Raw genomic sequence first — 72,089 nt, 5'->3', positions numbered from 1 at the left:
TTCTACTGATTTTTGTTGTTTGAATGAAATTTTGCGCTTGTAGAACATTCCGTATATTTCATAAGACATGGAAAATAGCTAGTAAGGTGCAGTGATTCATGTAATAATAAAGGAAACCATGTCGGTGGCTAGCCGGCTGATCATATTAACTCTTCATTCTGAATTTAAGTGATCCGAAATTTAACGAAAAAAGGAAATTATTGACTCAAATATTCCTTTCGTTATTAATTGAGCTGTTGATTACTAGTACTGGTATTTAATTAAATGCATCTGATTAGTGACTCACTGGTACAAAATCTATAATAGAAACCAACAAACCAAATTAACACGCACTCTATCTTTGAAAAATGTAGTCATCACTTTTTTAAACCCATTTTTTAATTTCTTAAAAGAGAACATGTTCTTCATAAAACAAAATAATTCACCGCTCTTTTAATTGCAATTTTCATAAGTTTTCCACAAGATGCATGTGCATGATTTACACCCAAGGCCGATTTATTTCAGAGCAGCCTATGTTGTCCATTTATATTCTTTTCGATTTTCATTAAATTGGTTTTGGGTTGAAATACATATATATAGAAAACGAACAGTATTCAAGATCAAAAGTCCATAAAACAATACAAAATAGGAGCAGAGCAAACACGGGCCCCTAAAACATCAGAGGTGGGATCAGGAGAGTATTGGAGTATTCATCCCCTAACAACCGGTCATACACGCCGTGTGCTCCTTGTCATTGTCGGGAAATAACGGTAGGGGCTGCTCACTCCTCCATGGCACCTAATCCAACTTCTGATGCTTTGGGATCCGTGTTGGCTCTGCTCCTATTTATTGTTTTATGGACGTGTGATTGATTGATTGTATACTGTTTAACGTTTGTTACAACGCACTTTGAAAAAATTTTTCAAAGTGCGTTAAATTTGGGACCAAGCTAAAACGCACTTTGAAAAAATTATTTTTTTTTCAAAGTGCGTTGATATCGACCATATTGACGCACTTTGAAAAAAAATGTAGATTGATCAATATTTTTACAAATAATTGGTATGATAAATAACAGATCCTCGATGGATGATTTTTTTATGATCAAGTCACCTCAGGACCTGAGAAGTTGACGTTTTAAATATTTGAGGTTTTGATAAAATAAAAGGGAAAGTGACTTGAAATAAAGAGTGACGATTGTTTAAGATCACTAATTCGTTTCTTTCTTTTCTTTAAATTCTAGTCTTTGATAAGCATATGTAAAGCTGTAAAGGGGGCACTATAACAGAGGACAGTTTAAAGCAACTTAGCATTTATCATGATAGAAAGGGGGCAATTTGATTGTTAAAAAAAATGAAGATTCTTTCTCTCTCAAACGTTTTACTAGTACTGTACTTCAATATTTCTAGTTTTCACCTGTATTAATTAACTCATTTAATATTGAAAGTTTTCAACCTCATACTAGATAGGTAAATACATAATTATATAAATATTTTGAGTATAGCATAGACATCGAAACCGGGCAATAGGCCAGGGGAGGAGGGGCTTAGCCCCCCACTTATTCTGGAAAGATATATACATCGTATAAGCATTGAAAATGCAGCTTCCCCTTTTGCATTTATTGCTCCCCTCCCCCGTTTGTTACCAACACCTATGTATTCAAAAGATAAAGATTTGGACTGAGGGATCTTATACCTGTCTTCTCCTTTTTTCGACGGGCGTTTATCAATTCATAAGTTTTTGAGAGATAAATAACAAATAAAATCTTTCCATTACAAAAATATGATTTTTTTCAAAGTGCGTTAAGTGTCTCCATGGTAAAATATAATGATGAAGACTCTTAACGCACTTTGAAAAATTTTTTCAAAGTGCGTTGAGTTGGTCCCAAATTTAACGCACTTTGAAAAATTTTTTCAAAGTGCGTTGATTTTGTCCCAATTTTAACGCACTTTGAAAAATTTTTTCAAAGTGCGTTGCCACAAACGTTCCTCTCCAGAATATTTCACTGATATGGAGACGTCACCATTGCCGGTGAAGGGCTGCAAATTTAGGCCTATGCTCGACACTTACGGCCTTTGAGCAGGGAGGGATCATTTGCCACACCTGCTGTGACACGGGGCCTCGGTTTATTCGGTCTCATCCGAAGGACCGCCCCTTGTACGACAAGCAAGGGGGTACTGAGGATCTATTCTAACCCGGATCCCCACAGGGGTTATAGACATGTGAGTTTGAATACTGTTTGTTATCTCCATATGTTTCATCTGTTTTATATTAAGATTTTGTATTTGCAAAAGACGTAAATGGTAATCTAACAAACCAAGCTTTATGATAAACTTAACTTAGTTAACTTCCCTTACTTATGCAGCAATATACCTTCATCACCTGCATACGGGGTCTATATCTCTCAGCTGATTCGATACGCAAGAACATGCTTTACGTATGAACAATGTCTGAAACATGAATTTCAGAAGTCTCGTTTATAGCACAGGCCTTTAGACCGCTTAGAAAAAAATTGAGTTGTTGAAAAAAAAAAATACACACACAATTTTTTAAAGCTATCTAAAGGCCTGTGGTTTAGTTTAATCATTTCGTAAGTTCTACGGTCAATGCAAATTGACGTTTTTTTAAATAGTTATTGTTAGTCCACTATTTACACACTGAATTGACGACTGATTTAATTTCCCTTATTTCCCAATCATGCATAAAAACAAGTGCACAGCGGGTGTGACCAGTCGGCAGGGGATGCTCACTCCTCCATGGCACCTGATCCCAACATTGATGTTTCGGAGGTCCGTGTTTGCTCTGCTCTTATTTTGTATATTGTTTAATGGACGTTGAGATTGAATACTGTTCGTTATTTCCATATCCTTCTTCTCCATAGTACCTGACCTCACTTGTGAAGTTCCAGAGGCTCGTGTTTTTCTCCACTCCAATTTTTGTATTGTATTATGTATGAATGTATTATCGACTTCTGATCTTGAGTACTGTTTGTTATCTCCATATCGTACATCAAAACAAATCCCCTTGACCCTTGAATTCATGGTCTTCATTTTGGACCATGCACATCTTAACATATAATTACTATGTCTTATCTTTATAATTTACTAAATTTAAATATTTGCAGCCTTATCTCAATTCTGAAGGAGATTGAACCTTCTTATGGTCAAACTATAATTTTAAACATACACCTTCATATCTGAAATGTAGATGTATGTAAAAGATATTATATTCAAGGCCACTTTAAGGGTTGAGGTCCGGGATAATTTAATAGCAGCATATTATGGAAAACATTGTGACTTATATTTGACCGATGTTAGGGAAAATTAGATGGCCATGGTTATGTCCACTTACCTGTATTTAAGTAAATGTTAGGGATATCTTAGATAAGATAGCTTTAGAGAAGATATCCACATAGAGTTTGGACAGGACTAGGGTCAAGATAAGGAAGGATTGTTTTAACTATTATGTTTGATTATAAAAAATTAGAAAAAGAATACAAGCAATTCACTTAGTATGGGTATGCTGTAGTAAGGGTATTTCAGTATCGGTTAGTATATGTTACATGTATGTAGTGTATGATATCGCAAGGAAGCCATTTGATAGTTGGTCAATAAAAGAATTAAGGAAAGGTACAGTTTTATAACTGGACAATTTTAGGGAAGACTGGTGTGCAATATTAAAAATCCATGTATCACATTTTAAGGAACTTAGCACTTTAAAACGTTGTTACTAAACTAAATAGATTTATAAAGAAAGAGAGGAAACTCTCTTTGAATATCTGGAAACTTTAGACAAAATATATATGAGAACGTTTTACCACTAGAATAGTCCGTTTATGGTGGTTCATTATGGTGGTTCATTTGAATTATTTGAGTCATGATTTATAATCTATTAAATACTGTGTATTGGTACCTTCTATGGATTCCTGTCTCTTCGTCAACTGATTTTTTATACAGGAAAAAGTCAATAAATGTACCAAACAGTTAAAGGTGCTTAGACACAGATTTGAGGTTTTGCTCAAATTTTCTGTATAATTTCATGACATATCTTGTTCGAGCAATTCATAAGAAAACATACTCAGTAATAAAAATCTATTTTTTTCCTTTGGAAGTTATTTGTATTAAAATTTTGAATTTCTAGACGCGTTTGATTGATACATCCTTACACTTTCACAAAGGATGACTGTACTTAAGGGTATCAAAATAAACTTTCACAACAGACATATCTTTCTTTTTTTTCAAGAATGATCAACATCAAATCTACAGCTTCAGTAAATTACAAGAAGGATATGGAGACAACAAACAATATTCAGTTTCAAAGTCCATAAAACAATATAAAATAAGAGAAGAGCAAACACGGACCCCCAAAACATCAGAGGTGGGATCAGGTGTCATGGAATAGTGAGCATCCCAAATAAATTTATGTATTTTCGATGTACGAATCTGATTTCTAAGCCGGGGTCGTACAATTTCTTTTTCTTCTGTAGCTTTTGGGGTAAATGTATAAAAAGTGAAATTTGGGTAAGATTTAAGAGCAACAGAAGTGACCGAATAAGACCCAAAATATAGCATAAAGTGCAGTCAGCATTTTAATTTTATCCTTAAAACTTAAGAAAAGAAGCAATTTTGTTGTGTATTAATGAAAAAAAAATTAGCGAATGTTTCTGTGTATATTTCTACGCGTGACTGCCGTGAGAATACACGAAATTAGCATTCAAATCAATTTCACTGTTGCCTTTGAAGAAAAACACAGCAAATGTAAATACTAGTATAAAAAACGTACTTTTTACGAGTGTATTCAATTTGTTAACGTTTTGTCAAAGGTCAAGATGTTTAGAAATTAGTATTTACAATAGCTCCAAATCTATTAGAGGTGTAAAGTTAAAACTTTTACGGTGTATAAATGCATGTATATCATTGATTAACAGATAGAAGAAGTTATGATATGGAGATGACGAACATTATTCAATATCAAATTCCATTAAACAATACAAAATAGGAGCAGAGCAAACACGGACCTCCGAAACATCAGAGGTGGGATTAGGGTTAGTGAATATCCCCTAGGCCTGCTGTCCGGTCACAACTGTTGTGTGCTCCTGGTCATTATTTAAAAATAACGGAAAAATCCGTCGTCAATTCAGTGACAAGTCATGACATAATGGAGTAAATATTAGAATAAAAAACGTCAGTCAGTATTTGACTCAATGATAAATTGTATTTGCTGACAAGGTTATTGTATCGACCGCGAAATGATGGCTGGCTTTAAACAAGACTGCCGATATTCTTGTTTTATCAACTTAATTGCTTGTCAGTAATTTACCTTGTTTTATAAATTGTTCATACGTAGAGTATGCTCTTGCGTATCGAATCAACTAAGATATATACCGGTTATATACTCCGTATGCAGGTAATGACCCACATAGCAGGATGTTATTGGACTTTTGTTGGGCCAACAACGCTCCTTATGTTGGGCCACTGTTTGAATTCAACATTGGGCCATCGGTAATTTGCTCATCGGCCCTTAATCAAACCAACTTGTTGGCTTATTGTTGGGCCAATGTAACAGTTAATATTGGGCCACTGTTGGGCCAATGTATTATTTCAATATTGGGCAAACGTCATGTTTTTACAATTGGGCCATTGTAAGCAACAAATGTTGGGCCAACGGTAATTTGCTCATCGGCCCTTAATTAAACCAACTTGTTGGCTTATTGTTGGGCCAATGTAACAGTTAATATTGGGCCTCTGTTGGGCCAATGTATTTTTTCAATGTTGGGCAAACATCATTTTTGTACAGTTGGGCCATTGTAAGCAATTAATGTTGGACCAACGGTAATTTGCTCATCGGCCCTTAATCAGACCAACTTGTTGGCTCGTTGTTGGACCAACGAATAGATATTATTGAGCCATTGTTGGGCCCACATATTCTTTCAATATTAGGAAAACATCATTTTTGGGCCGACGTTGGTATGTATCTTATTGGCTCTCCAGCATGACAACTCATTTGCTCTTCACTGGTTGGCCATTTGTCCTCAAAATTGACAAAGAAATATATGCAATAAGCTTATACTAGTTTTGTAGTACAGTTTAATGGTAAAAGCCCTTGAAAACTATCTATATATGCTATATATGCTAGATTAATAGTTTAATACATATTCTCAATATCTCATAGAATTGCCATCAACAAGTATTGCATTGTAAGTAGTTCTACATTAATTAAGAAACTGAGGGGAAAAAATCAAAATATAAAATTAAATTATAACACACTATAATTTTATTGCTCAGTGCATGAAGAAAACATTAATAAAGAAAAAAAAGTTGATGCTCACTTCAAACGATACATGGAGGGTTACATAAATGTATACTCCCTCTCTGATGTACATTATGCACAAGTTCAGTAAATTAAAGGTATCAATAAGCACGTCTAAAAAATAAACAAAGCCCCCCTGTTCTTAAAATAATACTAAAATGAATCCCGTCATTTTGTTTACTTACACACAAAAAATGTTTCTGGCATCTGCATCGTGTTTATAACCGACAAACAGACACAAAAAAGGGTAGAACTATGTCACACTATATTACAGAAAAAAAGCTAGACACTGCCACTTTCCATCCGATCCCTCTCCTAAGTCTCCATTTCCTCTTCCCGAGTCTCCTCCTCCCTTTTCTTCCCTGTCTGTTTCTTCCTCCCCCATCCCTGTCCTTGGCATACCTTAGCCATTCTTTGATTGGGTTCTCAATGTATTTTTTAGAATCTCCAGTAGCACTAAAATTGTAATATTTGGTACTTAATATATTTGTTACTTTTCTCAGCAAAGAATAAACATACGATTAAATTCACAAGTATATCATTATATGTGTAAGTTGTCAATTAAGTAATAACCGTCTTTTTTGTTTCATGGTGTGATTAAGTGATTAGCTTGCGTGATGAAGGCATTTATGCATAAACTTTCTACGTTTGATCATCATCAACACAACAATTTTGATTCAATGTTGCCCCATATAAAATACATGTATTGAAAATTTGTCGTTACACTGAACAAATTTTAAATGAAAGAACCCAATTTATTTTTATTACTGAATAAATTTTGTTTTAACTTCAGCAAGTTCGACATTTTCAAAATGTTTGATCATGTACTCGATGTTAAGTGTATATATAAGTAAGCTAAGTGGTAGACTTCGGAAATGTATTCTACTAGACACAAATTTCAATTTAAGTAAGGAGCAAATTATTTATTGTTTTAACTGTATCAAAACACATTTTTATACTTTCATTTATTTTTCTTGTATAGAAACAAAAAATTTAATCACGGATAATTTATTTTGTTTCTATAAATTATCAGAATTTTAAATTTATTTTAGCTAGCTTGATTTTTCAAGTAGGATTGGTGGTAGATTAATTTCTGATTGTAGAGATGATCAGATTTGTTAATATACATATATTTGTAACAATTAAATGTTTATACACATTGGCCCAATGTTGGTCCAATGTATCGGACTAACATTGGGCAAATGAGAAAAATGACACTCGGCTAACGTCATTTGCCAACATAGGCCAAATGTTCTTGTTGACGTTTTTTTTGCCAACAATGACACATTCATTGGGCCAATGTTGGCGCAACATTAGGCCAATGTCTGTAGAAATAACACTCTACATTAGGCCAACGTTGTCCAAACATATCGGGCCAACATTGGGCCAATGAGTAAACTTAAAATGGGTCAATGCTATTTGCCAACATTAGCTCGATGTAACCGATTACATTGGCCCAACGTTGGCCCAATGTTAGCATGCTATCTGTAAAGTGTTGACCCAACAGCACCTCCCCGTGTCTCATTTACACAGATTTGTACATGATATCTTTTAAAAACTAAACGTTAATTCAGCTAAGCCGAGGCAAACATATCATTAATACTTACAAAGTGGATGCAGATATGCAAGGTATCAGTCTCATTACGCTCGTGTCAGATTAAAAATGGCGCGGACATTACAAGTAGCCCGGTTGTTGTCTACCAATGATGCTCAGTCAGATTCATTGTATATTGGGCCAACGTAGGGCCGATGCCAATCCCCAAACAAATATTTTCTCTCATGATAATAGTTTTATGATATAATGCCAACAGTTAGCCTAACATTAGCGCACTATTATTCATAACCAGCTATCAATATTCCATGCTGGGCCATTGTTGGCCAAATCAAGGTAACCCAACATAGATAATAGAACCATAATGTAAGATTGGGCCAACGGTGTTCTGCTATCTGGGTTATTACAAATAAATAAGCATATACACAATTCAAAAACTAGAATAAAACACTCTTTGGTGCTTGATCACTTAAGTGCAAAGTTAAAATGTTGAAAATATCATATCTAAACAAAAGCAGTCATCCAATGATAAGCATGGACATAGACAGTCCTCTTAATTATTTCAGAATGTGCCAACGTTGTCCCAACGTAAAGCTTAGCAACTAATTATAAAATTGACACCATCAATTAGTTGGCAGTAAAATAATTGGGCCAACGTTGGCCCAATATATATATCCCATCTTTGAAAGACCTGCACAAAATAACACTTGTGTGTATTACAATTTACAAACATTGTGCCAATGTTGGCCCAACATAATACTACCAACTTGATAGGACACGCACTTTAAGGGTGTATTACAAACAATGGGCCAACGTTGGGCCAACATACTACTACCAACTTGATAAGGCACTTTCTTTTAGGGTGCATTACAAACAACGAGTTAACGTTGGGCCAACATACTACTACCAACTTGATAGGACACGTTCTTTAAGGGTGTATTACAAACAATGGGCCAACGTTGGGCCAACATAATACTACCAACTTGATAAGGCACTTTCTATAAGGATGTATTACAAACATTGTGCCAACGTTGGGCCAACATACTACTACAAACTTGATAAGGCACTTTCCTCAAGGGTGTATTACAAGCAATGAACCAACGTTGGGCCAACCTATTACTACCAACTTGTAAATACACTTTCTTTAAGGGTGTATTATAAACATTGGTCCAACGTTGGGCCAACGCCATGATCCTTCCTTCTTTGGAAACTAAAGTGAATGGAAGTTGCTTACGTTTGTCCAACGTTGGGCCAACATAGGAATTCTCTCATGGTCGAGAAGGTTGACTTGGTAACATTGGTCCAATGTTGGACCAACGTTGTTCCCCCAACGCCAACCATTTAACCTTTAACAATTGTTGGCCCAACATAGTCATGCTATCTGGGGAAGGTATATTGCTGTAGCAATGGAAGTTGACGATAGAAAAGAAACGTTTATCATAGAACTTGATTGTTAGATTACCATTGACGTCTTTTTCAAGTAAATTAACCAAGTGTGAAACAGATGTGTCAGACTCTATGGTATCTTTTATCTCAAGTTCACCAGGATATATCGTAAATAGAAATTACCATTGAAAATTGACAATACGTTGCAGATGTGTCTAAATGTCTAGTTGAAGGCCACAGCAAGTGCTTTTTTTCTTTTCACGCATAAGATTTTGCACAAATTCTGCTTCATATGAATATAAAAATTTGGATATTCCAATGTTGAAATAACTCGTCTCCAAAACCACGTAGATATTGTCAATCACAAACTCAAGCATATATTTGATGTCGACTTCAGAGTATTTGTGTGTGCAATCGGAATGTGTTTTAACTAGGAAAGGCGATTTTAACCGGTTAACCGATTACTCGTTCGGAACTATGGGAATCGGTTAGAAAATCATTAATCGGCTAGTCGGAAAAAATAAAATTCATATAAATTTGAACCTAATTTTATTAGAAATTCATTTTTTTAAATATTTACATAAACATAGATAATTCAGCGAACCCCACGTCGTTACCCTGACTGTCCTGTTAGGGTTTTAATTGGTTTAGGGAAATTTATTCTCCATGCCATGAAATTAAGAAATAATGAATAATATAATCCATATGTATTCATGTATTATATACTATAATAATAGTATTTTTTATTTAAGAATTCGAAACATATTGTATATCTGTTACAAGAAACAATGAATAATATAATTCATATGTATACATGTACTATATGCTATAATAATTTTTCATATAATAATGGAGAATTTGAAATATATTGTATATCTGTTGGTGTACCAGTATGGGAGTCAGGCAGATGGACACTAGGGGTTCCACCCCACAGACTCTCACCTCTCGTTCATTATGTAAATTTGTTTATATAACCTGATGAGCCGTATGGCTTAAAGTTATTGAATAAAGAATTATAAACTATTTCTTAAATAATAATGAACCGTTGAGAACTGTTTGTTTTATAAAATTATCTATTGAAATAATTACCAAACAAATTTTGTAAATTAAGTGATGTATTTACTTAGTTTTAGTTATGGTGACAAGGCAGAATAAACGTTTTGAAATCTGCATTGAAAAAAAAAATGATTTCGCAGACATGATTCGTGGTTTTCTTAATTTTTTCCCAGTCTATATTGAAAGTAATATGAAATTTATCACCTTGTTTTTTTTTAAAGCAAGAATCAAAACAAATACAATGATTTAACATTTACACTTTATCAGTCTTCTTGCATAGATAGTTTTCGACTGGCCAAAATTTAGCAAAGGTTACCTCCCGTTGGCCGCCATATTGGAGGTCGACTAAGTGAGTTTCCCTCTTTGTCTAACCAAGTTTGAGAGGATGTAGCAAAAATATTTGTTGGAAAATCTTTATCAAATATTTTTTTTCCAAATAAAGGAGGCTACCAAAAATTCATACTCCAGAAAAATAATGTTTCCTAATTTAATAAAGCAAATATAAAAATTAAAATTGGTTGAACAATGAAGGAATATGAGCATTATTATGTTATTTGTTATTCAATTGCCATCCGTAGTTTAACTCTTTACAACTTACAGAATTGCTATGCAACATACACTGAATCCTCGCGTCAAAGAAATAATACTTTACCATTTCCCCTCAAGCACTTCATAGCGGGGTAAAAATTTCTCTAAAGTTTAGCGTAAATAATATTCTGAAATAATATTTTAATTAGAAAATATTATTTCTTATTTTATGAGATTCAAGCAAGTATGAAATAGTTGGAATTTGGCAATAAATTGAAGATTAAATGAACTTTTTAAAGTGCGTGAAAATGCGTGATTGCGGGGAAACGGTAAATGCGTGATTTTGCGTTAGAAATAGGAAACGGTATATGCGATAAAATGCGTGACTGCGGGGAAGGGTGTTAAACAAAAGAATTTGCAAATGACCATGTAAGTAAATTTACGAGTTCCATTTTTATTGAATTAAAAAGCAGCTGTCCATGATATAAAAAAGCCCGGACTTTAATTTGTCGTGCTGGGGAATGGTTGTGTATAAAGTTGAAAAGTCGTGAGTTTTGAAGCTGTTGATTTTGATGAAATCTTGTGATTACAAATTGTCCAAAAGTTCTTTGGAATTTTTGATAATCCACATTCGTAAATTTATTTACCACGTCATTGGTCATTTGCAAAATTATTTTGTTAAAACAGTCTCTGATTGCACACATAAGTACTCTGAAGTTGACATCAAGAAGATGCTTGAGTTTCTGATTGAAAATATCTATGTGGTTTTTGGAGACCAGGTATTCCAACAATCTATTGGAATTCCCATGGGTAAAAATTGCGCTCCGCTATTAGCAGACTTATTTTTATATTCATATGAAGCAGAATTTATGCAAAATCATATGCATGAAAAGGTGAAAACACTTGCTCCCGGATAGCAAGACTATGTTGCGCCAACATTTGTTATTGTATGGTTGGCGTTGGGGGAACAACGTTGGGGCATTGTTGGACCAATGTTACCAAGTCAACCTTCTTGACCATGAGAGAATTCCTATGTTGGCCCAACGTTGGTCCAAGGTAAGCAACTTCCATTCACTTTAGTTTCCAAAGAAGGAAGGATCATGGTGTTGGCCCAACGTTGGACCAATGTTTATAATACACCCTTAAAGAAAGTGTATTTACAAGTTGGTAGTAATATGTTAGCCCAACGTGGGCCCATTGTTTGTAATACACCCTTAAAGAAAGTGCCTTATCAAGATTGTAGTAGTATGTTGGCCCAACGTAGGCACAATGTTTGTAATACATCCTTATAAAAAGTGCCTTATCAAGGTGGTAGTATTTTGTTGGCCCATTGTTTGTAATATACCCTTAAAGAACGTGTCCTATCAAGTTGGTAGTAGTATGTTGGCCCAACGTTGGCCCATTGTTTGTAATGCACCCTAAAAGAAAGTGCCTTATCAAGTTGGTAGTAGTATGTTCGCCCAACGTTGGCCCATTGTTTGTTATGCACCCTTAAAGTGCGTGTCCTATCAATTTGGTAGTATTATGTTGGCCCAACGTTGGCACAATGTTTGTAAATTGTAATACACACAAGTGTTATTTTGTGCAGGTCTTTCAAAGATGGGATATTTATATTTGGCCAACATTGGCCCAATTATTTACTGCCAACTAATTGATGGTGTCAATTTTATAATTAGCTGCTGAGCTTTACGTTTGGATAACGTTGGCACATTCTGAAATAATTCAGTGGACTTTGTATGCCCATGCTTATCATTGGATGACTGCTTTTGTCTAGATGTTTTCAATATTTTAACTTTGCACTCAAGTGATCAGGCACCAAAGAGTGTTTTATTCTAGTTTTTGAATTGTGTATATGCTTTTTTTATTTGTAATAACCCAGATAGCAGAACACCGTCGGCCCAATCTTACATTATGGTTCTATTATCTATGTTGGGTTACCTTGATTGGACCACAAATGGCCCAACATGGAATATTGACAGCTGGTATTGAATGATAGTGCGCTAATGTTGGGCTAACTGTGTTGGCATTATATCATAAAACTAGTTTGTTTGGGGATTGGCATCGGCCCTCCGTTGGCTCAATATTCCATGAATCTGACTGAGCATCATGGGTAGACAACAACCAGGTTACTTGTAATATCTGCGCCATTTTTAATCTGACACGAGCATAATAAGAATGATACCTTGCATATCTGCATCCACTTTGTAAGTATTAGTAATTTGTTTGCCTCGGCACAGCTGAATTAACGTATAATTTTTAAACGATATCATGTACAAATCTGTGTAAATCAGACACGGGAAGTGCAGAGGCCAGGTGCTGTTGGGTCAACACTGTACAAATAGCATGCTAACATTGGGCCAATGTTCGCCAATGTAATCGGTTACATCTGGCCAATGTTGGCAAATAGCATTGACCCAATTTAAGTTTGCTCGTCTGCCCAATGTTGGCCCGATATGTTTGGCAAGCGTTGGCCCAATGTAAAGTGTTATTTCTACAGATATTGGCCCAACGTTGCGCCAAAATTGGCCCAATGAATGTGATATTGTTGGCAAAACGTCAACAAGAACATTGGACCGATGTTGGCAAATGACGTTAGCCGAGTGTCATTTTTCTCATTTGTCCAATGTTAGCCCGATATATTCGATCAACATTGGGACAATGTGTATAAACATTCAATTGTTACAAATCTGTAAAGTAACAAATCTGATCGTCTCTACAATCAGAAATAAATCTACAACCAATCCTACTTGAAAAATCAAGCTACCTAAAATAAATTTAAGATTCTTATAATTTATCGAAACAGAATAAATTATCAGTGATTAAATTTTTTGTTTCTATACAGGAAAAATAAATGAAAGTATAAAAATGTGTTTTGATACAGTTAAAACAAAAAATAATTTGCTCCTTATCTAAATTGAAATTTGTGTCTAGTAGAATACATTTCCGAAGTCTACCACTTAATTTACTTATATACACTTAACGTCGAGAACATGACCAAACATTTTGAAAATGTTGAACTTGCTGAAGTTAAAACAAAATTTATTCAGTAATAAAAATAAATTGGGTTCTTTCATTTAAAATTTGTTCAGTGTAACGACAAATTTTCAATACATGTATTTTATATGGGGCAACATTGAATCAAAATTGTTGTGCTGATGATTATCAAGCGTACATTATGCATAAATGCTTTCATCACGCAAGCTAATCACTTAATCACACCATGAAACAAAAAAAGACGGCTATTCCTTATTTGACAACTTAATCGTATTTTTATTTTTTGGTTGAGAAAAGTAACAAATATATTAAGTACCAAATATTACAATTTTAATGCTACTAGGGATTCTGAAAAGACATGGAGAACACAATCAAAGAATAGCTAAGATATGCCAATGACAGGGATGGGGGAGGAAGAAACAGACAGGGAAGAAAAAAAGGGAGGAGGAAACTCGGGAAGAGGAAATGGAGACTTAGGAGAGGGATCAAAAGGAAAGTTACAGTGCCTAACTTTCTGTAATATAGTGTGACATACCTGTAGTTCTACATTTTTTTGAGTCTGTTTGTCGGTTATAAACACGATGCAAATGCCAGAAACATTTTTTGTGTAAGTAAACAAAATAACGGGATTCATTTTAGTATTATTTTAAAATAGGAGGGCTTTGTTTATTTGTTAGATGTGCTTATTGATACCTTTAATTTACTTAACTTGTGGATAATATACATCAGCGAGGGAGTATACAGTCATGTAACCCTCCATGTATCGCTTGAGGTGAGCCTCAACTTTAAATTCTTTATTAATGTTTTCTTCATGCACTGAGCAATAAAATTATAGTATGTTATAATTCAATTTTATATTTTGATTTCCTTTTCCTCAGTTTTTTAACTAATGTAGAGCTACTTACAATGCAATACTTGTTGATGGCTATTCTATGAGATATTGAGAATATGCATTAAACTATTAATCTAACATATAAAGCATATATAGATAGTGTTCAAGGGCTTTATCATTAAACTGTACCACAAATTAGTATACATGTAACCTTATTGTATATATTTGTTTGTCAATTTTGAGGACAAATGGCCAACCAGTGAAGAGCAAATGAGTCGTCATGCTGAAGAGCCAATAAGATACAAACCAACGTCGGCCCAAAAATGATGTTTCCTAATATTGAAAGAATATGTGGGCCCAACAATGGCTCAATGATATCCGTTCGTCGGTCCAACAACAAGCCAACAAGTTGGTCTGATTAAGGGCCGATGAGCAAATTACTGTTGGTCCAACATTAATTGCTTACAATGGCCCAACTGTACAAAAATGATGTTTGCCCAACATTGAAAAAACTTCCCTTACTTATGCAGCACCTGTATACAGAGAGTATATATCTCAGTTGATTCGATACGCAAGCTCATGCTCTACGTATGAACAATTTCATAAACTAGGTAAATTATTGACAAGCAAGTTGATAATTTATCAAAGGAAGTAAGGATGAAAGTAAATGTATTTCGAAAAAGTATAACATGCATTTTTTAAAAGAATTTTTCTCTATAAATATTCTTCTTTAAGTATTTGTTTTCAAGTGATACTTTCTATCTGTTAATCAATCATATATTTATAAACTGTAAAAGTTTTAAGCTTATAAACCACATAGTTTTGGAAGTGTAATAAAAGTATTTTTTTGACCTTTGGCAAAACCTTAAACTCCTTGGCACCTGCTCCCACCTCTGATGTTTCGGGGTTCCGTATTGGCTCTGCTCTTATTATGTATTGTTTTATGGACTTTGAGATTGAATACTGTTTATCTCCATATCCTTCTACTCTGTAAACAACATTGATCACAGACTGACAAAACGGGTGTGTTGGTTTTACTTGGGCACATTTCTACTCTGAATTTTTGCATTACAAAGTCAATATTTTTCATTAAACTCAACAAAATTGCTTTCCCGACAATAAAATCATTCTCCCCCTGTTCAATAAATGAATCAGGGTATTTTGCATGTAAGTCAAAATCATCTGGTGCTGTCTGTATTTTTACAATTAGTCTTGATATTTTTTTGAAAATATTTACTGTCGGACACTGCATGTGCCTCATATTCTATTTATCATTTTTCAAACATAAGCAATTCTATGAAGTCCCATCTTAATTTGTGTATCTTATTCATAATATTGTTCAAGATGATGGTCTTATCATCATTTGCGTCTTTTGGAGCGCCTCGTCTACCCACGTTTCCCACCGGATGTATTCAGTGCCCGTTATGGCGGAGTTGGCGTACTTTCCGTTTATGTTGACGTCATAACAGTCCCCGTACCACCACGCCCCCTGGGTCCTCCGTGCGCAGCTGTCCCCACTGAGCTCATCATTATCCTGGTCCTTGGTAGTGAATTTCTTTCCATTATGAATTTTCATGGCGTCCCCAGGATCCACTGAAAAAAGGAGAATTCAGCGAAGAGTAAGTGATTTAATCTTGGGATGTACAGAATTCTGTAATATGGAGAAAAAATAGTATAGATAGTTTTCGACTGGCCAAAATTTAGCAAAAGTTACCTCCCGTTGGCCGCCAAATTGGAGGTCGACTAGGTGATTTTCCCTCTTTGTCTAACCAAGTTTGAGAGAATGTAGCAGAAATATTTTGTGGAAAATCTTTATTAAATATATTTTTTTCAAATAAAGGAGGCTACCAAAAATTTATACTTCAGAAATAATGATTCCTAATTTAAAAAAGCAAATATAAAATTTAAAATTGGTTGAACAATGAAGGAATATGAGCATTGGACCTCCAATATGGCGACCAACGGGAAATAACTCTTGCTAAGTCGAAAACTATATATACATGAATAGGTTAACTAAGAAAAAAAGAGTTATGTACATTTTGTATTTTGATGCGGTTAACCGGTTAATCAGTCGGAACGTCTTGCGGTTAACCGATAAGCAATTATTATGTTATTTGTTATTCGATTGCCATCCGTAGTTTTAACAAAAGAATTTGCAAATGACCAATGACCAGGTAAGTAAATTTACGAGTTCCATTTTTATTGAATTAAAAAGCAGCTGTCAATGATATAAAAAAGCCCGGACTTTAATTTGTCGTGGGGAATGGTTGTATATAAAGTTGAAAAGTCGTAAGTTTTGAAGCTGTTGATTTTGGTGAAATCTTGTGATTTCAAATTGTTCAAAAGTTCTTTGGAATTTTTGATAATCCACATTTGTAAATTTACTTACCTCGTCATTGGTCATTTACAAAATTATTTTGTTAAAACAGTTTCTGATTGCACACATAAGTACTCTGAAGTTGACATCGAGAAGATGCTTGAGTTTCATTCAGACACCCGCCATCGAAGTCTTGCACTGCAGTTTTAAAATCAAATCTTAGTTCGCTATCTCTCTATGTGTGTAGGTGTGTGAGGGTGTGTGGTGAGTGTGACAGAGAGAAGGCGTGTGTGAAGGTGTGTTTGAGAGGGTGTGTGTGTGTGTGTGTGTGTGTGTGTGTGTGTGAGGGTACATACGTGTTTGGACTTCGATCTGGGGACCCTGCCAAAAAATCTTAAAATGGGGACTAAGCGATTTCGTGGCAGAATTGGTATTGTTTAACTTATTTTACCCCGTAAGTATCCTGGAATAAGTAAATAAACTGAGTCTTTGAGCTAGAATGATATATTCATAAATTTAGAAAATGGGGACCCGGAAGTGCCAATATGGGGACCTCTGTGTAAAGGTAGGGGACCCAACTTCTCATAAGCTTACAGAATTGGGGACCTTTACTCAGTCCCTCATACACAAGGAACAGAAATGGGGACATATTTATAAATTTAAAGTTTGGAAGATGGTTGGACATGTTTATTTATTTATTTATTCCGGCGCGGATTCAGGGATTTCTCAATGTGGGAAAGGGTTATCCTTAGTCCAAAAATTTCCAATCCAGAAATTCCTTAATAAGAAATAACAAATGAAAATAAAAAAGAAAAAAAAACATGCTATATCATTTCCCAAACGTTTATAAATAATCTATTTCTATGCGCTGTTGGTGGGGTTTACGTTTTTTTAAGGAATGAGGTGGATGTGTTCAAAAGACATTTTTTTGCTTCACTATATATACATAAGGAAAACGGCTTCTTAAATTTACCCTTTACATTTTATTACGGCTCCACAGCACCAGTTTTAAAAATTATAGCAAAATCTCCCTGACTATACATGTATGACCATGGAATTATTTTATTATATGTATATAAAAAAAATCTCAGTGACTCGATAAACCATTTATAGCGAAGCCCTGTAATCACGTGGATTTCCAGGTTTTTACATCAGAAAATTAACTCGAAATATTTTTTTTATCTTTATACAATCGTAGTTCTACTAAATATTAACAAAAAAAATGCTGAGTTTTGACAAAACTTACAACTCCACTAAATCCTCTTTTAACAAAGCATTTCTTGTTTTCATGAATTAAGACAATACATACATCATTGTCAACAGTGGAATTCTTGCAATATATTTCGTCCATTGAATATAAGTGATATTTTTTTCACATGCAGTGTGAAAATAATAATCAGAAATGCAAAGTACTTAGGCTAGTATTACATGAAAGAACGTGTTTGCTTTAATGTGATCAATTTTAAATGATATTCCTCATATCAAACATTCAAAATTACATAATATGTGTAAAGTTGGCTTATTTTTCAAATATGTTTTCCTTATTGTAGCAGCTTTATATAAGTATATTCCTCACACATTATTTGACAGACTTTGCCTCAAAATAGACAAATAATACAACACTTAATCTGTAAGCTTAAAGATATGTGTGCCGTGTTAAGCAGTATTTTTGCACAGCTGAAACCGAAAAAAAATTTCTGAATTATGATAAGCTATCAAAAATTGAAGCATTCTTGAAAATTCGACGAAATATTATTCGGTATTAACAAAGTACTGGTCCGGAAAAGAACACGATATTCTCATGCATATTTATAAAGGACTGACCGTTTATCCTGGATCTGCGCGTGTGCGCGGGAAAAGCATCGCGAGAAAAATCAGGTCGAGGAAAATATTTTTGTGACGTCTGATCAGTGAGGAACCAATATGACTGACAAATATACCAATCAGCTCAATGAGTTGCATTTAATGCATTTATGGGTTACTACATAAAATTCTACATGTGTTTTTCGAAAAGGCTAGTTTTTTAAAATCGCTCTCGGAAAGACTTGATGCATTTTCCCAAGCATTTACATGCTTAATACATTATGTACATTTATTATCTACTAATCCCATGCTCATATTTGCCTACAAATGATTAACAATGATAAAGATTAAAGTTTTCCCCACTCCATTGTACAGGTCCGTTTGTTTCGAGTTTCACCGTGCTGTACTGCTAGTGAAAAGACAATTGCACGTGATTATTCCTCGGTACAAAAAGCAACCAACTCTGAGGTGTGCTCACGTATTGACAATCCCTAACTCACGTGTTTGTAGTAAAAACGTAGTAGACCATTATGCTTTTCGGTTCATTCACGAGATTGGACCATTGTTTGCTGTGAGCATGCGAAACCACGTGATCATGAATATTTCAATAAGAGGCGGTTTATTATCCGTCTCAGAGAGAAAATAATTTTTACCTAATAATATTTCATAACTTTTAAAAGTGATGGAGTGGAATAGTCTTATTTGCAGAAAGTATATAACTTTTACCGTAACGACTTGATGAGACACCACCTATACATTTATTTCTTTTAAAATAAAACACTAATACGGCATATATCTCTTTAACTAACAATCCATAACAAACAGTCATACACTAATGTGTATGTGATCAATGAAGAACTGCAATGGTTACATTATGTAACTATAAGTTACATGCTATGCATTGTACCCCTATTAAAGACATAAAAAACCGCCCAGAAAAAAACATAGACGAGTAACTATGGAAAACATGTGCACGTCGCTATGTATAAATAATGCCTCAAGGGAGAATGCCGAACATGCATTCGGAGCAGTACATGGTATGCAGAAACACCATATATGTATATGTATAATAAAGCAAAATCAAATAATATGACAATATTGTTGTAATATTATTTATAGAAACGTATTCATTTGAATATAAATATAAAAAACACGTGTGTGTTCTGCGGATCACTGGCTTGGAATGATCCAACACCTCACAAAATAACGCCTTCTCATTGGTCTTCCTTTGGCCACGCCTACCATAAACAGGCATTTCCAATAAAATACGTTTCTATCATACAATGCTTTCCCGCTATTCTACGAAACGCGGGAAAACTCTATCATATTATCGCAAAATTGCGTTGAAAAGTTCAATATAAATAGGGACCTGACCTATCCGGCCGGGCTTGTTTTTTCTTTACAGAAAGCTTGTCGATTTCCGTTCCGATTTGTCACATTAGGCTGAATACATATATGTTACAATTTGTTTTTCATAAATCTTTATTTCACTTTCATTATTATTCTGAACTTTTTATCTCCAAACGTAATACATGTACTAGAAACTGATATTTTTCTTTACTACTCATTGTACTTTGTGGTAATATCTACTGTTTATGAAATGCTATTCTTTTGTCTAGTCTATTTATTTTACAACATATTTCCGTGGATATAATAAAAACATACCATTAATGTGAGCAAATTACATAGGCCTAAATGAAATCCAAGGGAGTACAATAATGATAGTGATAGATGTAGCTCTACTTTTTTCAAAATTAGAACATTGACTTAGAGCAAAAGTACATATAGCTCATTCTAAATATATTAAGCTCAAATAATTCAAGCAATACGTAACACACTACATGTAACCCAGACAAGCACCAGTAGCACAAATGGAATAAAAGCAATGTGATTAAATTCTAAGGAATACATACAATTGAAATTCATCGCCGCTCAATGCTGCAGAGAATACTTGTATCGAGTAACACAGAGTGAGTTGTTCTTGTCCTCGGAGAAAGTGAGCTTTTTTCTTAGGTTTGTTCCATCTGACTGACAACTGTACATTGGATTGTTACGAATTGATCTTTTTTAAGTGTTTCTTATATCAAGATAATGGGCATGCATAAGGGATAGCATCGTCTAAAACCACGGCCAAAATGTACGATCCTCTCCCATTCTGGAAAGAGATATATACGGACTCCGGACCGTGGCTTGAGACGATGAAGGGATAGATGATTGAAGGAAAATATACAAGCCTGTAAAAATAATTTAAAATTATCTTTAAAAAGGCGAAAATTTCACAGTTAATAACTCAATAATTATTGCGTTTAATCGCTAAAATCATTGCATTTAAACGCATTAAATATATTTCTTTCTCTGAACTGGCCTCAATGGGCTTTCGTAGGTTTTTCATAAATGCAAAAAAAAAAAAAAAATCTATACACTGGTATATTCACTAAACTTATGAATATTTTTCATTGAAAATGCTGCTACATTTTAAAATTCATTGTTTAAAATTATAGTGCTAGTACAACGCAGTTAATTTAGGTGATTATTAGGGGAATTAGTAAAAAGCATCGTTTATTATTTGCTTTTGCTTTGAATGCATACAGTTATATCTGAAATTCGATCGTCATTGATATTCTAATATTTCCATTTTTCTCTGTAATATCTGTTTGAAAGTTGGGGGAGATTATTTCTTGATTATTCTGCCGGAATGTAAATTAGGCAGGTCGATAGGTCAGCAGCTAAGGAGGCCTAATACGCATGCAAATCTCATGCGCATCTGTCTCTGTGTCTGACGCTAAGGAAGGCAAAATATGCATGTAAATCTCGTGCGGCTGCCTTTGTGTTTGACGTCAGTGTGCGAGGACTATGGAAATTGGCATGGAAGTCCTTGTGTAATTTAAATCTATTAGTCTACATTTTAAATGTCTAAGTCTTCAATTTTATTTCACAATGAAATGGAAATATAAGGAATCACTGTCTAGTTTGGAGAGTATGCCAGAGACATCAACAATAAGTGGGAAACATGGGTTTATTTTAGCATAGGGGGCGAAGCCCGTTATGCTAAAATTATCCCATGTTTCCCACTATTGTTGATGCCCTGGCATACTCTCCAAACTAGACAGTGATTCCTTTTAAAAAAAGTTTCTAAAACGATATAATTATACACTGTTTCAAAGATCTTAGGTTGAAGCTGAAAATATTATATTTCGTACGTATGGATAAAAACAATCTAGATTTTATAAAATAACCTAATTATGTTAATCCGTTATTGAACTTTCGACATGTTTTTTTTATTATTACTATTATTATTTTAATTTTCTTTTTTAAAAAATCTGTGTATTCATTTGTGTTGTTGCGTAAAGGGCGCTATGCCACTGCTTCAAATGTATTTTAGACTTTGATCAAGTCACTGTCTTTCCTGCAACAAAACTTGTACACAAAATCTGAAATGGGAAGCACTGTCCATCAAATGCTCGTTATAAACAGTCGTAATTTTATGCAATAAGACAGTTGACAGAGTGCGTTCAAGATCGTAGCCGCTACTTAGCCTCTACGTAAAGCTACTATCTTGTATGCAAATACTGGCGGATTTAGAGGGGGGGGCTTTTGAGTCTAGATATACATAAGATTTAATAAATCATTTTTTGTGTGTGGCTTTGGGCACCGACCCCAAACTTGTTGCCCCCCTTTCAAGATTCCTGGATCCGCCACTTGCAAAGCTAGCCTACTCGCTACGCAGGGAGAGGTACATGTAGCATAATTTTTTTATCCTAATTAAATACCAAATCCAAGACATCCTACTTAATTACAACTTTAAAAACATGTGATTTTTAAAAGGAGGGGGAGGGGGTTGCACTTCGCAAATTAAATGTAAATTTACATTGATATTTACACTTGTACGATCTACCATCGAATATGTCCCCGGCCAAGAAGGAGGGCATCAAGAAGATCGAGGCGGTACGTACAGCGTAGGACAGACAGATTCGCAATTGGATATTACCAAAAAAGAAGCAGCGTAACATTCATACTTCAGCAGCTCCAATGGCAGTCACTACAGATCCGTCGGGAAAGAGTCCCAGACAACATGCTATACAGGATAGTCTACCATCTTTTGGACATCCCGGCGGAGAGCTACCTACATCCATCACTGAGAACCAGAGGCCACACCCTGCGATTCCTGCTACCACACACCAGAACAGAAGTGTACAAGACCTCCTTCTCCTCCTTAGCCATCCGGCTGTGGAACTCATTACCAGGAAGAACAGTTGATGCCAAGACCCTGAACAGCTTTAAGACCCAGCTGTCCAGTGCCAATCTCTAGTAGAAATCACAACTGCGCTTTTAATATCTTTTATTTTTTTAATTTTAACGAGCACTGTATATAGACACTCACCCCTAATGCAGAATGCGATAATACTTAAATGGTTTGTATTGAATGGGAAGAAGAAGATATCTGCTTTGATCTATAGGCCAATATTTCAGACATTAGAAAAGGCTTAGGAATATCCGTTCCGATCGATTGCTACTTGCGTGAAGATTTTTTTTGTTTTGTTTTGTTTTTTTTTTATTTTTTTTTCTTTTCATGTATCGCTTTAGTACTAGTCAATAATGCACATTTTCCCGAGGAATGAACTGCATCGATCTTTTCTGCAGTATCTCTGCCACATATGTCGTAAGTACCACTGACTGAGGCAAATCCCTCACTAAAATTTTAAGAGTTTTCTGAAAGTGCACTTAAATTAATTATGTGTTTCGATCTTTACACAAAATTAAGATTTTAAACTTTTGTTTCCTTTTCTGTAAATCGATCATATCACCAGGTGCTTCATTATCGTGTTGAAAGCATGTAAAAAAAATATAATTAAAAATGTAAAAAAAAAAAAAAGATTGTCTTTCATTGCCTGAAAATACTTTCACCCCCCCCCCCCCCCCCCGAAATTATCCTGGTTGCCTCCAGATCCCTTGCCTCACTTTTAAGCCTTGTTTCCAAACACAAATTTTGTTCGACATGATTCGACATGAATACACAGGGTACAAGTTTGGGGACTTCTTACACACAAGATAATGTATATATATAAACTGAGGACCTAATACACAGGGTTCAAGTTTGGGGACTTACACACAAGATAAGGTATATATGTAAACTGAGGACCTAATACACAGGGTACAAGTTTGGGGACTTCTTACACACAAGATAATGTATATATATAAACTGAGGACCTAATACACAGGGTACAAGTTTGGGGACTTCTTACACACAAGATAAGGTATATATGTAAACTGAGGACCTAATACACAGGGTACAAGTTTGGGGACTTACACACAAGATAAGGTATATATGTAAACTGAGGACCTAATACACAGGGAACTTAGTTTGGGGACTTACACACAAGATAAGGTATATATATAAACTGAGGACCTAATACACAGGGTACAAGTTTGGGGACTTACACACAAGATAAGGTATATATGTAAACTGAGGACCTAATACACAGGGTACAAGTTTGGGGACTTCTTACACACAAGATAAGGTATATATGTAAACTGAGGACATAATACACATGGAACTAAGTTTGGGGACTTACACACAAGATAAGGTATATATATAAACTGAGGACTTAATACACAGGGTACAAGTTTGGGGACTTCTTACACACAAGATAATGTATATATATAAACTGAGGACCTAATACACAGATCTCTCTCTCTCTCAAAACACACAAGATAAGGTATATATGTAAACTGAGGACCTAATACACAGGGTACAAGTTTGGGGACTTCTTACACACAAGATAAGTTATATATATAAACTGAGGACCTAATACACAGGGAACTAAGTTTGGGGACTTCTTACACACAAGATAAGGTATATATGTAAACTGAGGACCTAATACACAGGGTACAAGTTTGGGGACTTACACACAAGATAAGGTATATATATAAACTGAGGACCTAATACACAGGGTACAAGTTTGGGGACTTACACACCAGATAAGGTATATATGTAAACTGAGGACCTAATACACAGGGTACAAGTTTGGGGACTTCTTACACACAAGATAAGGTATATATGTAAACTGAGGACCTAATACACAGGGTACAAGTTTGGGGACTTACACACAAGATAAGGTATATATATAAACTGAGGACCTAATACACAGGGTACAAGTTTGGGGACTTACACACAAGATAAGGTATATATGTAAACTGAGGACCTAATACACAGGGTACAAGTTTGGGGACTTACACACAAGATAAGGTATATATGTAAACTGAGGACCTAATACACAGGGTACAAGTTTGGGGACTTACACACAAGATAAGGTATATATATAAACTGAGGACCTAATACACATGTAACTAAGTTTGGGGACTTCTTACACACAAGATATATGTATACACAGGGTACAATTTTGGGGACTTACACACAAGATAAGGTATATATGTAAACTGAGGACCTAATACACAGGGTAAAAGTTTGGGGACTTACAATGTATTTTCTATACATAGAATCTCTGTGTATAGAACTTGTAAGCTTATATAATGACCAACTTTTCAATCGTCAACTTCCCTTACTTATGCAGCAATATACATGTACCTTAAATGTCACCTGCACCAGATTTTGTATCTCTAACATTATCTACATATAAATAATTTCTAAAACAAGGTAATTTATCAATCAACGAAAAAGTTGGTGAAACAAGAATTTCAGCATTCTCGTTAAAAGTCGTCATATTTCATAAGTTCTGTGGTGATACAATGACCGTGTCACAAAATACAATTTATCATTAATTAACTCAAATGCTAACTGACTGTTGATGCAAAATTCAAGAAAGTTCGTTTAGACATTTCAATTTAAGGGACGGCCATTTGATATATATAAAACGTAGGTAAAACGTATTTTTTGCACACGGCCCAAGTTGTGTGTAGTCAGCATACAAAAACGTAGATAAAACTTATGTATATAAAAGCCAAGTATTTACCTGTGTTTTTCAGCATAAAATAAAAAACGTAGGTAAAACGTGCACAAGCCCCGCCCCCTCACAGCAGGTATATAAGCGGAGCTGGGATCTGAACTTGAGGAAAAAAAATAAAGAAGCAATGATGAATACCCCAGACACACATATGCAACTTCCAGTATGCGAATTAAATAAGATGTGTGTAAGAAGTCCCCAAAATACTTACACACATGAATTATATTTGTGTGAGAAAGTGCGACATCAGTCCCTGAGAAGGTATATATATAAAACTTACTGTGAATTTTGTTTGATTCGTGCAAATACCAAATTAGAAGTGAAAATTACAACAAAATGTTAAAATGAGAGTAGGAGGAAGCACTTACCAGACTTGTACACAGAAGTGTATTAGGTATATTTGTTTATATATATCATTATCTGTGAAATAATTTTTCCCAAAAAGATTTGTGTTACAAGTGCGGGACCCTGTGTAAAAGGATGAGGAGGATAAGTCCAAAGTTTATATATAGGGACCTTACAAAGTGATATTACAAAAAAGAGAAAAGGTATATATGTGTGTAGGATAAAAAAAATTTATATATTAAATTATCTTTGTGTTCTTTGTTTTGTCTTGTGTCCACACACAAAATTATAATTGTGAATGTATATATATGTAAACTTGTACCCCCCGTAATAACTCAGTTTGACATATATACCTATACAGGGGCTGTTCTTTAGACAGGGGCTACTTGACCCTTTGGGGATATATATACCTTATCTTGTGTATACAATCCCACTAACATTTGAATGCCCTTTGATGTCTTTATTTAATAATATCAATGATATTTGCTTGAACACAGAACTTGTTTAAGAGAACTTTGAATTTTTCAAAATGTTTTCATTCATATCACATAATCAGAAAATATTGTTCATCAAGATTAGTATATGCTTGAACCGATACAAATGAGGATTTATTACCTTTTTTTAATTTATTTTTTGCTGTTTTTGTAGTAATGGAAAGTTGTAAAATTGAATATAAACACTTACATGTGTCTACCCAACCCTTCCCCTTTTTTTGGGCTTGTGTTTTGAGAGAGAGAGAGAGAGAGAGAGAGAGAGAGAGAGAGAGACAGAGAGACATTGAGAGAGACTTTTAATTCATTCCAGGCTTTAAATGTCATGTTTATGTATTTATTTTTATTAATTTGAAATTCAGTTTTCTGAATAATTCTGTATTGAACGTTGCATTTTACAAATCTATCCCATGTTAATGCAGCTAACGAATTTATTAGTCTATATATGGTAATGATTTTTGTGAACCAACAATAAACGGTAACCAGTTGGATGCGGCCGTTGCCTCCAAACTGTACATTTGAAATGGATTCGAACATGAAGGGGAACTTATCGGACGGCTGCGAACTGTAAAATGTGAAACGTTACTACTACCTATTTAAGATTAAAGGTGTTATTAATTAATAAGAAAACGTGTTGCAGGTGCAAACTTTTTGAAATACTCTGATGGCATGGGCATAAAGAACACTGAAAGTAAAATAATGATCACAGTCAATAGTATGTGACCTCATTGTATTAATCAGGCATATGGTTTCTTTTGAAATATATTTATGGAAAGGCAAGAAATATCGACTGGTATCTCATATTGTACAAATGAAGATGCTGCTGGAAGATTAAGAATGCTGGAGGATACTGACTTATTTCCCCTAAACTTGTTGCAGTTAAAAGAAAAAATAAATAGCAAAAGAAAACGAAGTTTATTTGTTTTAGATACAGGTGACGGTATACACTGTAACAGCACAATATAGGGTAATATTTTGGAAACTACATATCTTCTTCCAATTTTCCATTAAATGAAGTGTAAATTAGTCACAAAGTGAATAATATACATTTATTGACTGGGTTCGGGGGGCTTTCCCAAGAACCAAACTGTCTGTCCAAGGCCATTAGGCCGAAGGCAGACAGTTTGGTTCGAGGGTCCGACGAAACGCATTTTGCCTGAGATCTCTGTCAATAAATATTTTGTTAATCATTTCATTTTATTTTTTAACATACATGTATTTTGTACTGTATTCCGTAATGTAACATCAGGTCCTTAACTGTTTAACACCAACGAATGAAAATAAGATTAAGCCCTGCGCATTCTGTGACGTAAGCATTCCAACATCTCCCCGAGCGGTCCAACATCTCACCCAGCGGTCCATCATTGATGTTTTTACGCCTGCTCAGTAAAACATTAAAAATGTTTGACTTTTTTCGTATAGATTTATATAGGAATAAATTTTTAAAGGTATAACAAGTCAAGTTGTCTGTGTTTTAAATAGGGAATCCTCATTGCTCCAAAAAATCGCCGCCTTGTAACATTTTCTTCAAAACTAACCTTTTCGATTTTTGTTTCAAAGAGGCATATTTTTGAAAATCACAAGAATTAAATAAAAATCATTATCCGTGCAAAATGCAACATGTGTGCATAAAAATACGATTGTGACAATAGTGTCAGAACTGGTCAAGTGGTAAGGCGGTTGTACTCATTCATTCTGTTACCTGAATGACTGGTATACATTTTTCGCCATAAAATAGAAGTATGTGTTTAATGTAATATCTCTTGAAAGAGAAAGAGAGAGGGAGAGAATGCCAAAAGGATAATGGGTAATATCTAAAAATGCATGTATTGCAGAATTAAATTGTTAAGACAAATAAGACATATTTTTTATTTATTCAGTGGCGATGTCTTACAAAATAAGGAATCAATTTAAACATTTTTTTTTATATTAATTTTGTTTTATTTCAGTTCGGTTAATTATTCTGATCTGAATTGAAATGACTAAGGGGACGATCATTTGATTCTAAGAGGGTGCCTGGCACATTTTTTCGAGTCGGATTATTTATTTTCATGTCGGTGCAGGACAGTTTATTTATTTCCAACAAGATCGAGGACAGATTACTTATTTTCTTCTTCACTGGAAAAAAATCTAAGTATTTAATCAAATAAAAAAAATAGATAAAAAAGGAAAACAACAGTCTAAAACCTCTAATTCGTGGAGTGGGGAAGGGGGTTAGGGAGTGTAAAAGCACTGGTCTGGGACGAATTTTTTTTCCTAAGTCGAGAACAGATTTTTTTTTCGACATTTTCGAGGATAGATTTCTTTCGAAAATCACCCCCACCTCCATCACAATCAAATGGCCGTCCCTTAAATTGAAATGTCTAAACGAACTTTCTTGAATTTTGCATCAACAGTCAGTTAGCATTTGAGTTAATTAATGATAAATTGTATTTTGTGACACGGTCATTGTATCACCACAGAACTTATGAAATATGACGACTTTTAACGAGAATGCTGAAATTCTTGTTTCACCAACTTTTTCGTCGATTATAAATTACCTTGTTTTAGAAATTATTCATATGTAGATAATGTTAGAGATACAAAATCTAGGTGACATTTAAGGTACATGTATATTGCTGCATAAGTAAGGGAAGTTGACGATTGAAAAGTTGGTCATTTCGTTTATCATAAAGCTTACAAGTTCTATACACAGAGATTCTATGTATAGAAAATACATTGTAAGTCCCCAAACTTGTACCCTGTGTATTAGGTCCTCAGTTTACATATATACCTTATCTTGTGTGTAAGAAGTCCCCAAACTTGTTCCACCTCAGTGTGTATTAGGTCCTCAGTTTACATATATACCTTATCTTGTGTGTAAGTCCCCAAACTTGTACCCTGTGTATTAGGTCCTCAGTTTATATATATACCTTATCTTGTGTGTAAGTCCCCAAACTTGTACCCTGTGTATTAGGTCCTCAGTTTATATATATACCTTATCTTGTGTGTAAGAAGTCCCCAAACTTGTACCCTGTGTATTAGGTCCTCAGTTTACATATATACCTTTTATATATATACCTTATCTTGTGTGTAAGTCCCCAAACTTGTACCCTGTGTATTAAGTCCTCAGTTTATATATATACCTTATCTTGTGTGTAAGTCCCCAAACTTAGTTCCCTGTGTATTAGGTCCTCAGTTCACATATATACCTTATCTTGTGTGTAAGAAGTCCCCAAACTTAGTTCCCTGTGTATTAGGTCCTCAGTTTATATATATACCTTATCTTGTGTGTAAGAAGTCCCCAAACTTGTACCCTGTGTATTAGGTCCTCAGTTTACATATATACCTTATCTTGTGTGTAAGTCCCCAAACTTGTACCCTGTGTATTAGGTCCTCAGTTTATATATATACATTATCTTGTGTGTAAGAACATATATACCTTATCTTGTCCCCAAACTTGTACCCTGTGTATTAAGTCCTCAGTTTACATATATACGTTATCTTGTGTGTAAGTCCCCAAACTTGTACCATGTGTATTAGGTCCTCAGTTGACATATATACCTTATCTTGTGTGTAAGTCCCCAAACTTAGTTCCATGTGTATTAGGTCCTCAGTTTACATATATACCTTATCTTGTGTGTAAGAAGTCCCCAAACTTGTACCCTGTGTATTAGGTCCTCAGTTTACATATATACCTTATCTTGTGTGTAAGTCCCCAAACTAAGTTCCCTGTGTATTAGGTCCTCAGTTTACATATATACCTTATCTTGTGTGTAAGTCCCCAAACTTGTACCCTGTGTATTAGGTCCTCAGTTTACATATATACCTTATCTTGTGTGTAAGAAGTCCCCAAATATATACTTGTACCCTGTGTATTAGGTCCTCAGTTTACATATATACCTTATCTTGTGTGTAAGTCCCCAAACTTGTACCCTGTGTATTAGGTCCTCAGTTTATATATATACATTATCTTGTGTGTAAGAAGTCCCCAAACTTGTACCCTGTGTATTAGGTCCTCAGTTTACATATATACCTTATCTTGTGTGTAAGTCCCCAAACTTGTACCCTGTGTATTAGGTCCTCAGTTTATATATATACCTTATCTTGTGTGTAAGTCCCTTTACTTGTACCCTGTGTATTCATGTCGAATCATGTCGAACAAAATTGCTGCGTTTGCTCTCAAGAACATCTTTTTGTAATAGTACTATTGTGGCAAGGCCGTTACTAGGCTTAAATTTTTAGTGAGGCAAGGGATCTGGAGGCAACCAGGATAATTCTCAGGGGGGGGGGTGAAACCCGTATTTTCAGGCAATGAAAGACAATCTTTTTTTTTTTTTACATTTTGAATTATATTTTTTTTTACATGCTTTCAACACGATAATGAAGCACCTGGTGATATGATCGATTTACAGAAAAGGAAACAAAAGTTTAAAATCTTAATTTTGTTTAAAGATCGAAACACATAATTAATTTAAGTGCACTTTCAGAAAACTCTTAAAATTTTAGTGAGGGATTTGCCTCAGTCAGTGGTACTTACGACATATGTGGCAGAGATACTGCAGAAAAGATCGATGCAGTTCATTCCTCGGGAAAATGTGCATTGTTGACTAGTACTAAAGCGATACATGAAAAGAAAAAAAAAACAAAAAAAAACAAAACAAAACAAAAAAAATCTTCACGCAAGTAGCAATCGATCGCAACGGATATTCCTAAGCCTTTTCTAATGTCTGAAATATTGGCCTATAGATCAAAGCAGATATCTTCTTCTTCCCATTCAATACAAACCATTTAAGTATTAATGCATTCTGCATTAGGGGTGAGTGTCTATATACAGTGCTCGTTAAAATTAAAAAAATAAAAGATATTAAAAGCGCAGTTGTGATTTCTACTAGAGATTGGCACTGGACAGCTGGGTCTTAAAGCTGTTCAGGGTCTTGGCATCAACTGTTCTTCCTGGTAATGAGTTCCACAGCCGGATGGCTAAGGAGGAGAAGGAGGTCTTGTACACTTCTGTTCTGGTGTGTGGTAGCAGGAATCGCAGGGTGTGGCCTCTGGTTCTCAGTGATGGATGTAGGTAGCTCTCCGCCGGGATGTCCAAAAGATGGTAGACTATCCTGTATAGCATGTTGTCTGGGACTCTTTCCCGACGGATCTGTAGTGACTGCCATTGGAGCTGCTGAAGTATGAATGTTACGCTGCTTCTTTTTTGGTAATATCCAATTGCGAATCTGTCTGTCCTACGCTGTACCTACCGCCTCGATCTTCTTGATGCCCTCCTTCTTGGCCGGGGACATATTCGATGGTAGATCGTACAAGTGTAAATATCAATGTAAATTTACATTTAATTTGCGAAGTGCAACCCCCTTCCCCCTCCTTTTAAAAATCACATGTTTTTAAAGTTGTAATTAAGTAGGATGTCTTGGATTTGGTATTTAATTAGGATAAAAAAATTATGCTACATGTACCTCTCCCTGCGTAGCAAGTAGGCTAGCTTTGCAAGTGGCGGATCCAGGAATCTTGAAAGGGGGGCAACAAGTTTGGGGTCGGTGCCCAAAGCCACACACAAAAAATGATTTATTAAATCTTATGTATATCTAGACTCAAAAGCCCCCCCCCCCTCTAAATCCGCCAGTATTTGCATACAAGATAGTAGCTTTACGTAGAGGCTAAGTAGCGGCTACGATCTTGAACGCACTCTGTCAACTGTCTTATTGCATAAAATTACGACTGTTTATAACGAGCATTTGATGGACAGTGCTTCCCATTTCAGATTTTGTGTACAAGTTTTGTTGCAGGAAAGACAGTGACTTGATCAAAGTCTAAAATACATTTGAAGCAGTGGCATAGCGCCCTTTACGCAACAACACAAATGAATACACAGATTTTTTAAAAAAAGAAAATTAAAATAATAATAGTAATAATAAAAAAAACATGTCGAAAGTTCAATAACGGATTAACATAATTAGGTTATTTTATAAAATCTAGATTGTTTTTATCCATACGTACGAAATATAATATTTTCAGCTTCAACCTAAGATCTTTGAAACAGTGTATAATTATATCGTTTTAGAAACTTTTTTAAAAAGGAATCACTGTCTAGTTTGGAGAGTATGCCAGGGCATCAACAATAGTGGGAAACATGGGATAATTTTAGCATAACGGGCTTCGCCCCCTATGCTAAAATAAACCCATGTTTCCCACTTATTGTTGATGTCTCTGGCATACTCTCCAAACTAGACAGTGATTCCTTATATTTCCATTTCATTGTGAAATAAAATTGAAGACTTAGACATTTAAAATGTAGACTAATAGATTTAAATTACACAAGGACTTCCATGCCAATTTCCATAGTCCTCGCACACTGACGTCAAACACAAAGGCAGCCGCACGAGATTTACATGCATATTTTGCCTTCCTTAGCGTCAGACACAGAGACAGATGCGCATGAGATTTGCATGCGTATTAGGCCTCCTTAGCTGCTGACCTATCGACCTGCCTAATTTACATTCCGGCAGAATTATCAAGAAATAATCTCCCCCAACTTTCAAACAGATATTACAGAGAAAAATGGAAATATTAGAATAACAATGACGATCGAATTTCAGATATAACTGTATCCATTCAAAGCAAAAGCAAATAATAAACGATGCTTTTTACTAATTCCCCTAATAATTACCTAAATTAACTGCGTTGTACTAGCACTATAATTTTAAACAATGAATTTTAAAATGTAGCAGCATTTTCAATGAAAAATATTCATAAGTTTAGTGAATATACCAGTGTATAGTTTTTTTTTTTTTTTTTTTTTTGCATTTATGAAAAACCTACGAAAGCCCATTGAGGCCAGTTCAGAGAAAGAAATATTTTTAATGCGTTTAAATGCAATGATTTTAGCGATTAAACGCAATAATTATTGAGTTATTAACTGTGAAATTTTCGCCTTTTTAAAGATAATTTTAAATTATTTTTACAGGCTTGTATATTTTCCTTCAATCATCTATCCCTTCATCGTCTCAAGCCACGGTCCGGAGTCCGTATATAGCTCTTTCCAGAATGGGAGAGGATCGTACATTTTGGCCGTGGTTTGAGACGATGCTATCCCTTATGCATGCCCATTATCTTGATATAAGAAACACTCAAAAAAGATCAATTCGTAACAATCCAGTGTACAGTTGTCAGTCAGATGGAACAAACCTAAGAAAAAAGCTCACTTTCTCCGAGGACAAGAACAACTCACTCTGTGTTACTCGATACAAGTATTCTCTGCAGCATTGAGCGGCGATGAATTTCAATTGTATGTATTCCTTAGAATTTAATCACATTGCTTTTATTCCATTTGTGCTACTGGTGCTTGTCTGGGTTACATGTAGTGTGTTACGTATTGCTTGAATTATTTGAGCTTGATATATTTAGAATAAGCTATATGTACTTTTGCTCTAGGTCAATGTTCTAATTTTGAAAAAAGTAGGGCTACATCTATCACTATCAGTATTGTACTCCCTTGGATTTCATTTAGGCCTATGTAATTTGCTCACATTAATGGTATGTTTTTATTATATCCACGGAAATATGTTGTAAAATAAATAGACTAGACAAAAGAATAGCATTTCATAAACAGTAGATATTACCACAAAGTACAATGAGTAGTAAAGAAAATATCAGTTTCTAGTACATGTATTACGTTTGGAGATAAAAAGTTCAGAATAATAATGAAAGTGAAATAAAGATTTATGAAAAACAAATTGTACATATATGTATTCAGCCTAATGTGACAAATCGGAACGGAAATCGACAAGCTTTCTGTAAAGAAAAAAACAAGCCCGGCCGGATAGGTCAGGTCCCTATTTATATTGAACTTTTCAACGCCATTTTGCGATAGTATGATAGAGTTTTCCCGCGTTTCGTAGAATAGCGGGAAAGCATTGTATGATAGAAACGTATTTTATTGGAAATGCCTGTTTATGGTAGGCGTGGCCAAAGGAAGACCAATGAGAAGGCGTTATTTTGTGAGGTGTTGGATCATTCCAAGCCAGTGCTCCGCAGAACACACACGTGTTTTTTATATTTATATTCAAATGAATACGTTTCTATAAATAATATTACAACAATATTGTCATATTATTTGATTTTGCTTTATTATACATGTACATATATGGTGTTTCTGCATACCATGTACTGCTCCGAATGCATGTTCGGCATTCTCCCTTGAGGCATTATTTATACATAGCGACGTGCACATGTTTTCCATAGTTACTCGTCTATGTTTTTTTTTCTGGGCGGTTTTTAATGTCTTTAATAGGGGTACAATGCATAGCATGTAACTTATAGTTACATAATGTAACCATTGCAGTTCTTCATTGATCACATACACATTAGTGTATGACTGTTTGTTATGGATTGTTAGTTAAAGAGATATATGCCGTATTTAGTGTTTTATTTTAAAAGAAATAAATGTATAGGTGGTGTCTCATCAAGTCGTAACGGTAAAAGTTATATACTTTCTGCAAATAAGACTATTCCACTCCATCACTTTTAAAAGTTATGAAATATTATTAGGTAAAAATTATTTTCTCTCCGAGACGGATAATAAACCGCCTCTTATTGAAATATTCATGATCACGTGGTTTCGCATGCTCACAGCAAACAATGGTCCAATCTCGTGAATGAACCGAAAAGCATAATGGTCTACTACGTTTTTACTACAAACACGTGAGTTAGGGATTGTTAATACGTGAGCACACCTCAGAGTTGGTTGCTTTTTGTACCGAGGAATAATCACGTGCAATTGTCTTTTCACTAGCAGTACAGCACGGTGAAACTCGAAACAAACGGACCTGTACAATGGAGTGGGGAAAACTTTAATCTTTATCATTGTTAATCATTTGTAGGCAAATATGAACATGGGATTAGTAGATAATAAATGTACATAATGTATTAAGCATGTAAATGCTTGGGAAAATGCATCAAGTCTTTCCGAGAGCGATTTTAAAAAACTAGCCTTTTCGAAAAACACATGTAGAATTTTATGTAGTAACCCATAAATGCATTAAATGCAACTCATTGAGCTGATTGGTATATTTGTCAGTCATATTGGTTCCTCACTGATCAGACGTCACAAAAATATTTTCCTCGACCTGATTTTTCTCGCGATGCTTTTCCCGCGCACACGCGCAGATCCAGGATAAACGGTCAGTCCTTTATAAATATGCATGAGAATATCGTGTTCTTTTCCGGACCAGTACTTTTTTAATACCGAATAATATTTCGTCGAATTTTCAAGAATGCTTCAATTTTTGATAGCTTATCATAATTCAGAAATTTTTGTTCGGTTTCAGCTGTGCAAAAATACTGCTTAACACGGCACACATATCTTTAAGCTTACATTAAGTGTTTTATTATTTGTCTATTTTGAGGCAAAGTCTGTCAAATAATGTGTGAAGAATATACTTATATAAAGCTGCTACAATAAGGAAAACATATTTGAAAAATAAGCCAACTTTACACATATTATGTAATTTTGAATGTTTGATATGAGGAATATCATTTAAAATTGATCACATTAAAGCAAACACGTTCTTTCATGTAATACTAGCCTAAGTACTTTGCATTTCTTATTATTATTTTCACACTGCATGTGAAAAAAATATCACTTATATTCAATGGACGAAATATATTGCAAGAATTCCACTGTTGACAATGATGTATGTATTGTCTTAATTCATGAAAACAAGAAATGCTTTGTTAAAAGAGGATTTAGTGGAGTTGTAAGTTTTGTCAAAACTCAGCATTTTTTTTTGTTAATATTTAGTAGAACTACGATTGTATAAAGATAAAAAAAAATATTTCGAGTTAATTTTCTGATGTAAAAACCTGGAAATCCATGTGCTTACAGGGCTTCGCTATAAATGGTTTATCGAGTCACTGAGATTTTTTTTATATACATATAATAAAATAATTCCATGGTCATACATGCATAGTCAGGGAGATTTTGCTATAATTTATAAAACTGATTCCTGGACTAAATCCGTTATTTTGCGTAAACGGGGGAGAAGGGATGTTGGCAGGTATAACATAATAGTGGTGCTGTGGAGCCGTAATAAAATGTAAAGGGTAAATTTAAGAAGCCGTTTTCCTTATGTATATATAGTGAAGCAAAAAAATGTCTTTTGAACACATCCACCTCATTCCTTTAAAAAAACGTAAACCCCACCAACAGCGCATAGAAATAGATTATTTATAAACGTTTGGGAAATGATATAACATGTTTTTTTTTCTTTTTTATTTTCATTTGTTATTGCTTATTAAGGAATTTCTGGATTGGAAATTTTTGGACTAAGGATAACCCTTTCCCACATTGAGAAATCCCTGAATCCGCGCCGGAATAAATAAATAAATAAACATGTCCAACCATCTTCCAAACTTAAATTTATAAATATGTCCCCATTTCTGTTCCTTGTGTATGAGGGACTGAGTAAAGGTCCCCAATTCTGTAAGCTTATGAGAAGTTGGGTCCCCTACCTTTACACAGAGGTCCCCATATTGGCACTTCCGGGTCCCCATTTTCTAAATTTATGAATATATCATTCTTTTTTATTCTAGCTCAAAGACTCAGTTTATTTACTTATTCCAGGATACTTACGGGGTAAAATAAGTTAAACAATACCAATTCTGCCACGAAATCGCTTAGTCCCCATTTTAAGATTTTTTGGCAGGGTCCCCAGATCGAAGTCCAAACACGTATGGGTGTGTGTGTGTGTGTGTTTTTGTTTTTTGTTATACTCTGCTTGAAAAGCAGGAGGGTATATAGTAATTGGTATATCCGTCTGTACATCCACCTGTTACACTTTGGGGTACCCATCTCTTATCCGCATCATACCACTGAATGAAATTTTATGAGACTTTCACAGAATCTTTATTACATATTGCCATTGTAACCTCCTATTTTACTTTTTGATCTGACACATTAGTTTGGGTTTCCCACAGCAAACATGGACAATACCATTATATTCTTATGGGAGGCGGGGGCATCATTTAGTGAGCTCATTGCTCACAGTACCTCTAGTTTGTTTTTTTTTTTTTTTTTTTTTTTTTGACACATAAATTTTATCTTAGATATACATCTACATGTACAATATTATGTATAATACTAAATGGGGAACTGCAGGCAGTTGGGATTGTTGTCCATAACTGCATACAGTGTTCTACCTATGAGACGTATGTCTCTTGGTTTAAATAAAATCTTATATCTACTGTAGTATAGATCATTAGATCTTAAATACTGCAATTATATAAATATATATGACATATCCGTTGAAAAAACAAAACAAAACATTTTTGTAGGATGAAACAAAGTGATATCAATAATTAAGGCTATGATTAAAAATATTATCCTGTATGAAACGGTATTCATTGATTTTAAATACTAGTTTTTAATGTCTCTCGTCATGAGTGTTTACATAGGGAGAAACGCTATGCGACTACATTAATGTCCGATTCGCACGAATTTTGAATGAAAGTAATGGCAATTTATTGTTATTTAATAATTTCAGTAATAAAGAATTTTGATTTTCTTACGTGTATGGATCTTTGCTACAGAATAAAAACAATAAACGTCAGATTGAACGACCCTCTGGACTGATGTATTACATGTAGCCATTTTGTTTCTACTGACGCGATGGCATGTTTACGCCGATTGACCTTTGACCTAAAATGGCGACGGTAAGGTGAAAGTCGACTATGCAAAAAAAAAAGTTGTTAGGTTTTTGACTTTTAAATAGTGCATGTCTCATTAAAGATGCACTGCAACACAAATGAATAAATCTGTTTTGATTTCTTGTGTCAGTTTACCTGTTTATCTGGACTTTGTTTCAGATCCTGATCGGTGACAGGTGACCTTCTCGTTAGTCGAAGCAGACGACAGGATATTTTTTTGACTGCCGAACCCGATTAAATAAAATTGAGCGTGTGACTTTTTAATCGAACTCTGTACGCAATAAAATTTTTAATAAAAATCAAAATAAAGCTTTTCAAGAATCAATTATTAAAAGAAAAAAAAATTAAATGTATTGTATTTGATTTAACAGCTAAATTTTCACTGCTACTTACTTAATTGTTAAGATATTAGAGCTTATACATGTAAGTTATAAACTCAAATTATCTTATGTTACCCCCGCCCTAATTTTGCCGCTATATACCGGTAGTATACAACAGAAAATATTGCTACTATGTGCTCGTGCACCATTTTATGCTTGTGAAGGATTTTGTGATACCCCCCCCCCCCCCCCGCACTGAAAATATATGGTTGAGCGTGCACCGCCATATTGAACTTGGAAAAAAATTGCTTAATACGGATCCGTTTTAAAATTCATAATTTCAGCCATCATGCTAGAGCTTCTTCGAATATTATCCACTGCAGATAGATATATATTGAGCTACCACAGTTTGATCTAACTTGAATCTCCGATAGACTCGATCTCCGATACCTCATTTCTTATATATATCGTAAACTAAGAATAAGTGACATAGATAAAACAGTACAAAAATAATGATCTATACCTTAAAACTTGCCTGACCAAAATAAATGATTATTTAACAGTTATTTGCATCATGTCTTGTTCATTTTGTTTCTGAGACCGCTATATATTTTTTTTTCTATTTCACATAACAAATGTGATCGATTGCACAATAAATACTTTATTACTTAACCACTTATTTGAAAATCCTCCGTATTGCTTATCGTCAAGGTTTGTAACGTAATCGTTGTGAAATAAGGGGATATTAATATACATGAGAAAATGGTATACACAGAAAAACGTTTTGTTTTTGGTTATAAAGTTAATGTAACTAAAATATTTTTGCTTAAATGACACCCAATTACTTTATAAAATAAACAAGCTTTACATGCAAGAGAGAGAGAGAGAGAGAGAGAGAGAGAGAGAGAGAGAGAGAGAGAGAGAGAGAGAGAGAGAGAGAGAGATTCACATTTTTTTTATGTACAGTGATGCATGAAAAGGAGTAAATATGTATACAGTAGATTCAAAATAAAACCATGATGACAATGTGGGTTGTTTACGTGATTAATAATATCCTAATCAGGTCGTATGAGTCTATGATATTTAATTGTAAACAGCTATATCGAGGTGACATGTAGGATTATAGAAAGTCTTCTCCGGAAGTAATTCATAGTCTCAAACATTTTATGTAAGAGAAACCGGATCTTCTATTAATGATTACATGTTGATGATGTGTGTTGATGTCTATTTGTAATGTAGATAAGATTTGTTTAACACTTTTTTCCCGTTTGTTCTTTTTGTACAAACTGGAAATATGTTGATTTCGCGTGAGGATATATTACTTCTACTAATGATTTATACAATAGGTAAGTGGTTTTGTATGATCCGTGTTATCAGGAGTGATAAAATCATATTTAACGTTTAATAACAACCATTACGTAAAGTCTATGGTATATTCAATCGAGATTTTTAAAAAGGGGAAAATACAATTAAATATTAATGGAATTTCGAGAGGCCCATGGACATACATGTATTATTCATTCTTTGAGGATAAAAAAAATAATATCATATAAAAGTGACAAAGAAATAAATAAGATGAAATATTATATACATGTAGAATGATTCTCACCTATTACACTGTATTATATGAAGTAAAATTATGGAAAAAAAACTACATGTAACAACATAATCATTCAAGATATTATTGATACATGTAGTCATTTCAAAAGGCTTGAAAGGGGGGGGGGGATGTCAACAAATTATCCATCAGATATAACTTAATTTTTCAGATATGATGTCTTAGTTAAGTTGTCAACAATGAAGAAAAATTTCAAACAGTTTGATCAGTTTTGTATATCTTTACATGGGACTCGTCTTCTAAATATGCCCAAAAACTTATCCAGCCCTCTTAAAATAAGGATCATATATTCCCTTAATTTTTCCAGACAAAATCCATGGAAAAAATGAAATAAAAATATCCACACCAAACACGTACAACTACATGTACTTGACCGAGTACGGAATTCCCGTTACGAACTCGACGTCCTTGACCTTCCAAGTTCAGGCTTGTAATGACGCTCACGTGGCCTTGAGGTCTGCCGGCAGACAACCACTGGAGATAGTCCTCGGGGGATGGAGCAACTCACGTTCTTGTTTCCGGACAAGTGTTCAAGGGTCATGCCGGACGGAGCATAGTGGAAAGATTCTGGATTGCCAAAACTTTCAGACGTTTAGGGTCAGCTGGGGTAACCAAGAGATAAATGTCGGGAAGGAGGACTCTGGGATTGGTGACACTATTCTCAGTTTTAGTCTTGGGCAACCACTTTCTGATGTAGAGATAGGAATCTCCACAGGATTCGGGGCTTCGGGATTATGGATTTTTGAAGGTTCCTTTTACATAAGTTTGCTAGAAATTATGCTTAGTTAACGTATATATCAAACGTTCAATCCTGCTAGATCTTTGTGTAAAAACCATGTAAACTGTTCAGATAACATTTATTTTAATCAAAGCCCGTGCTATCAAGATAAAGAAACTGATCCCAATAATTGGCCAAAAATATAATATATGATAAATAATGTACATATCAATGGTCATCTTTATCACTGTTTATATGAAGAATTTTTTATGAAGAAATTTATGCTATGAAAACTGTTTTATGTATGAAAGAAAAAATATTTAAGCTTAAATGGATTTAAAAGTTTTCCTATATTTTTGTTTTCGTTTTATTTTGTTAGGTGTTTTTTTCTTAATTAGAGCCTCCCCACCCTCGAATAGTCTTACATTTCCCCAGTACATGTATATATCAGTGGATTAATACCTACACGAATAAATGTTTATTTTTTTTCAGACCCAAGGGCGACGACAGAAAGTTCTACAACGACAACAACAACAGAAGACCCATTGTCATCAAGTAATTCAATTTAGTTACATTCATTCATCCTTTATTTCCCTCATTAGAGGATTATGCAAAAACATGAATTCAAAAATATGCAATCAAGGACAAATACAAAATAAGGTTAGCATACAACATGACAATATATACAATGAAGACAATGAAGACAATGCATGCAAATAAATAGCAAAACGAGCAAAATAGAAAAAAAAAGATATAGGAAAATAAATGAAAAGATTACATGTCAAAAAAAAAAAAATAAAATAAATAAATAAATATGGAAATAAAATTGCTATATTCACAAACTTGTAAACTGAAGGCCACTAAGAATTGTGTGTGTGTATGTTGTCTGCTGGCAATTTGCTAGAGAATTTGAAGGGCTCGGTTGTACCACGAGGCAACATTTCTTATGAAACGAAAATTGTTCATTTTAAACAGTCGGACATCTTCTTCAGATAGCAAGTGAACGGAATCGCGTCCAAGAAGGAGAGCAAATATTTCGTCATCTGCCATTGCACAGATTTCTGCAGAGAGATGGACGTCAAAGTGGTTAGAAATGTCTTCCCACCAGCAATTACGTAGAGTTGCAGTTAGCGAGCAAGAGCAGGTGATATGCATGAATATATCTAGAAAGATTTTGCCACAAAATCTGCAGATGTCTGGAGTCTGATCAGGAGGACTGGATATGAGTTTACAAATAAATTTACACAACTGGATTTCATAAGAGTTGGAAGGAACTGTCCATATAAAAGAGGGGCTCTGATTTTGGGTTATAGACAAGAAGCGGTGAAAATCAATGTCGTTCAGCATTCTATTGTTCCGTTGTGTTTTACAATGTTTTGATACTGCGGATCTCACAATCTTTTTCCAGACATGTTTCATTGGAAATGAACCATTTGTGAGCCAAGTGTGCAAGTATTCGGTAAGATCATAAACGGATAAAACTGAGAAAACATCAGGTATTGTGGATATGTCTTCCAAAAATGAATATAAACGTGTCAAAAAGACTTTCTTAGGGAGAGAACGGTGATCCATGCGACAAAGTCGCCCGAGAAAAAGCAGTTTACGGACATCTATTTCGGATTTGATAGGTAGAACATTGAAAGTACTTTCACAGATGTCGGATCTTGTCTTTGTGGGGAGATTCTGAGCATTTTTACAAACGAAATGTTGAAAAACATTCAGGCGTTGATAATCACTTGTAGAAAGGTTGTTCCATAGTTCGCAACCGTAGAGGACTGTGGGTAGCACAACTGTCTTATACAGATGAGATAAAGTGAGCGGATTAAGGTAGATCGATCCAATGTCGTTCAGCGCATAATATGATTTCTGTCCTTTGCGACACGCTGAAAGAATCCTATGCGAGAGGTTAAGCTTGTTGTTAATGATTATCCCTAGATGGTTATAAGTTTGGAAACAAGGGATTGTGATTTCACCTAGTTTCCAAGTACAGTCTGGATCTAATTTGGCGCCTTTAGAACGGATCTGTAGTATGGATGATTTTTGAGCATTAAATGAAAAGCGCCACTTTCTAGAATATTCGTGTGATATATTCAGCATATTTTGTAAGGCAGCTGGGGTTATTCCAATACATGCAATATCATCTGCTAATGTAGGACAATTACTAGTTATCCCCAAAATGCCGGTATTTATGCTAGACTTTTCCAGGTTGATAACAAGTTCATTGATGTACATTAGATATAAAAAAGATGACAAAACTCCACCTTGTCGCACTCCTTGTAAAACTGGAAACCATTTGGACTGTTTTTGGTTAACGACGATTGCACTAGATGTATCAGTGTGACAGTCATTCATGACTGACCAGAGCTTACCCGAAATACCTAGTTCGTATAGTTTAACAAGGAGGCCATGTCTCCATACCGTGTCGAAAGCTTTCGTACTATCTAGAAAGCTGATATAGACATTGCTGCCTTGCTCGATATTATGAAAAATTGTTTCTTGTGTGTTAAACGAGGCGGTTAAGCAACCAAGTTGTTTTTGGAATCCTTGTTGTTGTTTGCAGGGAAAATGGTCAGGATTGATGATATGATCTCGAATTCTCGAATGTATTACATTTTCAAAAATTTTAAGGTAGCATGATAGTAAAGCAACAGGCCTATAGCTAGCACAAGATGTTTTTGGTTTGTCTCCACCTTTATATAGAGGCACGATGAATCCTTGTTTCCAGAATTCTGGTATTTTCCCAAGGTGTATAATCGAGTTGAAGAGTTTCGCGATACATTGAATCACGTGATCGCCACCGAAAATTAGATGCTCGTAGGTAATAAGGTCTGGTCCGGGGGCTTTACGGCGTTTAAGAGTTTTTAATATTTCTGATATTTCAGTGGTAGAAACTAGGCCACCTGGAATGCCATCGGGTGATTCTAGACACTGTTGTTTGATAGTAGAGTACCTTGACTCCATTTGAGAGTAAAAGCTTTCATCAAAAGTCGAATCTTTGGATGGAGCATAAATGTCTTCAAAGTAGGTGGCAAATGCATGTGTGACACTTAGTGGATCTCGATAAGATACTCCGTTTGAAATAATTTCTGGGTATGTGCGAGAGGTTTTAACCTTCTGTCTTTTAACTAGTTTCCAGAACAAGCGTATATCACATTCTGCCGCTTCATCTAGATCTTTATATACATTTTGCATAAAATTTTCATATTGAATAGTGAGTGCGTCTGAAAATTTCCTTTTAGCGCGTTTGTAATTTCTATATGAGTCATGTGTCATGCCTCTTGGCCTTCCTTCAGATATCCAAATGCGTCGGAGGTTACGTTCAGTCGAATGTAGTTGCTTAACTTCCTTCGTCCACCCTGGTCGAGTGTGCAGATTAAACCCTGCCTGAGGAATGCATTTATTTGAGGCATTGATAATAATGTTGCAAAGTTCTTGATAAAAGCAGTTCATATCAGCAACTGAAAATATTTCAGACTCTAGCAAATTGCCAAGCTCAGGCTGCATAGATGACCTATAGCAGTCTAAAGCGTTAGAGGTCGCTTTGTGCCAAGCCGGTAATTTTAAATGCGTGGTTTGCAGACAGTGGCGAGGGTGTTCAAACTTAAATGAGACTAATATAGGTAAATGATCAGATGTATTACAAAAGTCACCTTCTCGAAAAATTCGATAGGAGAGTAATGAGTCTAACATACGTTTGTTAAACAGAACATAGTCAAGCATTGTTCTTTTAGGGACAAAAGTGTACGATTCACCTGCTGTTTGAAAATCTCTAACAGGCATACAAAGTTCACATTTGTTTACTAAGTCAATCAGCAGTTTGGATTTTGTAGCATTTGTATTAAGATGGCTTAAAATGCTACTGTTAAGGTCACCAGCTATGATAACATCACCATAAGATCTATAATAACAGTATAAACTTTCAATATAATTGAGTTCTTGAATGTATGTCTCTACATTATTATCTGCTGGGAGATATACTCCAAAAACGTACAATACATTCCCCTTAGTGTCAGTAAGTTCAACACCAATTATGCGATTTGAGTTACAACAGGGTATCTGAAGAATTTTTTATGAAGAAATTTATGCTATGAAAACTGTTTTATGTATGAAAGAAAAAATATTTAAGCTTAAATGGATTTAAAAGTTTTCCTATATTTTTGTTTTCGTTTTATTTTGTTAGGTGTTTTTTTCTTAATTAGAGCCTCCCCACCCTCGAATAGTCTTACATTTCCCCAGTACATGTATATATCAGTGGATTAATACCTACACGAATAAATGTTTATTTTTTTTCAGACCCAAGGGCGACGGCAGAAAGTTCTACAACGACAACAACAACAGAAGACCCATTGTCATCAAGTAATTCAATTTAGTTACGATATAAAAACAGAAAATTAAATACATTGTAATTTGTATCAAGTCAGAGTCGAAGACCTATTAAACATTCTAACAATTACATTAAATGCATTTCAAAGATTTCACATATTCCAATTTATCAAGAATCCGAAATCCCCATTTTATTTAGGACCTAAATTTCAAATACCCGTTTTTTGCATTTACATGCAACATCGAATATTCGGTTTCCAGAAATCTTGCATTTTAAGTATTTATACTGTATTCAACATTAAACAATAACAAAAAGGCAATTGTTTTAGCGCCGCACACATCTGGGGGGACATAAAACTTAGACAGGCTTACTTGCGATCTCGGTGTCATCTTTTTCATTTGTAAAAATGAGAGACTGGGATCAAATGTGAGCATATCTATAAGTTTTATTGCTCTTCAGCCAATATAAAACATACATTTTCCTAATCACGTTATACATGTATATTACAGCTAATCTCCAGAAGGCCCCGGTGATAGAGGGATCATCCGAGGCCGGAAGTAGTGGTGACGTCACTGTCGCGGTCACTACAGGAGTGCTATCGGTCATCGCTCTTGTCTTAGTCGGCGTCTTTATATGGAGGAGGTATCACAGACCACGAGGTTTGTATGGGACTTAAATATAAATACCCGCTAAGTACTTAAACTACATACGTATAAACCATGAATGTAAAATGGGAGGTTATTTTGACAACATGAAATTCAAAATAATGACGTCTTTAGCGTAGTTAATATTTTAATATTTGCAATGTCTAGAAGACTTAAGGTAGGATTCTTCTCTGGTTTCTGACTAGATGAAACATTCAAAGTATATTTGCTTATATGTCTTATATATTGAGGTGTAAGGAATTTAAAAGACCATATTTTTTTTCCTCATCACAATTGTTCAACTGTAAATAGAAATGGTAAACTGCCTTTGAAAACTAGCAGGGACTATATTTTTGGCGGAATGGTGGCGTATGAAAATATCTTCTTTTCTGCCTCTCAAAATTATAATAGAACAATGAATTTAGTTATAATTTTTACACAATCGAAGACTTGGAGAAATTTTGAAATGTAAGTTTAATTAATAATGAGGGACTAAACTTTCAAAATATATCAAATAAATATGATTTTTCAAACAAACTAGAACTTTGTTAGCTTTTTTAATGCTTCCTATCAAAGTGCAGATTTGAGCCAAAAATCCATAAAAAGTATTTTTTCTCTCTTAGTAAACGATTAAAACTTTTTGTTTTTGCATCATTTTGTACATTTATAAGACTACTTTATTATATGTGAAAATAAGAAAAAGTTAAATATAGGAAGCATATGAAAATAACTAATATATCCCAAAAAATGAAGAAAAACAGAGAAAATTCGGATTAGCCAAAATCCAGTTAAGTTAAATTATTTATGTAAATTTGGTAATATCATGCGATAGACCCGATATAGTAAAATGTTTTTATGCAAAAAGAACAATCATTAAACTTTTGAAATAGAAGTAGGTATCACATGATTGGCAACAGTTATTTTTTATTCTTAGTGTCAAGGAAAAAAATAATGACCTTGACCTGACCTTGCCTCTAATATAAAACGGTCAAATTTAATTTCACTGATACTATCACTTACTGATATAGTCTTCTTGATTCTGTGAAAATTTCATTAATTTTTAAATATTAGAAATATGAGAAGAATCCTACCTTAACTATTAACTTGGCATTTAGAGATCAAACTTATCCCGATTGATTATAAGTCTTATTTAAAGTTTATCGTTTTCTCTTCACTATGCTCTAAAATTTACAAACCAGTCTAACGTTTAATCACATAATATTCATTTGCAGGTCAGGGCACTAACGTAGGACTACAGAATCCGATGTTTAATGCTAAGGAAATGAACACGTACGAGATCATCCGAAGGTCACATCCGAAAGTCAACATGTATGCCGATTTAAACCCTCTGGACGTCACAAAAATTCAAGACAATGCCGTGTGTTACGACACAGCTAAACCTTTCGACGAAAATAACATGTACTTGCCCATACAGGAATATACAAAAGGAGATAATTCCAGGGGTACCCGAAATTCTCGAATCTCTCGGATGTTAAGTCATACTGATTATGACGTCATACCGGCTATGGAAGATCAAAGTTCTAAAGTGGGACAATAGAGATATGTCGTAGATGACACGCATCTGGTGCCCAGACCGTCACGCAATGAAGAAACATTAAAACTATTGATGAACATATTTTTTTTCTCATATTTGATCTTGGATTATGGCATAGCTTTAAAGAAGGATTACAACGAAGCGAGATTTGATCAAACCGATGATAAAGTGCTCATAAGAAATAAGAATTAATTTCTTACATACATTTTCCTCGACAATTTGTTTAGTTTATCAATGAATAAATTAATACTTTTTATAGGACATTGCACTGTTATTGGAAAAAACAAAATTAATGTATCTTTTAAATTATACTCATAAGCACACATCTGCGATGCATTTACAAGCTAACAAACTGTGTCGGTATTTACTCGGCAATTTCCAAGCGCCATGGAAATGCTTGCTATGAATATATTGTAAGATATTTGGGTACCAGACAAAACCATTGCTATAAGTTGGTCCAAAATTAAAAACAAGATTTTTTAAATCATTGACAACTGCTTTTTCAATAAATTGCAACTAAAATATTTACATACCTTGTCATTAGTCATTTGCAAAAATATTTTCATAAAATACTTACATTCTCTGATTGACACAAAAGTACTCTGAAGTTGATATTGAAAAGCTACTCGATTTATTCATTGACAATATGGAGACAATGTCCTCAAACAATTTGTCGGAATTCCAATGTGTATTGATTGCGCCCCGTTATTCCGTAAGTAACAGACCTTTTGTTATAAAATGAAGCAAAATTAATTCAAAATCTAAAACGGTTAAAGAAGGAAACACTTGATGACCAACATACCCCAACCTCTCCCCATGGGGTCATGGTATTTAGAACAAGCATTAATTTACTAAAGATTGCCTACAATAAAATGTGAATTATGACTTAGGTGTTTCTTAGAAAAAGAATTTTTAATATCTTATTGTTTCATGGACTTTTGATCTTGAATACTGTTCGTTATCTCCATATGTTTCATTCCTACATTTATACATACGTATTCCTCGTATGTAAAATTTTGATTTTTCCATAGTGGCACTATCTTTCCCCTTAGAGTCATGATTTGAAAAAAAAAATGAATCATTACTATCTGATGATGATTCCATACAAATTTGATTATGATTTTTGATCTCGGCTCTATTCGTCTAAACTTAAACTTTTTACCCATGTTTCTGCCGAATCATATGGCAGTGTGACACAGAGTCACTGGGGAAAGCCTGTTGGAACAAAGATCGTCTCGATCTAAACGAGTTGAATGTTACTTCTTGCCCTCTTCAACTTTTCGACTTTGATTCCTTTTACTTCTATTATTTACCGTCGTTTTACTATAATTTGCTATAGAATGAAACATAGTACCAAGTACCGGTAATTGAGGCAGACTAATTATTAATTGTGACCTTGACGGGAACTCTTCTGTTCTTCAGCGTCGGAGGTCTCAGCAAATATATCAAAGCTACTGTATGAAAAATCAACAATTTCAATATGGGTAGCATTGAATCCTTTAAAAGATAAGGCACGAACGCTTTTTGTGAGAAAGAGTTATAAAAGGGCGTTTAAAGTGAGAAATTGAAGCGGGCAGGGAATTCATTTCATTCAGTTTAATTCTGACAGGATTCCCGAATCAATTTGTGTTGCAATGGTCTGGAGTTTAGAGACGTCCATACATAATATTTAGTCTCGACGAATTTTGCTGAGATTAATAAATTTGCTGATAAGTAATATCAAGACTTTTCATACGTAAAACTTGGAGCTCCTATATGTTGGTAACAGTTCATATTATTCTCATCATTAACAAGATAAATGACTAAATATTCTTTTAATTGTGAACGGTATGATCACTTTCTTTAAAATGGAACAGACTTCCTCCAAGAAAATTTACAGACACATTTCACGCGCAGATTTATCAAACAGAAACTATTTATGGCATGGTTGATCAGATATTTTATTATAAAAAAAAAAAACTCAAGCTCATGAGTATCTCATTTGTAACACAAATAAAATAAATTTCGTACGTGCTTTGTACGAACTAAAAGGAATAAATCTGTGGTATTGATAAAATAATTCACATGTAAAATATAAAGAAGAAAATCAAATTTGGAATGGAAGAGCTCTGACTCCACACCATCATCTGTTCACGTTCAGTGATTTGTGTACCGGTATGTCATTTGTACACAATTGTTTTTTTCAGGCGTACTTTAGATTAAGCATGCATCTATCGACTCGATTGTGAATTGGTGGTTAACCTTAGGATCATTTTCACTTTTGACAGGTCTACCAAGTGCATGATATTCCAAACTTGGTCCTTGCATATATTGTATTGATAAATTGTTTATTGTAGTGGGAATCCTGTTGTAATTGCAAGTAGCCACTTCGACCTGACGCGCAATAAAAAAGTATAACAACACAGAATGTGAAAACATCTCCAGTGTATATTTGATATGGAAAAAATACACTTCTATATGAAAATGAAAATTTATAAAAGAATTCACAATTTTAGTACTAAATGCATTTTATTATAATTATTGTTTGCCAACAATACACAGGTATTTTTTTATGTTGAACACACCAAACAAAACATATGTTTTTGTAAAACACTAATCTCCCCCTATGGCAGGTCATGGTAAAGGTCAAGGGATCAAAATGTTGAATTATAATTCCGAAAAGGCATAGACTTATAAGTCCTAACGGAAACCAATCTATAGTCATGGGATAGGCAAAGTTTTTCGCAAACAATCAATTAAGCAGACAAACGGACTGGCCAAAACTATTTTATGTAAAACAGTAGTTAAATAAATATGCATTGTAAACATTTAAACTGTACTTTCTGTTTGTATTGTCTTTTTCGCCCGTAAGCATTTTAACACTTGTCCATAATCAAGACCAAATGATGTTAAATTTTCTTCGTCTAGTTCAAAAAATGTTTGAAGACAGTCAATTTTATTTCTGTATAAAACCTTTTTACAATCCTGCAGATTACGCCTTTTCAAGAAAAACGTAAACGTTTTTGCGTCAAACCCTGAAACAGATCCATACATGAATATAAATTAAGTGATTTGCTAGATACTCAACGTTACAAACGATGATCGAACTGCAATGCAACATTTTAAGATATTACATCAAAATAAAAAAAAAGTTTTATCTCGTTTTACTGCAGTCACGTGACTTTCAGAACTTTTTATGCTTAAGGTCGAAGTTGTCAGACGTTTTGTGCGCTGGGAGATCTGCGCCTGCATAGTTAAGTGAAAGATTCATCATACAGTCTATTGCGTATCACATAGGTATTTAAATTATACAATAATCAAAGTACTGAAAGTACTGAACAGCGGTTAGCATGCTTTCATCTAATATGTACCGAAAAAAGTGCATGAAATGATATTTAAGTATGCATATCTTTGTCCAATGCCATCAGAGAAAAAAAAACAGACATTCTGTTTTTGTAATACTTTACTTAATAGTAAAACCAATAACATTCCAAACTGGTGTCACAGATGGATGCTATCTAATTAAAATCAGATGTTCCGAATCCGCTACTGCTTCTCAAACATCTAACAACATCCTATTTGGGGTCATGTAAGAGTGAATCTTCGATTAGCCAAAGAAAATGGTTCCTCCGAAATCTTGGCTTATAGTTCAGATGGGTTTCTTGTTTTCACCACCGAACCAAAACACCCGAGGAGTTTTGTAGTAAACAAAATATGTATTGCAAAAGTTGTGTTATACATGTATGATGTGTGGGGTATCTTGTATAGTTTGCGCTCTTTCGTTTGCATTATTCACGTTCAGATGCCAGACTGCAGACTATACATGAAATTTATTCCAAAATTACTTTAATTCAACGTAAGACAGTATCAATAATGATGATATGTAGCCGTGGAATTAATTTGAGAATTGTTTTCCGAGGCTTGAATCTACATAGCCAAAGTGTTTGTGTTTACTAGTACATGTATTCATAATCGAAAGGTCGCTCTGATGTGACCCCGAATGGGATGTTAGATGTTTGAGAAGCGGTAGCGGATTTGGAACATTTAAATAAATTTTAATTAGATTGAAATGCATGTTTCAAAATTCAAACATGAGATTTCTTCAGTTTGAAAGACAGGACGTGCATTTTTAAAACTTCTCTATTGGTGGTATCCAATCGTTCTCTGGATGAAAACAATTATGTTGATGTTGAAATTTTAATTGTCTTTCATGCTCTATTGAATCTGAAATTAGGTAATTGTAAAGCCTACTATAGCAGACAACTAAAAAAATGACAAGTTAAATTCTTTAGATTAATGGATTTGGAGTAGTGTAGATCTACAGCTGGCTAGTCAGAGAAAAAAGGATGGCTGAACAGAGACTTTGTAAATGAATTGATATCAGAGAGCTCAAGATGTGTAGGCTAACTGCGGTTTTTCTTCTTAAATCGATCATTGATCATTCTGTATTTTGATACAGATACTTCCGTTTAGAAATATTATGAACTACTACTTCTACGGGAAGACTGGCGAGTAAACAAGACTATCAAGCTTTATGATCAATCAATACTAGTATTTAAAAATTCAAATGTACACAAAAAGTCAGTGTAACTTAAGAAGTTATCAGTGTCATTTTCTATCAATGTGCCTCTAAACACCTGCATTTTAATTTAATTCTTCTCAAACGCTCAAAATAATAATCGACAAATTGGATAAATTCAAATTTAAAAAGTATTTTCACAGCTAATAATACGTTCCCTAGGAATTGATCAAATTTTCAAAACTTATAAATAAGCATTAGTATATACTTTAAATTTTTGCTAATTGCCAAGATTTTTCATACCTCATTCTTCTGTGAATAATAATGTCGGTTGATTTTTAGAAGAGGATCACAATGCCGATTAAGATTAATATATATTTGTCCATTTTTTTTTCAAAATTAATTTTACTACTTTAAGTGCCCCATTATTTTTTTTTCAAAACTAAGAGTAAGTGATCCCTTATGATCGTTTGTAATAAATTATCAAAGACGGGGTAGAGAATTTACCCCTGGAAGCAGAGCTTTTATAATCTGTTTATTAGACAGAGAAGAAAAGAGAAGAAAACAAACGTTTCATTGTGGAGGTAATCCTACTGTTTCCATAAAAACGTTACAAAAAGTGTAAACCTTACAGATGTATTCGGTGTTTTTATAACAGCGTTTTTCAGGTATTATTTAACTTAATAAATGGTGTTCTTAATACTTTGGCAAGGAAAATCAAACTCGATCGAGAGATTTGCTGATGTTTTTGCAGTCTGTAATAACCTTCAACCTGCTATATAATTAACCGTATCGTTCAACTTTCAAAAATAAACTAACAGTTGCTATAAATCACGATCGCAAGATGTACATGTAATAAGGACCAAATTCTCAGTTCTTTGAAGTTATTGTTCTAAGTATTGTCAATGCTTTGGTAAATACTTAAATAAGAATTCGATATAATCGTTATAATAGCCACTCTTCATACACAGCATATTGTCAATCTCTCACCAGGGGGCGTATTACGCCAACAGTATACAAATCATTGGAAGCGCTTTGCGGAAGTTACCGTTGTCGATAGGTAGCGCCTTGTGGAAATTTCCGGTTTTGGTTGCAGAAGGATAAGGTTACGTGCCATAAAGCGATGTCGATAGGTAGCGCCTTATGGAAGTTTCCGGTTTTTTGGAGCCCATGCCATAAAGCGGTTAGCTAGCTAACCGCTAAATAAAACGATAACTTTTTTGCTCAAATGACTTTTATGATGTACATGTATTGTTTATTTATTTATTAATTGTTTATTGCGTTTATTTCAAAATTCATAAAGCTTGCTTTTAATGCATGTGTGTATTACGCATGGTATATAAACGTATTACAGAGAATTATTAAAGCAATACGAGCTGCATTAAAATATTTTGCTGTTAATATGTGTTATCATACATGACCAATTAGAATAAAATAAAGCAGAAAAAGACTTCTATGTAAAATCCAATATACAGTAAACTGTTTTATATAAGAAATTATTATCGTACTGGACGACAATATGCATTTTTGATTCAATTGAAGCTTATTAATCATTAGTTCTTCCATCGCAAATATGAACTACAGAAGTTCATTAAGGTTATTTTTGTCTGTCATTGAAATAGTTATTTACAATTTTGAAACAAATAATTCCGACATCAAAGTTGCAGCCCATATTGCTTTAAAATCAGATGGAAGGAATATTTCAGATATATTAAAGACATGCATATGGGTACTTGGACACAGATTTGAAGTTAATATTTTATCTATAATATTACGACTTATATATTTTGATAGCATTGCACACATAAATTAAAAATCTTATTTCATTTAAAAGTTATTAAAACTTTTTTTGGCGGATTTGATTGACACATCCTTGCACGTTCACAAATTTTAACTTTATTCTTAATACTTAGAAAAAGTGGCAATCTTATTGTGTATATAAATATTCTCATAAATTATATTAATTGCACTAATTTATCGTGTATACCATAGGGAAAATCCTTTATAAAAGGGGGGTTGTCCTGTTCTTTACCTGTGAGTATTACATGCATTTAGGTGGGTACAAAGATTAAATGCTTATAAAAGCGGAAGTAATGATTTTAGTATTTTGCTGTTTTAAATTATGCTTTTATTTTTTTTGTATCACTATAAATTACCTTTCCTTTTCTTTTTTTCTTGAATCTGTAAAATTAGAATATTAAATGGATTTAAATTTATATGATAGTAATCAAGTGTATCTCTTAAGAAATTTAATTGTGATAAAGCTATAAAATGTATATAGATATATGTCGTCTTCATTTGGAAAAATTGTTTACCGTAATCGTCTGTGATTTTCTTTATTGCATTTTCAGTTAATTCATGCCCAGTGACATTCGGGATTGTTCTCTCTTCTGAAAATTGCAAGCCGACAATGTAAAGGAAACATGAAAAATAATTATACATGTACGTGATACAATGTTTTTAATTAAATATTATCCTTTTATTTCTTTCTGATGAAATTAATCCTATTTCTTTTTGTTTTCAGTTTGGCTGTAGAACCTCTCGGAAAAATTAACGGAATTTTTAAAATTATTATTACATGTAATTAGAACAAATTTGTTTATTCAGTTTAAAATAAATTGCTTGTTGTCCACAACATATACGATATAAAGTAATTTTTTAATCCCCCCCCCCAAAGTACAGCGTTACAACTAGAATTAAATTATTGATTAATGTAAATATATTATATTACATTTATTATTGGGAAATTTAGAATTAATTTTAGTTTTTGTAGGCATGTCGTTCAAATTATTACAGTGGAGTATTTACTTTCGCCACATTGGAGGATTTTTAAGATTAGATTTTTGTATATAAAGAAAACTATTTCATGACGTCATACATGTAAGACGAAGGTCTACGTCAATAATAGTTATGATGCCAGTAACAAGTCTTAATAAAATTTAAACTGGCCTCAACGCTTTCCTTTCTGATTTTGATCCTCCGTAATTCAGACGAAGATTTTCAAAACACTTCTTTTTTCTTAGGAATCTACTCTGACCATCTTCAGTCAAAATGTCTGAAAGCAAAGCTGTGAATCAAGATAACAAATGTAATCTTATGTTCCGGAGAAGTTTGTTAAAGAAATCTTGTACTTTGTCAACATTCATTTAAGTTGTGCCAATGACCACTAAAATCTACTATTAGTAAATTTCGTACCTAATAATGTAAAGGTTTTCTGTACTTCAAAATTTGATTTATTAATAATTGGATAAAAAATGCTATTCAATATTAATCACAAACAGGAAATTAAAATTTTAGACTTGAAACAACATACTCCGAATCAAATGTAAGGTAAATCACTTTGATTTATTCACAAGAAGACGATTGATCGCCCCTAAAAACATAGCATTCAGAAATTACTTTGATTAACAAATTTAATGTCATCATCGAAGCATAGTTTCGAGTAAATGATTTCATTTCATATAGCTGCTGTATTTAATAAAAGACTAATATGATAACACAAATGATATAAATCTACTTTCGTGTGGCTCCAAACAAACCCGAATTTAAGTCTTATTTTCCTTATCAAATAAATCCATATTCAATCCATATTTTATCCCATCCAAAGCCCGAAGACATCTAGTTTTAGGATAGAGAACCTCCAATATAGTTTGTTTGCATATTTATGAACTGTAATGATATAGGCGCTAAATATTTGGTATCCAATATATTAATTTTTGATTGAATATCATTCTTACCAGCTACCTTTTTTTCTATTTTGTAGGTAAACTTACACGCAAATATGATCTGATGTTCTAAATGAAAAAAAGTTGTGATCAATAAAATTGCATCTTCTGTATGAAAATTTGGATTTCAGAAAATTACCTCTATTGTTCACTTGTTTCATTTTTCGACCAAGTATGCCCAACACAAGTGATAGCAGAAGAAACAGTACACCACAGGTAACCACAAAAATTATTAATAAACTGTAACAGATGGAAAGTGTCATTCACATTTGATTTTTTACTGATTACTCTTTTCTTTCATGTTTAACGAAGCAGAATTCTATAGCAAGGATAAAATCTTAAATTTAATTGAAACTTGCTATAGTAATGTTTTCACAACTTCTATCTCCTTTTCAAAGATTAAACTCACACACTCCAGTTGCAATCTCTTGTCAAATAGGCCGTGCATTTATTTCCATCATGTTTAACTACATGTAACTTGCTACAACCCACATCTATAAAGTATAAAGCAATGAAAGTTTATAATCAAAGTACTGAAAGTACTGAAAAGCGGTTAGCATGCTTTCATGGAATATGACTGTACAGTGTAGAATAACAAAAAATAGATAGAGTGATGGTATTAAAGTAAGTATGCATATCTTTGTCCAATGTCATCAGCGAAGAAGCAGACACACTGACTTTTGTAGTACTTAACTAAATGGAAAAAACCAATAAAATCCCAGACTGATGTCACAAATGTATGTTTCAAAATATCAACCTAAGATTTTCAGTTTGAAAGACAGGAAGTTCAATTACAAAAATTTCTTCCAAAAGTGCTCAGAACGAAAAAAATATGTTGATGTTGCAAATTTAATTGTCTTTCATGCTCTATTGATTCTGAAATTAGGTATCTGTAAAGGCTACTATAGTAAACAACTCAAAACGAATATAAAATGATAATTCAATTTTTTTTAGATTAATTTATTTGGAGTACTGTACATAGATCTTTAGCTGGCTAGTCTGAGAAAAACGGATGGACGAGCAGAGAATTTGTAAATCAATTTGATTCAGAGATCTTCAGTTTCGTAGGCTCGCTGCGGGTCAGCAGGTGTGACCTGTCATTGGGGATGCTTACTTCTCCTAGGCACCGGAACTTTCAAGTATCCGTTTTTCTTTTGAGACCGATCACTGTTCAATCTGTATTTTGATACAGATACTGAGTACATCTGTTTATTAATATTATGAACTATTTCTCTCACAGGAAGAAAGACAAGTAAACAAGATAATAAAGTTTTTAGAAATGTACACTATTGACTTTTAATACAATTAAATGTTCGAATAAGTAAATGGTATATGACAATTATTTAAAAAAGAGTTTGTAATAATTAGACTGAGTACAGAATTTATCCCTGGAAACTAAGCTTTCATCATCTTTTAAATAATTTCAATTGAGAAAAAAAGGAGAAGAAAACAAACGTTTTATTATAATGGAAGTAATCCATAACTGTACAACTTACAGATGTTTTCAGTTTTTTTATGTAAAGGCTTTCTTCATGTACTAGTATTACTTAAGTTAATTAAAGGGATGCCTTAATATTTTAGCAAGGAAAATGAAACTCGATCGAGAGATTCTCTGATGTTTTGCAGTCTGTAATAAACTTCAACCCCTTTAGCCAGTAATTAACCCGTCCTCCATTTGCCAGTATCATAATTCGGTCAAATATTTATTGTTCATGAGGGGTGCCTTATAATTAATCACAGGCATCTGAATTTTTATCAGCAAGTCTCTAAATTAGCCAAATATCGAAACATTCTACCCCCTCTATATACAGTTTAAATACACAAGGTGTGCAACGCCATTTTGACCCCCTGTTCGATTCAGGCTTCAATTTAACACATAAATCGGATATGCCTACTGGTTTTCGTGTAGCTTTGAGTTCAAATATGATATTTCTCGCTATATATTTCTTCCTTAAGTTTAAATCCAACGCGTTGATAATGTTATCAGCTAAACTTCATGCTGACTTCGAATTTCGTCACAGGGCCCCTTCGCTATCAACTGACGTCACGGAAATTTAATCTCGACACCAAATGCTCCTATACATAAACTTTTTAAATACAACAATTATAAATTTATTTCATTGACAAACAAAATCAGAAAAAATTAAAAACCGAAAGATTATGTTGTTTTGATAGTCTTGATTTTATTTAACATATGTTACATGTGTTAAAAACAAATCATAGGTAGAGGCTTTGTTGAAGTTCTGTTGTCGATAGGTAGCGCCTTATGGAAGTTTCCGGTGTCGATACATGCCATAAAGCGGCTAGCGAAGCTAACCGCTTAAAAATTGATCTTTATTCATTAGGGGAAAATGAACAACACGGAATATTGATACTATTAAAATTAACCATACGCGGTTGTAAGACCACTTAAACTCATTAAATACATATCTGATTAAAGGTCAATGTATATTTAACCACAAGGGTTCCTAAGGTATAGGAAGGGGTTTAATACAATATACATGTAGGTTGCAAGCAATGACAGACGTTAAAACCATGCAGAGTTCATCTTTTCACTCAATTAGTAAACACAGAAAGTAAGTGACTTTTACGGCGGACTGGGTACATTTATCTGTGTTTTTAACAGCTGATATTTTTGATCGTAAGTTAGCTTATGGAGAGGAAACCAATGTAGTATTAATATTATTGACAAATACATTATGTACATAATTTTTCATTTATAATTTCAAAATATTCAAACAGGGAGGATGTAGAACTTAAGAAATATTAGAAATCGAACTTTAATTTATTCTTATAATTTGCAAAAACATACCATATTAACAGAAAGAGGGACCAGTCATCGGAAATTTATTTCCTCACATATTCCAAAGAAAATAATCATTTTCCGTTCAGATTAAAAATAGTTTCTCTTTAACACCAGGTACATATTCCAGGAATTCAGAAAGAATAAGTGCCTTTACGTCATAGATACCAACATAAACACACAATTTTAATAGTGTCACAACTGTCAAAAAGGACAACATAATGATTCCCGAAATTATTGAGGATTTTTGTAAGGGTATATCTAAAAAATACTACTGTTTGTACATGAGAGTACGTCTGCACTTCCAAATCTCTTTGGGCAGCCTTTTGGTACACAGTTGATGTTGTTCAGTTCTTCAATTCTTCTTCCATGCTTGTCAAATTTTAGATAGTGTCCTAAATTCATAGGAATATATATAGAATAGATCAAAGTCAAAAGAGTCTAAAAAGAAAAAAATATATACAGTTCACAATTAAAAACGTTTATCTTACAATTATCAACATTAAGGCCTATTTTTCTTCTTCTTTATTGTTACTTTAAGCTTTACAGCTTATCAGTATATACAAACTAATGCAATCAGTTTCAATACAGTACAGAAGTGGATAATTTACAGGAGAACAATGCGTACGTACATAAATAATAATGAATAAAAAAGAAAAAAATACAATAATTATTATATATACATTACAAGATCACTTCTTCGCCTCAAGCTACAAAAAATATATTTACCAAAGTTACACATAATCCTTATAGTTCTCAGTATTAAACAATTGCAATAATTTGAACATGGATTTTTTTTAATGAAATATTTTTTAAATAAAAAAATTCGATAATCTGCATAAACAGGGCATACCAGTAAAAAATGAAATTCGTCCTCGACACAATTATGACAAGCAAAACATTTCCTTTGCGATTTCTTAGTTTTATTTTATCTCCCAGTTTCAATTGCTATAACAGGTGTTCGTCAGGTCATGTTCATGTTGCAGTAGGTTGTGTATCTGGTAGGTGTGTTCCCATTTTGCACATATTTGATAATCCAGTATAGAGCAATAGGTATGAAATGTTTATTGATAAACATTATAGTCTGATTTATGGTTAGAATGAAGTTTTTATTCTGTGAATTTGCATGTTTTACGGTGTGTGCACATATCAAGGATATAAATCTACAACGTGTTTACTAACGCAGTATCTTTATATCCTCAGTTATTTAATGCATTTTCATTCCTAAATGCACTTTGAGTTTATTGTGAAGAATTTCCGTGAAAATTTTGCGACCTTGATCATAGCGGAAATAAGGCAGAGTTATTTTGAGAGAAAAAAAGATTATTGCGTCTAGTTTGCCTTCTCTCTCTCTCTCATTCAAAATGAATAAATTGTTATCCAAATGTTTACCCTGGGAATAGATTGCAGGAGCACATACTTCATAAGTTTCATTTTCAAAGTCATTAATCACACAATGATACGTGAAATTTCCTGGTGGAACACAATTTTGAATATCTGCAAGGCTCTTGCAATCTTTTCTTTTTATAGCCTCTTCTAATTCCACTTTGGTGGTAGGACACTTTGAAACCAATTGCAGAGTTGGAAGAGAAACATTGCAACCTGTTAATAGTACCTCACTGATCTAAAAAAAAGGTGAAAAGAATTATGTATTCAATGACATTTATAAAATAAGAGAGGTATTTCTGAAACGTATGTATGTTAAATTTGGGTTACCTTTGTCATGGGGACTAAATACCAGGTTGCAATTGTTACTTGGAAACACCGCTTTTTTCACATAACTGTGAAAAAAGATGCATATTAGCAAGTTAATTGTGTTGTCACCAATTAATGTTCTTTGACATGATTGTTTTAAGTCCTAACTTAAATGGATAAGGTTCTCGCTAAAGTTCTTTGTTTCTAGTTTCCTATTTTTGATCAAATTAAATTTAAAATAGACAAGAGAAGAATGATCTCAAATAGAAACACTTTACACTTCCAAATAAGATTTAGTTCGGGCGAGTGTACTTTTACATGTATTCACACATCATGTCTCTGCAAAAAAGAAATATTTTCTTCATTTACATACTTCATTACATGTAGTAAGCTTGATCATTAAGCAGTAAGAGATCGTTACTGTGCATTTTTGCAGTGAATAACCCTCCCCCTTTTCTCCAACCCGCCTAATTAGGAAAGGACAAGTCTTATTTAAGGCTTATCTGTGGTCCCCGGATACTCGTCAAATATCGAACATTTATCAAAGGCTTTAAAAACTAAATATTATGAATAACTAATGTCTTTATTATTTGAATCTTCATCTAAAAATGTCAAATAATAGATATACGCAGCACACAAAGCTGCGTTTTGAAGTTGGGGTAAAAGAAATCATTGACAGGTACACTTTCACGCTTTCGTAAACACCGGGCACAGGTTAGTTCAGAGTCAAGTTTGATATATAATGGGTATAGTATATGTGTAAAGGTTGAGTAAAAATATCTTTGTTGAACAACCTTGTGCTCTATGTTTTCTAATTTAAAGTATTGTGATTTTGAACCTCGTCGCTGTCTTCATTTACATGCGATTAACCTCTTTATGACCTGTTTCGAATCACAATAAGCCACGTGGATTTGTGTCGTTACAGGTAAATGCCCACAGTAATCGTGCTAGCAAGCACTCAGTTGAAATGTACTCAGTCGATCATGTATCGGTCAGCATATGGACTTGTTTGGTTATACTTGATATAGTGGTTCATTCATATTGCGAGAGTTTTGTGAATAGAAAATTGTATTTGTTGTTGACTATGAATCTTGAACATATAATTCGTCTTTGAAAGGAAAATATTATATATCAGGGATATTCTTTTTATATAGTATCTAGTATCTAATCTAAATGTCTCCGCCCATTTACATGTAACAGAAAAACCGTAGTCTGATTGAGGGGAAAAGTTCCGGCATTTTTTTTAGCGCGATAGGTGTTAAAAATTGGCTTGTATTTTTTGATACATGTATGTTTAATAATTCATTATGAATTCACAACGATTTAATTAGAAATAATTTGTTTTACACAATGAAATCAAACAAAATACCCATTGCTACTATCTATCCAGTAAACCAAGGGTGTAAAAAGGGACCATGCTACTATACTTAAGTGGAATACTCCTTTGTTTTTAAAAAACTCTACCTTTTGGGACTGTTTCATCTTTGAAAAGCAATGTCATTTAGAAGAAAAGCTTAAAATGAAGAGTAAAAATATGAGCCTCTCAGCGAGTAATATGGAGACAATGAATAGTATTCAAACTCAAAATTTCATTTGAATGAATTAAATACAATTTGGCCTGTTATTTGTTAATTTATGGCCCTAGAAGCGTCCAACCGAATTTTAAATCCTTCGAAATCACCTCCGGTCTGACATCACTTCTGGTAAAACTGAAATTAGCCAGAAATAGGTTATTTTGCAGGTTTTTACATAAAATTATCTTTTTTTTTTTACAGTAACTGGAGACATTTTAGTTCATTGCTTTCTCTTGTTGACGTAAATTCCGGTCAAAACAGGACAGAAGACCTACTCGTTGCTTTGTAACGAGATTTATTCTAGTTTTGTCTCTGTTTGTTAAAATCGTTTCAATCATTTTCTTATAATTAATTTTTCAGTTTTAATATACGTTAAGCAGGGACGGTCATGCACATGTACATGTATGTATTAAGTTCAGAATATATGTTCTCAGAATTGATTGCAAATAATTAATCAAAGTAATCAGAAGTACACAGAGCCGGGCTCATTTACAGAGTAGAATGGATTTCTTACATGAATCACGTTTATATTCTGATGAAAAAATTATTTTAAAACTATCAATATAAATGAGAAGACACTGACAGTGAGTTTTTCAATCCTAATACCACGGTCCGATTTTGTCAGAATCAGAATTAATCTGGTACCGCAGCTGAATGTAAACAAACAGGTCAGCCTGGTTCCCTCTCCTGCTTTACCTCGTATGTGTAGAGAACTACGGTAACACTGATTATCAAAAATCCTTACGCTAATGAACTATGTTCTTTGGCTTATGAAGTTTTCAACGTCATTACCACTAATATTTATTTTACATAGATAAAACTTCGTTTTATTTTTGTTGCTTTATTTAGCGTTTGTATTATCTCAAAAGCGGGGTTGAGAGTAAGAACTATATTTTTGCACGTAACTTTAAAATGGCGACTATGGGGTCAACATCCTGCCTCGAACAGGATCACATAAGCCGGCAATTGCTCTTTGAGCAATAAGCCCGGCTTAAAATGGCGAAGTGCAGGGGCCGAACGACCCACCATTTTCATAACAATTACATTTATAGTATTCTCTTTAGGGAAAGTAAATTTTTGGTTAGAATCTGCAAATTATGCAACAAAACCATAGAAATGTAAATTATTTTCTTTTATAACGCTAAATAAATTTGATTCTCATTAATGAAGATTCCGTTATTGTCTACATTCGCCTGCAAAAAGTTAATTTAATTTTCTCTTCTTCCTTTAATTTCCGCTCACAAATCCAAATTCCTGTGCGCTTTTTTCGGTTTATAAAATTAAAAGATACCATCTTGATTTAAAAAGTGAAAAGTATGCCGTAGTTGTGAGGTGTGTGAACCTGCAGGTTACCGGAAGTGTGACATCGTCTGCTCTTCTATATAAAGCTGTTTGTTCGAGAACGGCAACAAACAAACCTGAGCTGTCGTTTGCAGAAAAAAGGCAATTGGTGTGTTTCATAAAGCGGGTGTCAAGGATTTAGAGATAGCTAGCAAATGGGACACCCACTAACAGCTGTGTATGGTGTTTGAGAGCTTTGAAAGAGAAGGGAGCATAGAAAACCAAAACCGAAGTGGGAGACCGTCTTTTTTGTCAAAGAGGGATAACCGGAAACTTGGAACTGTTGGAAAATGAAACAGAAAGCGTCCAATATAAGAAATAACCTCAATTTTTAATAAATTCAGAGCTCAAACTGTGTCAAAATGGACAATTCAGAGACACATATATGAGTAAGAATTTCATAAGTGATTTGTAAAAAAGAATATCCAAATTCGTGCAGAAAATGTGAACAAGCGACGTTTGTGCTGCAAACTGAATAGAGAGAAGACTGTAAATGAACACTGGAAGTAAGTTTTCTTTAGTGACGAACATAAGGGAAATGGATTACATGTATATGGATAAACGTGTTCCTATTTTGAGACGGCCGGGAGAAGAAAGGGCACCCATGTGCTTGAGTCCCAGTCATGGTGCACGCACAAGTCTAATGATTTGAGGTTGCATTACCTACAAAATATGAGAACAGTTGTAAATAGTAAAACTTATGCTGCATATTATATCAATGAGGTTTTTAACAGTTACGTCTGGGCAGTAATTGATCGCCGTTTTCCAGGTAATATATTCAAAGATGGCATTGCTCCCGTCCACCAAGCCAAAAATATCAAAGAATACATGGAAGAAAACCATAAAAACTGCATGGCATGTCCAGCCAATAGTCTAGACATTAATATTACTGAAAATGTCTGGCGAAAATTAAAATTGAACTGCAAAAAAAAAGAATGAAAGAAAACAGGCCCACACCATTGCGAGCGTTGCGGTACTAGAGGATGAGGCGATTCGGAATATCTGGGAAGACATCGACAAACATTTCATCAGAAACTTATTCCATTCTATCCCAAAGTGAATCCAGGCTAATATTAAAACTGATTGAAAAATAACAAATTATAAGGTTAGGTCATTTATTTACAATTTTTTAAAGAGATAAAATCTTCAGCTTGATACATTTCTGAAGACAACTGCCATCTTCGAATTATCTTCACTTTTGAAGACTAAGATTAATGATGATATGGTACTCATTCGGTACAAATATAATTCATGTACAAATGTATTCGAAAAATCAGTAAAATATTTCTTGGAATAGACATGCCTAGGGTCCTGGGTTTAGGATACTCTCTACACCAGCGCAAAATTTTTTTTGAACATTGAGAAAATTATATTTGTTGAGATGTGGGTTATACACTTTAAGAACTTGAATAAATGAAGGAAACAAAACAAATGAAATTTTAACAAAATTTAATAAACAAAACAAAAGTAAAAATTTTTACAAAAAATAAAAAATAAAATAATAATAAAAAAAATAAACAAATTAAAAAAAAATAATACAAATGAATTGTCTATCAGCAGCACGTCAGTCCTGGGAGACTGTTCTTTAAAACGTAGTAAATTAATCACCACACCCTTGCTAAAGATTTGATTTCTGGTTTTGAATTTCCTCTGATAAACGTGTTTTCTTTCACAAATTAAATTGAATATAGCTTTCACAATTATCACATATTTGAAAGTTTTTAAACTTTCACAATGCCGTCTCGAATAACTTTGGATTGAATTGATATTATTTCAAAAAGGTGAATTCTTAATTTAATATCACCACATAGCTTGAAATTGCTGGTCCCGAGGTGTCCGTCAGGCTGCCGTACTCTGTCGTACTCTCTCTCTCACATATGCGGTAGTAACTGCACAAGCAATGCAAGCCTCTCCCTCTCACCCTGGACTGACTATTGTCAGTGTAATAAGTTGTAGTACCCCGCCCAATAAAGGGTTTTATTTTGAGCTTTTCTATTTATTTTCAATATATACGAGGGCTATTCATTAAATAGTGAATAGTAAACCTTTTCAGTAAAATCAGAAATATTATATTATTCTTTTCTTTTTTAGTAACATTCCTTCAAACTAATTTCCTTTTACTTCAAAACATCTTTGAAGTCGTTTTATCAAGCTTTGGTACACGCCTCTTTACTCCGAAAGAGGTATACTTTTTAGACACTGATACACAGCTGAACCATATGAAGAACGAAAATGGAAACTCCGTCCACATAGCATTTTTGAGATTAACGGATCAAGAAAAGTCGTATGAGGATAAATCTAATGAATTCATTAGATTCAACTGCTGTATTTTATTTTACAAGAGAAATATTGTGCGTACTTTGCAGTAAATGATGGAACATTATAATGCAAGAGATTTATCCCCACTCATTCAAGTTTTTTTCATCTGTTTTTGTAATGGTTTTGTACATCAGACAGTTTTTTTTTCTTCACGTAAACAGTTTTAGTAACATTCGTGACTCTTCGTCACCTCGTGACACTAGAGCAGACCCTTTAACCACTCCGCCATGCAGGTGACTCTACGTCAACGGAGAAAATACAGGTAGATAACATATTATACTGACAAACCCATAAAATCAGAAATCTTTTGTGTTCATTGTAGAGAGGGTTCTTTACGAAAGGACCTCTGGCTCTACTCCAATTTTGTATTTTTTTATGGACTATTAATCCTGAATACTGTTTGTTATCTCCATATGTTTCATTCAATAGTTCGTGGGCTGACTGCTACAACTCGCTGATTTAAGATCCCTTTCATTGCGGGGTTGAAACACCTACGTCTTTTGTAAACATAGGTAGTTTAATTCATTTCAATCCAAAAATGAAATTTTTAACAAAATTGCATTTACCTGTATACAGTGTAAAGATGGATCACATGTAACACACACAACAGATGATGGCTTAAATTGCTTGTGCACAATATACCTTTCATCACCTGTATACGGAGCATATATATCTCAGTTGATTCGATACGCAAGAGCATGCTCAACGTATGAACAATTTCTAAAACGAGGTAAATTATTGACAAGCAAGTTGATGAAACAAGAATATCAGCAGTCTCGTTTAAAGTCATCATTTCGTAAGTTCTATGGTCGATACAATGACCTTGTCAGCATATACAATTTATCATAAAGTCAAATGCAGACTGACGTTTTTCATACAAATTGTAAGTCCATTATTTATACACTGAATACTTGATATTGCGATTACTCAACTAAGAGGAACTCTTTCGCAATGGAGGTAGGAAACGTCTGTTGGGTGGGGACAAATGTGCTATTGAATACAATGCAAGATCGGTCATTGTAGGAGTTATAAGGATATATAAGTAAAAAATCCCGGTGGAATACCTTGCTAAAAAATTGCTGAACCAGTCTAATTAATTTTTGAGACGAGTCAATCCTAAAATGTTACACTTTTAAAGATATTTTTAACTAGGACTTTTCTCATTAAATTTTCATTGAAAATCATAACATTTTAAAGCTGATATAATATTCTAAACTTTCCTTAGTTGACAATCTACTATTTGGAGTCCAATTCTTGGCAATACATTCTACTTTCGGCATTAAATTGATCGAACCATTTGATTGTTACTACTGTAAACAATGTCATGTGTCCCCAAAATCTAGAGCTTTCTCGACTCTCCCACAAAAGAGCGGTAGTAAGTTAGATAACTGCGAAGTACTCGCGAGATTACGTATTGACGACGGATTTTTTCCGTTATTTCCTGATCATGACAAGGAGCACATGGCGAGTGTGACCGGTAGGCAGGGGATGCTCACTTCTCAATGGCACCTGATCCCACCTCTAATGTTTCGGGGGTACGTGTTTGCTCTGCTCTTATTTTGTATTGTTTTATGGACTTTCAGACTGAATACTGCAATGATGCAATATTTGCATTTACATTTAATAGTAAAGAACATGTTGACTGAAGCTAATGAAGGAAATATTTTGATTCTAAATGACGCAAATTTTATCTTAGAGTATTTTTTGTCTCCATAAATAAGACTTATGTTTAATCTGCACAACATTTAAATTGAATAAATATTGCTTATTATCGGTGCAAGGGACAATTCTTACAAAAAAAAAAAATAAATAAATTCTTGTACATTATTCTTTTATTGAACGGGTCGGGTGTTTTAAAAGATCTCTGAGGCTTTTATGAATTTTAAACTCGAAATTTCATACAATGTACAAAATGGAAAGCAAAAACATAATTCCACGGCTTTTATAGTACCTAATCAAAGTTCCAAAGTTTTCTCTATAGTTAATTAGAGCTCCAAAGTATTTACCATAGTAAATCAAAGTTCCGAAGTTTTCACCAAAGTAAATCAAAGTTCCAAAGTTTTCACTAAAGTAAATCAAAGTTCCAAAGTTTTCATCATAGTAAATCAAAGTTCCGAAGTTATTACTATAGTAAATCAAAGTTCCAAAGTTATTACTGTAGTAAATCAAAGTTCCAAAGTTTTCAACATAGTAAATCAAAGTTTCAAAGTTTTAACTTTGGTACTATAGTACGGTTTACTATAGTATTTTTTTTGTTAGGATTCTCTATAAACACTGAATTGACAACAGATTTTCCCGTTATTTCCTGATTATGATGGGGAGCACACAGCGGTTGTGATCAATCAGCAGGAAATGCTCACTCCTCCACGTTGCCTGATCTCTTCTCTGATGTTTTGAAGGTCCGTGTTATTTTGTATTAGTTTATATAGTATTTTTAATTGAATATTATTTGAAATCTAAATATCCTTCACGCTGCTATTCTTTAAACAAGGGGGCATAAAACAGCTTCAAAATATCATTTTTCATTAAGTTTGACGTCTTTTTTGTTTGACAATCCTTAAGCTGATGTCGACCCACACATGGATCGATTTATGAAATATCAGTAATTATATTTATCCAATCAGAAAATGGTTAATTGGGAATTCAGTTTGAAAAAAGGATAGTTTATTTAAACCATTGTATAAAAGCTGGAATTTACAGATATTATTCAACGCAGACTTCAGAAACAACTATGATGAAGAAGGTCTTTTGGGGAGCATTATTTGTTGCTTTGTTTAGGCTTTCAACATCTGTATCAACGTCTGTCTCAAGGTTCTATGCTGCTGAAATATACTTAGACGTAAGGGTACTTCAGGAAAATCTGTTGACTGAATATGACAATTACTCACTTATTAAGTGCTCTATAATGTGTGGCCCGGGGTGTACATACTTTGGTGTTAATTTACAAAGAAAGAAATGTCGAGTTTATACCGGATGTCATTTAACTAATTTAGCAGTACCGGAAGTAGGATGGAGATACTATTTTCAGGAATCTGAAGGTAAGATATTACTTCTACGATCTACTTATTTCAGAGACAGTTGATTTTTCACATAAGTATAAAATTCTCATAAGAGACGTAAAATAAACAATTTAAACACATTTAGAATATTTATAAGGAGATACTTTGATTTGTTTAAAGAGCTTTATTGGATACCATACATATTAATGGGCTTTATTAGAACCATACATTTTTGTATAATACTGTAAAAATGTCGAAATTTTTTTTTATATATTAAAAAAATATCAATCATCTTAAAAGATTGGTTTAAAATTTTATGAAGTCAAATAAACAAAAAGATTGTTATCCGACTTTTTATCTTTATTTGACTTTATTTTAAAAGAAAATTCCAATTTAACATTTATGTAAAAAATCAAAAAGGAGAAAAGGAATGAAATTCAAAAATAATATTTGTAATGTTTAAGGCCATAGAAACAAAAAAGTTATTATGCCAAGTCTTTAGGACCAGTACATACTGATATTGTAGTGGAAAGTACAATTGACTATTCGTATGCACACCCTTTATATATGAAAAACTGAGAAAAAAATTAGAACAATAAGGACAAAAAATATTGAGGAGTCAGCAAAAGATAACTTATCGAAAATTGTATATTTTCAAGATGTTCTGCGATGAGACGTAAAGCTAGTGTTTGTAAAATACCTGCCGATAGACAGATGATTTATTTTTCAGAAACTGTGACTACTTCTTTGTAAAAAGAAATAAATAAAAAAGTTTTCAATAATTTATTCAGGAATGTAAAAAGAAAACCAAGCCTATTGGCCATATCGCTCACCTTAGAAGCTTTGACCATGCTATTCTTAACCAGATTTCCCCTTTGTATCCCACGGGTCCTAATTTGGACAATTTAAAATCTACACTACCCAAGGATGCTTCCGCATAAGTTTCGGTTTTTTCTGGCCAAGAAGTTCAAGATTAGGGTTAGGTTTAGAAGTTTTTTCCTGTTTATTTCTATGTAAATCTTTGATTCCCTTCTGTGACCCCATCCAACCCCCGGGGTCATAATTTGAACAATTTAGAATTTACACTACCCGAACATTCCACCTAAGTTTCAGTTTTTCTAGCCCAATGGTTTTTTTTAAACCCTATATATATCTATGTAATACTTTGATTCCTTATTGTGGCCCCGCCAAATCCCCGGGGGTCATGATTTGAACAATTTAGAATTTACACTATCCCAGGATCCTTCCACCTAAGCTTAAGGCCCAATAGTTCTTGAGAAGAAGATTTTTATTTTTTCTTCTTATATATGTCTACGCAATCTGCACTACCCCAGTGTGCTTCTGTCTAAGTTTCAGCTTTTCTGGTCCAGTGTTAAAATTTAACTTTGAGATTGAATACTGTTCGTTATATCCATAACCTTTCCAGACTTCTTGAGAAGAAGTCAAAAATGTAAAAAGTTTACAGATGGACAGACAGACAAACGGACGACGGACAAATTGTGATAAGAAAAGCTCACTTTAGCCCTCGGCTCAGGTGAGCTAAAAACAGAAAAAAGAAAGTCAGAAATCAGTTGTACACGAGATAGGGAGTTATGAGTTTTAATCATGTGTATAGTACTAATTTTATAGCCTCAGTCCACGAAATTTTTGATAACCTCTCATAAAGACAGACGCCCCAATTACTATATATCATCCCGCTTTTCAAGCGGTATAATATATCCAATGTATAATAATACACCAAAGGGGGTATAATATATCCAATGTGACGTATATCACTTCATTTTTTAAGTAAGCAAAGAAAACATTAAAAAGAGGAACTGTAGGCAATAAGCTCACTAAATGATACCCCGTCTCCCATTGAATATAATGGCAGTGTCCATGTTTTGCAATGGGAAACCCGCAATATGAGTCGGGTCAGAAATTAAAATAGGATGTGCACAAGAGCTATATGTAAAAAATATTCTATTAAAGGCTTATCCAATTTCATTCAGTGGTATGAAAGGAGTTGCAGATAAGAGATGGGTACCCCAAAGCGTAACAGAAAGACGAAAACACACCCCGATACCTTTCCGCTTTTCGAACAGAGGGATAATGATTCAGGGTGCATGAACATGGCTCCTAGGCCATTGTCCACTGTTATTGTCCCCATGCTATTATTCACTCAGAAGTGGAAATTTAAGGATTTCCATCCCTTATGTGATTAAATTCTCTATTCTGAATAGCTGTCAAGTACAAAAAACTCTAATATTAAATAGAAGCATTTTATAGTAGGATTGCCAGCTTGAAAGTTTTAAAAATACCACTAACTTAGCATTAATTAATTAACAAAGATTGCATTAAAGTCTATGGAAAAAAGCATTTTTGAAGATAAAAATTTAAACAATAAGAATATCATTAAATACTGCGGTGGAAAGATGTATTGAATCAATGGGAACTAGAGATACTGTGATCAATTAGCTCACTAAATGATACCTCCACCTCTCATATGTAAAAAATGGCAATGTTCATGTTTTGCTATGGGAAACCTAAAATATTTGTCGGATCGAAACGTTAAATAAGAGGTGCACAATGGCAATATGTAATAAAGATTCTGTAAAAGTTTCGTTAAATTTCATTTAGTGGTAATAGAGGAGTTGCGGATAAGAGATGGATACCCCAAAGCATAACAGACTGACGGACGGATGGACGGACATACCGATTACTATGTACCCTCCCGCTTTTCAAGCGGGAGGGGGGTTGATAAAATGAGAGTTTAAAAAATAATATTTTGCCCGTATATTTTTTTTGAAAATAATGTTTTCTTTAATTATAACGAAGCGGGAGATAATTCTTACCAAAATTCAAGGTCATGAATTAGGGCACGACCCGACCTTAGTGCTAATGGTAATAAATTGGATGCATGTCAAAATATACCAAGTACTCAACACCTACACATCTGTTATGCATTCAATTTCATTGAATCTGTTGCAAATAGGAATTAAATACTTAAAACATAAAGCAATAAAGTTATAAAATGAATGTCTGATAAAAAGGAAGGTATGAAAGTCGTTCTTGTATAATGAAAACTAAATTGGTATGTTTATAGCATTATGAATCTATTGGGAAAAGTTTGAATTTTAAAATAATTAACATTACACAAATCATCAAGAATAAATTTCTCTTCTAACTTTTAAAGTAATTTATCAGCGTTTTTATGCTATGTCATATCTGTGATCAGACTTGAAGAATATCTTTGAAAAATAATCGTAATTACTGTACACAGGGTTATTTTTGCCCCGTTTTATTTTCACCCTTTTACACTTGCAACCAATTTTGCCCCCTTTTAAATTCGCCCAGTCACAATTTTGTTTAAGAAATTATACTGTATATTATTAATTCGCCCCTTTTAAAATTCGCCCATATGATGTAAGGGCGAAAGGGGCGAAAATAAAACGGGGGCGAATATTTCCCTGTATACAGTAATAATTCATAATTGTATCTTTATATCCTATTTTCCTCAAACAATACGAATATAATCAAAAGGAATAGATACGTTTGATGAAATTATCCATAGTTTTCAAAATATTTATTAATTCATTTCATACATGCACTTTTGCATGGTTCCTGATATTGGAAAAAGATATCACCGTACCTTTTAACTTTGATGACTTCAGTAAATCATTTTCAGAAATTTTGAATTGACTTAAGTTTAGATGAAGTGGAAATGGAATT

General features: G+C 33.8%; 2 protein-coding genes across 2 annotated transcripts; one reads left to right on the top strand and one right to left on the bottom strand.

Annotated features, from left to right (window-relative positions):
* Positions 1-39,717: 39,717 nt before the first annotated feature.
* On the top strand, positions 39,718-47,907 carry LOC134248762 (uncharacterized). Its single transcript, XM_062731152.1, has 6 exons — positions 39,718-39,911; positions 40,491-40,931; positions 41,394-41,456; positions 45,195-45,257; positions 45,735-45,884; positions 47,102-47,907. The coding sequence occupies exons 1-6, from the start codon at positions 39,860-39,862 to the stop codon at positions 47,425-47,427; spliced, it is 1,095 nt and encodes a 364-aa protein (XP_062587136.1). The 5' UTR covers positions 39,718-39,859; the 3' UTR covers positions 47,428-47,907.
* Positions 47,908-53,500: 5,593 nt separating this feature from the next.
* Positions 53,501-60,256, bottom strand: LOC134248763 (uncharacterized). Its single transcript, XM_062731153.1, has 7 exons — positions 60,167-60,256; positions 59,843-60,074; positions 58,735-58,845; positions 56,057-56,141; positions 55,787-55,887; positions 54,238-54,312; positions 53,501-53,529 (listed from the first exon to the last, which is right to left on the bottom strand). Exons 1-7 carry the CDS (start codon positions 60,173-60,175, stop codon positions 53,501-53,503), a joined length of 642 nt encoding a protein of 213 aa, XP_062587137.1. The 5' UTR covers positions 60,176-60,256.
* Between the last annotated feature and the right edge of the window lie 11,833 nt (positions 60,257-72,089).

This window comes from Saccostrea cucullata, unplaced genomic scaffold (assembly GCF_032062105.1).
Source record: "Saccostrea cucullata isolate Sc308-1 unplaced genomic scaffold, CSIRO_AGI_Scuc_v1 ctg1517, whole genome shotgun sequence".
Lineage (NCBI taxonomy): Eukaryota > Metazoa > Mollusca > Bivalvia > Ostreida > Ostreidae > Saccostrea > Saccostrea cuccullata.
The sequence above is the reverse complement of the archived record's forward strand: the minus strand, read 5'-3'. Positions and strand labels throughout refer to the sequence as shown.

Bases quoted from the DNA above. Each gene is read 5' to 3' on its own strand.
- LOC134248763 (XM_062731153.1), bottom strand. The intron at 56,142-58,734 runs GTACAAACAGTA...TATACTTTATAG, and splicing joins AAGTGCAGACGTACTCTCAT to ATGTGGGTTGTAGCAAGTTA. The intron at 53,530-54,237 runs GTAAACAATTTT...TTTCAATGACAG, and splicing joins GAAAATCACAGACGATTACG to ACAAAAATAACCTTAATGAA.
- LOC134248762 (XM_062731152.1), top strand. From the start codon at position 39,860: ATGTTGATTTCGCGTGAGGATATATTACTTCTACTAATGATTTATACA. The intron at 45,258-45,734 runs GTAATTCAATTT...TGTATATTACAG, and splicing joins AGAAGACCCATTGTCATCAA to CTAATCTCCAGAAGGCCCCG. The intron at 45,885-47,101 runs GTTTGTATGGGA...ATTCATTTGCAG, and splicing joins GAGGTATCACAGACCACGAG to GTCAGGGCACTAACGTAGGA.